This window comes from Rattus norvegicus, chromosome 3, assembly GCF_021556685.1.
Source record: "Rattus norvegicus strain SHRSP/BbbUtx chromosome 3, alternate assembly SHRSP_T2T, whole genome shotgun sequence".
Classification (NCBI taxonomy): Eukaryota; Metazoa; Chordata; class Mammalia; order Rodentia; family Muridae; genus Rattus; species Rattus norvegicus.
Window position 1 is genome coordinate 124,499,123 of NC_141536.1, and position 72,089 is coordinate 124,571,211.

A 72,089-nucleotide genomic window follows, 5' to 3' on the forward strand; every position below is an offset into this window, starting at 1 on the left:
CAAATTATGGCTTTTTTTCTTTTGTTATACTCCCCCCAACACACACACAAATATTCTCATATCTATGCCAACACACATATAACACACACACATATGTAAGTCGGTAGAAATTTTATATTACTTTATATGTAAATACAACCTGGTTAGTCCATTTAGTGTTTCTTGTATGTATACAGTTTTAGGACTAATTGTTTGGTCTTGGAAAAGCAATTGGGAGTTTCATTTCTGGAGGAGACGAAATCTCCTGTTTCTGTATTTATTAAGTGGATATAACTCTTCATCTCAAGGCAGGACCTTATGAATTTTTCCCCATCCATGTTGGTATGCCTGTTGGTGTTGTCATTGTTCAGGACTTGTTTAGGCAACCAATATTGTTGACATTCACAGGTGCAACTTCTCACATTATCCCAACAGATATCTTTGTCCCCACGCACCTTCATTGTTACATCTCATATACATTTATTGATTGTAAGTATTCCAACACTAATTTGGAGACCTCTTTCTTTTATATTTTAGCAGTTTCAAAACTTGTTTACATTTTAAATGTAAATCTATACTGGCAATATTAATTCCAAGTCATAATGGGTTTTATGAAATATTTTTTTTAAATTGTAGTACATACTTTGATCATATTTACCTCCAGAGACCATGCATTACCTCTGCCCCCACTGTTTCCCTATAATTTGCTGGTCTAGAGCCTGCTTTCCTATTATATTTGTGTTTATGATTTTGTGTGTCTCTATAAGCATTCACAAATAAAAGAATGTGCAATATTTGTCTTTCTATATCTTATTTCATTTAATATAATGGCCTCGAGGTGCTCATGATATCATTTCATTTTTCCATATGATTTAATAGACTGTGAGCACATGTACACACACACACACACACACACACACACCATTTCCATATTCATTCATCTATTAACAGATACCTAAGGATGATTCTACATTTGATAACTGTGAATATTGTCACAATAATTATGAACATGCCAACATGTGATATGCCGATGTAGGTTGGCATAGATCCAGAAGGAGTATAGGTAGGTAATTTGCTCTACCTTACCTGTTTGAAGAACCTGCATATTGATTTCCTTGCTGACTGGACTAATTTGTATTCTTACCAGCAGTTCCCTTTTCTCATACTCCCTCACCCAGCATCTGCTTTTATGTGCTTTCATAATGATAGCCATTCTGACTATGATGACATGGAATAAGTGTAGTTTTAAGTTGTGTTTCCCTAATGGCTAAGGATACTGAATATTTGATCATATCTTTATTAACCACTTGTACTTCATCTTTTGAAGACTCTCTGTTCATTTCATTAGTGCATTTACTTAATGCCTTATTGACTTACTTTTTAGTCTTTTGAGTTCTTTATATAGTCTAAATATTCATTCTTGAATTCATTTATGGCTAGCATTTTTTCCATTCTCTAGGCTCACCTTGACTTGATCATCTCATTTTCTATGCAGAAGTATTTGAATTTTGTGTAATGTCATTCGTCATGTACTTGTTCTCTTTCCCAAGGTACTAAGGTTCTTTGCAGAATGAGTTTGTCTGGCTGTGTGTTGAAATATTTTCCTGTAAGACTCACAGAGGTTCCAGTTTGACATTAAGGACTTTGAACCATTTTGCATTGATTCTTATCCAGAACACAGGAAAGAGACCAATTTATATTGGTCTATGTATAGATGTCATTTTGATATTGGTATACACACATACACATGCACATACAAACACACACACATGCATGCACTCCAACAGGGTAGACTAGTGGATCCATGCTGCTACAGCCATCTGATTTTTCCAGACATGTTCCATACACACTAATTCTTTAATCGTGGCTTAGCTAGTTATACAATTCTAGTTGTACGTACTTTTTTCTGAAACAATTTAGTAGTAATGCTTAGTTGTTTTTTAGTCAGCTCTTGGGATTGCTAAAAAGCCACTACTAGTTTTTAAGGAATTTTATACTTTACCAGTATTTTATTCCTCTTGGAGCCACAAGATTGTTGTATAGATTTTCAATTTCATCAGTTATGCCCATGAATCGGTCGGTTTTATTAATCCTGATCCACATCTTGTGCCATTTTTTAGTTTCATAGAACAATAATAAGCGTGCTCACTAATAACCTGTTGGAAGATGGATGACTTTTTTCCTAAACTGTCCTTCTGAATTTCTGACCAGATGTTGTGAAACTTCTCAAACTATCTCATGCAAATCTTTAATGTTTTAGTACCAATACGTAATTCACTATCATAAAAACATACCCTGAGTGTTTTTGAATGGCGATCTAAATAAACTGATAACAATGGATAAAGATTCCAATTTCTCTACATCCTAGATGATGATTTTCAACCTCTGTTTGTTTATTTTTTCTTATGGCTGTCTAAGTGTAAGTGAAATCATAATGTGGTTTTGACTTGTACTTATCCATGACTACTGATTCTGAGCCTTGGTTCATGATTTGTGGGAGTGGTATATCTTCCTTGGACAAATGTCAATCCAAGGTCCACCTGCACCAAAATTGTATTGTCTTATTGTTGCATTATAAGAATTTGCAACTCCTTACTCTGAATGGTCTTTTGTTGTTCTAGAATAAACACATTTCATCATTGCTGAATAGTATAAAAAAATCTCTAAGTTTCTTATGATATAGATACTAGAATCTTGCTAAATAAAAGATTTAAGAAACAATTGCCTGAGTCTACTAAGCCTTTGTTTTGTTTTACTCAAATATTCTCAATTATATTCTTTTACTTCTTCTGTTATTGACATTATTTACATAGTTGTATTAAGATCCTTCATTAGGATCACTTCATTGCTGGCTGACTTCTTCAGGAACATATGCATAGAGCACCTTGGTTAGTCTGGGAGTAAATTAAGGTCCCTTTGCTCCAACCTACTCAAATAAGGTAAATCTACCCTACTATGTGTTTCTGGAAATTTTGATATTAAAAGCTTAGTCTCTCCTTTTTGGAGGGGAGTCAGTTTGGGATTTCTATCATCAGATGTTTGCTTATGCACAATAAGCCAGCTGGCCATTTAGACACTGAGTGGCATAGCAAGACTAGAAATAACTTTTAGTTTTTGGAAGAGTCTCCTTTAAGTCCCAAAAGCCCTTCATATGTTGATATTGGGTTATTCATGAAGCTGATTGATGGTTATCTGGAAAAATGCTTAGCTGTATCTGTAGTGATGAGTGTTTAGTGAATGATTTATGTAGCCACTAGCTTTTGCCAAGGAGTAGAAAGTGGTTTTACTTACATGTCTTACATACATTTTTATCTTTTTCCTGATTCATTGTCCATGTTAAAATTTTAAATCTTTACACGCTTAAAAATACATATGTAACATAAGTGTGTATATGTATCCACATGTGTGTGTATGTGTGTGCATGTGTGTTATACCACATGATGTAATGGTGTTTTTCACAAGAGTTATGTAAAACCCCAGCACCTGGCATGGAAAACCTCTATTCCTTGAGTTGTTGATTGGGAAAGTATAAGAAATGCTCAAGATAATATAGTCTGTTACCACTGCCTTTGGTTTCCTTCCAGAAGTTGAAGGTTCTTCAGCCCCATAGCTGAAGACACTATATAGACTTTGGACATAAAATTTGAAGTAATCAAGCTCAAACTTACCTGGAAGTTTCTTCCTTTGAGGATTAGATCTTATAATACTGGAAATGTGCTATGCGCACAGCCAAAGCAGAGTAGTAATTTGTAATAGTCCTACCCAGCTGTAAAGCCTACAGGCAACAGTGGGGACCAGCATAGCAAAACAAACCCAATGGTTTAACAGTGGCATTTTTATCTTGGAGTAATCAATAGTTGTCTAATATGATTTAAAACCCACTAGCTAGAAAAGAATTCATGCCTGGTACTATAATTTTAATCAGTTGCTGATAGCTGGATAGGTCACTGACTGTAATGGAGAGCCTACTATTTCAATTTTCCTATTAATATTATTTCTAATTGTGTTTTAAACATTAACTCTTATAACCACAGATAAGGGCAATTCTCACCACTTATTAAAGAAACCTGTTTTGGAAACACATGGAATTATTACAACAATCTACAGCTGCTTAAAATGCAGAGCATCATCACCTGTGGGATACTTAATCCAAAATAATACATCCGTCAAGCAATCCTTACAACTAAGGTTCAGAGAAGATTACAGAAGAAGGGGTGGAAAACTTGTAAGAGCCTGCTGCTAGACGGTATGGAGGAAAATGACAGGAAGGCTGCACCAATGAAATCTCAAGACTATAGGTGCCTAAATAAGACCTACATGATGGCATCACCAGTTGACATGACTGAAATTCCAAAAGGTCTCACCCACAGATGAAGAACTACAGGTGGTCAGAGAGGAAGAATCAGTTTTCTTCTGGGAAGAGTTTACACATCGGTTGTGCCAGCTTCGGACACATGGTATAAATTACCAATGCTAATTTCAATAAGTAGGTTGCATAAATGTGTATGCACATACACATAGCAATACTACATATAGTCCATAATATGCATGTCTAACAATAATGAAAGGTAGTCAAGAATTTGAAAGGGAATGAGGCCACAGGAAGAGTTAGGGAAAGGGAGTGACTGAAAGACATAGAGTTCTCAGAAAAAGACCATGAGGGCTATTGAAAAAATATTTACACATACGGGGGATTTTGTAGTAAATTTTCTCTTGGCAATGTTCCTATGAAATAACATAACAAGTAGAATATTTTTAAAGAATCATCTTCAGTACCATTATCAATGAATTAAAAGTCCTAATATGGTAGAGAGATATAAACATTGGCTGTTTCTGTGCCCCAAGACGGTCCATCTCTTTATTTCTGCCACCTTTGGACACACTACTGAGTAGGTTGACCTCCGGGTGCTGAAGAGCTCTTTGTTTTTCCTTCTGATATGTTGGAATGTGAAAGAACAGTGGGCCTTTGCTCTGCTGCATTCCACTGGGACCCTTCCAACTCCAGCTCATTAGAAACACCCCCGAGTCTGAGGACTATGATGTCATATGTCAAAGCAATGAAGTAATTGTGGCAGGCCACGGCAAAGAAATATTTTATATTTTTCAGCTTTTGGAATTTTTCTCATACTGTCTCTAATGGAACTCCTGCCTCTTAAGTAAGAATTACTGTATGTAGATTTATGGGGTCAGGAGAAGTGGAGGCTGTTGGATGGGGTCAGCCTGGAAGAAGCTCATGGGACATTTGTATGGATGGTCACTTTGTTAACTTCCGATCCAGGTATGTGGTATATTAGTCATATTCTGGAGGAGAGAATGAGGCTACAAGGAACTCTTCAGGAGAATCTCTTGACATCATAATAGTCAAAGACAATAAAAATTGTCTTTCTTAAACCAAGTGGTCCTTTGTATAAATAGTTTTGGAAAGAAAATTACCCATCTGGAATCAATACTTCTGTAAGTTTATGACAAGTAGAGTTCTTTTATCAAGTAACATTTTTTATTGTATTTATATTGTAGGACAGCCACGTTGCCAATGATTTTTTTCTATTATACTGATACACTTTTCACAGATACATTAAAATTAATTTGTGAAATTATGTACAGGCTCCTAATTTTCGATCTAAGGTTTTATATGTCTTGAATCATACTCTAGGTGATGAGTTTGGCTAGTGAACATGTTTTCACAGACCTGTTTAGAACAGAGGAGATGGTCTCTCCTCTCCTCATTGCCAAAGGGATACGGAGGAGGTAGAGAAGAGCAAAGCTGTCATGTCTAGACAGGAGAATTTTACCAAAAACACTTCCTATTATTTCCCTTTCATTTATTCTCAGACAGATCTGTTTTTGTAAAAATAGCATACGAAATAAATAAACAAAGCAATTTGTGGTCTTTATTATATTCTCAGAAGGGTATGTGGCATGCAGTATTCAGAATTATCCCCAATATATACTATTATTTACTAACTAGTGCGCAAAATTCAGAAATTAAGTATGAAGAGTCAAGGAAAAATGGGATGAAAGTGTCTGTGTAGGCCATGGTTATTACCTTCTTGTTCACCTAGTTTATAACTTTCAGAATAAACTGACTATTTTTTCTGCATATGTGGAGTTAAATAACCATTATCCCCTTCATGGAAATAATGTATTTGTAAGATTTTGATGTAGTATTATGTATCAAACAGCTGCAGATCCTCAGTGAGTTATAAGAATGACTGAATATGCAATTTTTTATTTGTCTGAGAAACAAAAATGAGCTGCCGGATAAAACTGATTCAGATGTTGATACGGCTGTAGAAGACATTCAAGATCATATTCTAGAAAACAAAATTGGCTCAGATTCATTTGGTGTGCTTAGTACCCTGCCCTTCTCTTTCCTCTTTTCCTCCTTTTCTGTTTTAATATAGTGTCTTATCTTGTTCACGCTGGTTTGAAACCCACCCTGAAGTCAAGGCTAGCCACAAAACTATGGTAATCTTTGACTTCAGTCTTTTGAGTGCTGAAATTACAGGTGTGAACTACCCTACGTGACCATCAGTCTCCCTGGTTTTCTCTTTTGATAGGCCCACGCTGATCTTGTGATTCTCCTTGGTCGGCCCTTCAGAGTGTAGGATTTATAGATCTGCATCACCACACCAGCTAATATTTATTTCTTCAATGTATCCCAGCCAATGCTATCAATCGCTTACCTCATTAACCTCTAAATATCTACAAAAAAGAGCTCGTTACTTTTCACCTTAGTAATCTATGCCACAACCCAAATCTTCCAATGCTGCTGGGATTGTTCACGATTATTCATGTGTACAATTGCCTGTATAGCTTTCACTCGCGGGTCTCTACTGATACTTGGAAACTGATTGCAGCTCAGGTCTTACCTTTCTTCTCATTTGCTCCCCATGTTAGTGTCTTGTGTCAACTAGACTCATTTTTTTTAATTGCTCTATTTTGTTTGTTTTATTCCTTAATGCTTACTTGCTATATCCATTCAAATCATGTTTCTAGGTTTTTATTTCAAGCTTTGGAGGACTTTGGCTTCCTTTGAAATCCAGATCCATTTGATAACTTGGACACCAAATCTAAACAGGGAGCCAGACAAAATAACAACTAAACAAATATACTATGAAATAGAGTTTTCATCATGTTTTTTAATATATTTGATAAGATATAGATGGATATATTTTTAATGTTTTGGTTTTCATTTGATAGTTATGAATTCTTTTTAAATAATTCTTTTTCTGTTGTGGTACCAAAATGTACTTAGAGAAAAGGGTTTATTTTAGCTTACACATCCAGGCCATAATCCATCCCAGAGGGAAGCCAAGGCAAAAACTCAAGGCAGGAATCTAAAGCAAAAATCATGGGAATGTGCAAAAACAGAGCAGTTGATGGGATACAACAAGTTTTAGTATTGTTCTAGCAGTGGTAATGGGTACACAGGAGGACCAAAAAAAAAACCAGAATGGGAGATAAATCTTCAAAGAGAACTTGGGGTGGCATTCTTATAGTATTGATTGATTTAGTCTATTTTCTCCTTCATGGAGGAAAATTTAAGCTTACGGCTAAAGGTGATCAATGTATCCATTGGGTTTTATGGTTAAACAGTGCACAAAGAAATAAGTGGCTTATAACAACTTATTATTTGTCTCCTAATAGTAAGGGCTAGTGATGTGGGATGCTCTTGATTGGAGTGTTTTCTGGTCTTATCAATTGTGTTCAATTGCTAGTATACCTGTGGAAGTGCATCGTCATCTAGTAGAGGAAAGACTCAAAATCTCAACTCTGCTACAGACTTCATATAGTCAATCATCTCTCATCTATTATGATAATGCTGTTATTCTCTAAGGGACTGAAGCCTTTTTAGAAGTAGTATTGCGAGCAAGTCCCCTTGATGATGTAGAACGTTCACATACACTTCTACTACTTTTCCTCTTTAGCCAGAGCAAGAGTAAATAATCAAATACAGCAAACAAACTTTATTAAATGGAAGGGTTGCAAAGTCACTATTTACAAATGTGTAGATATAATGAAAGGTGAAAAACTTGTTTTCAATCATAACACATAGTTTGAGGGTTTAGAGTGATTCATTTATTACAAACTATGAAATAGTAAGCAGACTATTGACATAGTTGAAGTCATGTGAACTTTAAGACCAAAGAAGTTATAGGAATTAAGTGATATTTGAAGCATATTGACCAGCAAGAAAGCTAATATAAAAAGCTAGGGGATATACTATGAGATTCAATTAGTGTGTGCTGAGTATAAATTATACTTGAAGTGTTGTGAAAATGAGCTCCAAGACTTTACAAGTGGTGAACTTGTAAAAGGATAAATCACCCAGTGAAGAGTGAGGACTTTGCTTCTGAGCACCCAGTGGGATGATGATGCTATTAATTGGGATGAAGGAATAAAGAAGAAGACTTGGTTGAGATCAACTGTAGATAGAAGGGTTGACATGCTAATGATCTCTCATGCACATGTATTTACAAGGAAATTTGAAATTTGCATGCATGTGATACAGATGGAATATGTCCCTTATATCACAACATTTTACATGGTAAGAACTAAGTTGAGATTTGTCTAGACAATGGGCAGAAAATGTACAGTCTACCTTTTATGTTCAGGATCAGCACATTTCATTTCTTGGTTAGTCCAGTGTCATACATGAGATCATAATGGAAGTCAACTAGGGGTAGAGGTTAATAATAATTTTTTTTCCTCACGAAACACCTTTGTAACAGTTCTCAATCAAAGTTGTTTTCCACTGTTAGCTCATGAATAACAACAGTCATCTTCTGAGGTAAGCTCTGTCCCCTCCCTCATCACAGATAAACAGAGCTTTGGGGATTATCATTTCTTTAAGGGCTTTCCATGCTACGGAACCTGATTTGGTCTTAGTGGCTACTACTATCCAGAAGCCATGGATCCCAGGATCTAGTAACCTCTCTTTACAGCCAAGACTATCTGGGTCTTAGAATAACTATGATATACTCTCTTGCAGCTTATTGGTTTGCAAAGTGTAGGTTAAATAAACTTCCCAGAAGCAATAATTAATAGTCAAGCTGGGCTAATAATTCGGTTCTTGATTCAGATTCTCTCTATTGTTTCAAATGGTGGTTCTACCTAAGCTAGACTATGGAGATGATGCTCTAAGCTAAGAACAATGTTATACTTTTTCTTTTATAGTTTTGAGGCTGATCCAATATCTTAGGACAAATACTACAGAGCTCTTGGTTCTTTAAATGTACAGTTTTCAGATATTAAAGGATATTAGACTACAAAATATTAAGTAAGTTACTAGTTTTATTCTTTATTATATAGACTCACAGATGTATTTAAATAGCATAGCTTTGTAAATGTCTTTTTTAACTATATAATATGCTTTCCACTGAAAATGGCCTCTAGATTTTTCTTTTATGATTTTATGAAACAAGTTTTCTCTGTGGCTGCTCTGGATTTTGCTATGTAGACCAGGTGGGCGTGAACATAGGGACCAGCCTGACTCTGCCTCTCAAGTGCTGTGATTGAAGGTGTGTACCATCATAGCTTGCTTTTTAATTATCATTAAAACATTTTGGTTCAAAAGAATGACTTACATTAAATACTAACAATCCAGAGATTTTTGACAGCTCCAAATCCATATCTAATCAGTTCCTTCTATCTTCAAAGTCAAATTTCATTAATACATATCATATGCATTAATCTCTTCTGGATTCAGCAAAGGGACAGCCATGCCTATTCTCTTGTGCTATTACAAACACAAAGAGAGGGTTTACGTGGCTTATAGATCCAATCATGCAGTGAAAATGGTAATGTTATCATAGAGATGTCGGTGGTAAAGGTGGTAAGAAGGTGTGGTCAAGGTTTTAAAATGAAGGTGGTGTGGTTTTGATAGAGACGGTGCAGCAGAGTTAGTAGTAGTAATGGTAATGAATTAGCTTAATAATGGAATGGTGGTAGAAGTCAAGGTGGGCATTATGATGGATGAGGTAGCAGAGGATTCATTATTATTAGTAGTAGAACTGGAATATCGCTGAAGTTGCTTGAGTCTGATGTAGTTAATGGTGGTAGCAGAGATGAAGACTGATGATGATGGTGTTAGAAGCAGTGAAGTTGCTTTGGGAAAATGGTAGTGATGACAAGAGCAGAGTTGAAGGAATTCAAGATGGTTATACTGAGCTGTACTGATGTAGATGGAGAGAACCTGGTGTCAGCAGAGATGGAGACTGTGCTAGGGTAGAGCAGGAGATGACGGCAGCAGGGGTTAGAATAAAGATAGGAGGAGAGGTGGTGGAGCTTGTGCTAGTGTTAGTAAAGGTAAAACGAAGGCAGTGGAGTAAATGTGGAAGCATTTTGGTGGTAAAGCAAAGGTAGGGAGACCATAACAGAGCGAATGACATGAGGTCGTGATGGTTTGATGGTAGATAGACATGTTAGGAGTTGACAGAGATGACACAACAGTTTATAGAGAGCAGATCTGGAACACATAGTAAATTTTTTATATTAAGACACCATGAAAATGAATAATAGGAAAAAAAAAGAAAAAGGAATGGTAGAAGACCATGTATCATGATACATGCCTGCAGTTCAAGAATCCTTAAAGATGGTGAGTCTGAGGTTACTCCAAGCTATATAGTACAGAGTTATTAAGAAAAAAACAGAAGGAAAAAGGAAGAGAAGGAGAGTGGGAGAAAGGTTGATGATATTCATTATGAAACAGCTTTTTCCCCCATCTTTATTAAATTGGGTATTTCTTATTTACATTTCAAATGTTATTCCCTTTCCCAAGGGGAGGGGGAAGGGTTATGGGTATTCCCCTACCCAGCCTCCCCCCATTACTGCCCTTCCCCCAAGAATCCCATTCACTGGGGTTCCAGCCTTCGCAGGACCAAGGGCTTCCCCTTCCACTGGTGCCCTTACTAGGCTATTCATTGTTACTTATGCAGTTGGAGCCCAGGGTCAGTCCATGGATAGTCTTTGGGTAGTGGCTTAGTCCCTGGAAGCTCTGGTTGGTTGGCATTGTTGTTCATATGGGGTCTCAGCCTCCTTCAGCTCTTTCAATCCTTTCTCTGATTCCTTCAATGGGGGTCCCATTCTCAGTTCAGTGGTTTAATGATGGCATTCGTTTATGTATTTGCCGTATTGTGGATGTGTCTTTCAGGAGAGATCTACATCCGGTTCCTGTCAGCCTGCATTTCTTTGCTTCATCCATCTTATCTAGTTTGGTGGCTGTATATGTATGGGCCACATGTGAGGCAGGCTCTGAACGGGCGTTCCTTTAGCCTCTATTCTAAAATTTGCCTCCCTATTCCCTCCCAAGGGTATTCTTGTTCCCCTTTTAAAGAAGGAGTGAAGCATTCGCATTTTGGTCATCCTTCTTGAGTTTCATGTGTTCTGTGCATCTAGGGTAATTCGAGCATTTGGGCTAATATCCACTTATCAATGAGTGCATACCATGTGTATTTTTTTGTGATTGGGTTACCTCAGTCAGGAAGATATTTTCCAATTCCATTCATTTGCCTATGAATTTCATAAAGTCATTGTTTTTGATAGCTGAGTAATATTCCATTGTGTAGATGTACCATATTTTCTGTACCCATTCCCCTGTTGAAGTGTTTCTGGGTTCTTTCCAGCTTCTGGCTATTATAAATAAGGCTGCTATGAACATAGTGGAGCATGTGTCTTTGTTATATGTTGGGGCATCTTTTGGGTATATGCCCAAAAGTGGTATAGCTGGGTCTTCCGATAGTGCAATGTCCAATTTTCTGAGGAACCTCCAGACTGATTTCCAGAATGGTTGTACCAGTCTGCAATCCCACCAACAATGGAGGAATGTTCCTCTTTCTCCACATTCTTACCAGCATCTGCTGTCGCCAGAGTTTTTGATCTTAGCCATTCTCACTGGTGTGAGGTGGAATCTCAGGGTTGTTTTGATTTACATTTCCCTGATAAGTAAGGATGTTGAACATTTCTTTAGGTGCTTCTCAGCCATTAGACATTCCTCAGCTGTGAATTCTTTGTCTAGCTCTGAACCCCATTTTTAATAGGGTTATTTGTCTCCCTGCAGTCTAACTTCGTGAGTTCTTTGTATATTTTGGATATAAGCCCTCTATCAGTTGTAGGGTTGGTAAATATCTTTTCCCAATCTGTTGGTTGCTGTTTTGTCCTAACAACAGTCTCCTTTGCCTTACAGAAGCTTTGCAGTTTTATGAGATCCCATTTGTCGATTCTTGATCTTAGAGTACAAGTCACTGGTGTTTTGTTCAGGAAATTTTCTCCAGTGCCCATGTGTTTGAGATTCTTCCCCACTTTTTCTTCTATTAGTTTGAGTGTGTCTGGTTTGATGTGGAGGTTCTTGATCCACTTGGACTTAAGCTTTGTACAGGATGATAAGAATGGATCGATCTGCATTCTTCTACATGCTGACCTCCAGTTGAACCAGCACCATTTGCTGAAAATTCTATCTTTTATCCATCGGATGGTTTTGGCTCCTTTGTCAAAAATCAAGTGCCCATAGGTGTGTGGGTTCATTTCTGGGTCTTCAGTTCTATTCCATTGGTCTATCTGCCTGTCTCTGTGCCAATACGATACAGTTTTTATCACTATTGCTCTGTAATACTGCTTGAGTTCAGGGATAGTGATTCCCCCTGAAGTCCTTTTATTGTTGAGGATAGTTTTAGCTATACTGGGTTTTTTGTTATTCCACATGGATTTACAAATTATTCTGTCTAACTCTACGAAGAATTGGATTGGAATATATGAAACAGTTTTAATGTATTCCAGAATATTTCAAATATTAGTGAGTGATAAAATAGTATCGTTTCTCATTTACCTATAGATTCTGATAATTATCTCAGTCATGTCTACATTTCTATTTCCTTTAATTTCTTGGCTTATTACCATGACTTTTGCTTTGTTTCTTCCTTTAATATACTGTTGATTGGATAATTGTGTGTGTGTGTGTGTGTGTGTGTGTGTGTGTGTGTGTGTGTGTGTACATCTGCTTGTAATCCATGAGAAAATCAAATCCCACTTGTGAACACTTATCTCACTCTCTGCTCTCTGGATCCTGGATGCTTGATTCCCACGGTAAGATGATTGACTAATTGTGTAGACATGGTCTTTCCCTGGACCTTCCATCAGCATTCTGATGTGTCAGTTTCATTCTGAAGATATGGACCATCGGACATATCTGAGACAATTCTTCCCATGTATAAGCATGTGGAAAACACAGATTCTGGGTCTGAGGCCTGGCTCTCGACCTTCGTATTCAGTTGCTTTATTATGTACTTGACAGTTTTGATTCCTTGGCTTCCCAAGGCTCTGATTTGTTGGGCAGTAACACATTCTGCCCAATTAAGACCCATCTTTTATTTCTTCCACCACTTTCCAAACATCACTTTATGCACCAGGCCACTTTGCCAAGGGCTATGCCACTGGTATGGGATGTGACTTCTCCTTTATGGCAGTCCACAAGGCCATGGCCCCACAGCCCATCAGTGCAAGCTAACTGTAATCCTAGGGCCCTGTCAGGCTTCCCAGGCTTTCTTATAAGTCTCATGTTCGTGCTTGCCTTTCACATTGGCACATCTGAGAATTTCCACTCTTGTTGATCCATCTTGCATAGCCACAAAGATGACTGAGACCTCTGGGGTCTCTAAAGTGTGTGGGTGACTCTGGAAAACATTTCTGGTACCAAACAGTGGAAAATGTCCCCTGCCAGGATAGGATCTTTTGGGAAGTGCCTACTTTGATCCAATTAAAAGTGTTTTATTGCTCAGGGTCAGCTACTTGCTAAACTTTGCCTCCATCACCTCAGCTTTCTTAAGTTGATATTTACTATGCTCACTAATCTTTTGCTCTATCACTACCCTGGCCAGTAGAATCACAAGTTCAAAAGATGGACACAAATTACGTTGTATTTATTATACTCCTAAGATGTTTTCAATAAAGCAGACAGCATCTACATTGCCAAGAGGGTGTCATGACTTTTCCGAGGTTTTGGCTAGTTAGCAGCCAGCCAAGGCAAACATGCTGTCCTCAAGCCGCCTTGTGGGCGTCCTCTACCTCAGAGCCTCCTACACAATTATGTTTGGCTTGTAGAGGAGACAGACCAAAAAGCTTTAGACCGAGCAGAGTAGTTGTATACATACGTGGTACCTAAGAAGATTTTTCTCCCATGCTTTGAACATTCCCATTGATCCCTTGAGAATAATCACAGCATTTCAAAGTCATCAAGTGGTTGTCATTGCCAGGGCTGCACTGGATGTTTTGTCCACACTGCTTTGTTTTGCATTCAAATTATCGATGAGTTAGGTGTTGCCCATCCTCCTGTTTTATAGGTTAGTTACTAAGGCACAGAGAAGATGACAGACTTTCTCTGTGCCACACAGCTAATAAGCAATGGACTTTGGATATGAGCATACTTGACGATCAAACCAGACCTTGCCCGGCATAATGACAAGACAGGAGTCAACAGATTATAGGTGAAGCATTGGTTATGGGAATGCATGGTGATCATTTAAACATTTTAGTTAAAGACCCTGCTTTTGATAACTGCCCCTGCCCAATTCTGTCTTCACGCTTGTGAACAACTTTCTAGGCAGAGTCTGTAACATTGTCACAGCTCTGTTCCCACAGGCAGTCCAGATGACTTTCCTCTCTGCTTCCTTACTATACCCCTTTGGCCATGCTCAGCCTCCCTGTACGTATTTATAGTCTGCTTCCATGAGGTACTCTGCCTGGCTCTCTCACACGCTAGTATGCTGTGTCTACTTGGGAGACCCTCAGACAAGTCAGGGTTTTCAATTCCTTCAAAGATGACAATTGGCCACATCCATAGTAAAATTATTGTCAAAACTCTCAGCTCAGTATGCTGCAATAAATTCACTCATTTTCCACATTAGTGGGTATCTGTACATAAGCCAGGTAATGGCAGAAAGTCACACGTTGTAACTATATCGAAATGGAAGGGATGATTGGTGAGGAGCACAAGGCATTTCTGAGATCAAGCCTTTGGATGGATGGAATTGGTATAGAAAATTTCCTCTACTATCTGAGGAATGTATCTAATTTTGATTAACATTTCTGGCACCACCTGTGACAAACTAAGCAACTGTATTGAGACCAAGATCCTTTAGATCTTGCAATAGGATCCCAGGGAAGCATCTCAGAGAACACTGATGCCTTTTAGAGACACCAGCAGGCTTCTCTGCAGTGCCCAAACCACCCATGGTATTGATAACACAGAGAGAGCAGCATTGTCTCTGGAATGGATCACCTTACAGAGGAGCACTGCCGTACCCAAGACACTCTCAGAAGAGCTGCACCCTCTGAGCCTCAGAGAGGCGCTTTGAAGTCAAGTGACCTCAATAAGATTGTGAGAACAGGAAAAAGTGGAGCTATTCCTTAGATAAGAAAACATCAAACGTCTGTGAAAATCAAGATAAAGAAGAGTCAACTGAGACCTGGGTTTCATATTCATTGAAAAATAGTGTCTTGGGTCGGGGATACAAAGGGGTGCTATTTGAGACAGATGCTAGTTATCCTGTTTATTTCTAAAGTAGGTTAACAGGAAGAGAAGAGGGAAGGAAAGGAAAGGGAAAGAGGAAAAGATGGGAAAAGAAGGAAAAAGGAGGAAAGAATGATAGAAGGAAGCTATGGACCATGGGAATAAAGGGTCAAAGGAAAAGTGAAGGGGGTCGGAGAAAGGAGGTGGGGAGGGAAGAAAGAGAAAGAATGAGAAAAAGGAAGAATCAAATGAGAAAAGGAAGGTTGTAGAGAGTGAGCAGGGAACCAGAGGCCTTATACTGTAGTGGGTTCGAAGCTGCTGAACCGAACAAGTGGTTGCAGCTGCAATAGTAAGGGGGCAAAGACAATAATTTGCTATAACTAGCTGTATCCAGATAGTTTAAATGCTCATGTTAGTGGCTGCCTTTCCATTTCTTCCCAGAAGGGTAGGGAGACTCCTTGCTATGAGCAAGGTCTTGGGACCTTTCTGGTCATCTCTCATATTAGAGCAATATGTTAGGTGTCACAGAATCATTAGAATCATTTAGTTTTGCTTTCCACACCCTGTGATGCTAGGACTTCGAATGAAAAGTATAGATTTAAGTTGAAGATTATTTAAATCTTAAGTTGAAGATTTAAATAATCCCTTAGCATTTTCTAGTCTCTGTCACAGAGCTAAGGAAAACAATCTTGAATCCTGTGTGTTTTTCTCCCCTTGTGTTCAAATAACAGGTCTGAGCGACTCCTTTGTTTGTGGCTGCTTGTTTGTTGAGTATTATAAGAGAATACTAGGTTTCCAGCTCTTTGGATGTCTAATCCCAGGTACTCCCTTTCTGAGGACCTTGAGGATGCTTGGTAAATATTTGTTGGTTGCCATGAATTAAAACATATGATGCTTATTCTCCTAGGGTTCTAGACACATTTTATGATGTTTTATAGCCAATAAATCCAAATGTACTTTAAAACTTGCTATTATTCAAGTGAAAAAAAACATTATTTCAGCTCTAAATAAAATGTCTAAAAGAAAATCCACTTGAGATTTTGAAAGTGGAAGCAAAGATATGATGAAGGGATTACTATGAAATGTGGAGATGAGACTCAAATGCCAGTGGCTCTGTTGTAAGAAATTCAAGTAAGAGACTAGAGTGTCTTTATTTCAAAGAAAATAAAGCATGCCAGTCTCACACGTGTAAAACCTCAGGGTTTTACAAAACTTCATCCTTTATCCAGAGTTTTGCTTCTAAAAGTGTCAGAATAAAATTTATATTTATTACAAATCAAATGTATTTTCAAGGACTATTCTGACAGGCAGTATTGAGGGGGAGAAATGACGAGACATGGCAAACTAAAGCGAATAGGACCTAATGAAGGTCTTACGGATTATTGTTTCCTTCTCTACACAGATTAGTGTCAATGGCACTTGTTCTTTACACATGGGAGACTGAGCAAATGTGTCTTAAGAGTGAGATTGGAGTCACCCCACAGAGGCTCATAAGACCTACACTTGTGAAGGATAGGCAAAACCAAGTGCTTGTCCCTGTTTCTTTGTCCCTAGAAGCTTCATTCTCATGGGTAATCCATAGTTACTAATTTCTAGTGGCTTGTAAATAATTTTCCAGTTTAAGGAGAGAGTCAACTTTTAAAATTCATGTCAATCCTGAAATTCTCAAGAATTTTGAATGGGTAGGTCAAAATATTGTCAACTAGTAAAGTGAGCTTAAATAAATAGTGTATATGGTCCCTCCGTAAGCTATTATGGGGCAATCTATCTCAAGTTCAGTTTCTCAAGTTTATTAGCTGTCTGGAGAGGTGTTGCTTTGATATAGCTTATTTAATTTTCCTTAAGTAAAAATAAACATTTACTCTTTCAATTATGTGATTACTCAACCTGTCTTCCCCTGGCAGTTCCATGTTTAACTATTATGGTTCGGTTTTGCCACTGATCATAAAAGTGTCCCAGAGAACCTGATTTTTTTCAGTCAGGCTGACTTGGATGTGTAAGAGAGGCTGCATTTCACATCTGAAAACAACAGCACAGTAGATGCCCAGACCACAGGTCTCAATATGAGACAAAGGGATTAAAGACACGGGAGCCATTCTTAGGCCACATTGTTGGCAAGGCAGAAAAGAGGTGACAATATAATAAAAAAAAGAATGTGTGTGTGTGTGTGTGTGTGTGTATGAACTAAAATCAAAATGTGCAAGAAAATAAAGAATCAAAGAGAGTCAATGAGGTATAGACTGTCTTGAGTTCTGGGCCATAGAAAGTTGTGTTCATGTGGAAGAACTACTCTGACCCAAAAGTAATTTTTAGATGTCACAGAACGGTAGATTAATAATTGAATGATTTCGAATTGAATGGCATTTTTGTGTGACTTATAATCAGTTTTGTTTTTTAAAATTAAAATGTAATTTTATCATTTTTTTCCTCTTCCTTTCTCCTTACCCCCCCACCTTTCCCTAACTCCTTTGTTGCCTCTCATATCCATGGCTAGTTTTTCTTGAATTGTAATTGTTATATGTAAATATAAACAGCTTTTCTAGTGTTACTTGCATGGGTATTAGCATCAAATAATCAAGTGGGAGGGTCTTAGTCATAAAAAAATAAAATCTGTCATATGCTGACAGGTATGATTAAAAATGAAAGCCCTAAATCAGATGAGGGACTGAGGTAAATAGTATAGTTGAGAAACATTGTTTTAATCCCTTTGAACTGAGACCTGATGTTGTGAAAGAGAAAGCCCGTGAAAATATGGAGCACAAGGGAAGAGGAAGACCCAAAGAGCCAAGGCAGCTTGCCAGGAAAAGCAGATGGATGGACTGGAGAGAGCAAGAAGCCGGCAGAGATTGTGGTTAGTTAGGTCATTAGTGAGGTGTCCAGTTTATGTAGAGCTTGTGGAATTTTATGTCAAGTATCCTAGGAAGCCACTGGAGTAACTGAGTCACCAGAGCTGCCACCATTCATGCAGCAAGGCTATAGGAGAAGAACTCCCAAGCTCAAAGCTCTCCTGGCTAAGCTTCAAGTGCTCATATCATTTCCAGCCGAGTTACAGGGGCGCAGTGATTATTACATAAGCTTGGAGGTTAGAAGAACTTTGGACTTGAAATCTATACTTTTGGGGCACCACTGTAAAAAATATTAACTAGAGCCCAGAGACTAGATGCAATCAATTAAGCAATCAGGCAATTAGACAGAGGAGGGGACAATCAATGCTTCATAATAGCCATGTATTAATAGATATAGCTCCATTTCATGGGATAAGTACAGGGTTACTGTCTTCCTCAGTGTATAAATTGTGGCTCCCTTGTCCCCTTATTACTTTCTTGTAAGGGATAAGGAGGAGTATAAAGGTGATTTTGCCAAGATGTCGATTGGCATTATTGTTACAGAATTGGAAGGTAGGGTCACTGGGATTTGAAAAGCATGCATCTATAGTGGTAGTGTCTATTCTACTAATGTTCTTCTATATAACCAATGAAGAAAAACCCGTTTGGACTGATGAACTGTACTTATTTCTGCTGTGTTTTTCTCACATGTAGAACCTTGGCCTGAAGACACTGATTCAGTCTTCAGAAAGTTGTTCTGGGCTAGCCTAGTAATGTTCATTTTCCTTCATTCGACCCCGGTCAGCGGAGATGATTATATTTTTCATCCTTCCACTGGTTGGGACTTTGTGCTTTTTTTGCAAAAAAAAAGATCTTTTTTTTCTATTTAAGGAATGAGTCTAATGAGCACAACTAGCAAATATCATCCTTTGTGATGTAATCCAGTCAGAAAAGAACACACATGGTACGCACTCACTGATAAGTGAATATTAGCCCTAAAGTTCAGAATACCCAAGTTTCCATTCACAGACCATATGAAGCTCAAGAAGAGAAGATCAAAATGTGAATGCTTTAGTTCTTCCTAAATGGGGAACAAAATTCTCACAGGAGGAAATTCAGAGACAAAGAGTAGAGCAGAGACTGAAGGAAAGGCCATCCAGAGACTGCCCCTAACCTGGGGGGTCCATCCTATATACAGCCACTAAACTCAGTCACTATTTCTGATGCCAAGAAGTACTTGCTGACAGGATCCTAATATAGATGTCTGCCAGAGCCTTACTAATACAGATGAGGATGCTTGCAGCTAACTATTGGACTGAGCACAGGGACCCCAATGGAGGAGTTAGAGAAAGGACTGAAGGAGGTAAAGGGATTTACAACCTCATTGGAAGAGCAACAATATCAACCAACCAGACACCCTCCCAGAGCTTCCAAGGACTAAATCACCAACCAAAGAGTACACGTGGAGTGTACCCATGGCTCCAACCACATATGTAAGAGGATGGCATTATTTGGCATCAGTAGAAAGAGAAGCCCTTGGTCCTCTGAAGGCTTGTTTCTCCAGTATAGGGGAATGCCAGAGAGGTGAGGTGGGAGTGGGTGGGTGGGAGAGGGAGCATCTTCACAGAAGTAGGGGGAGGATGGATGGCAGAGGGGTGGAAGGGGATAACAAAAAAAGGTCAAAAATAGAAGGAGTTTAGAAACACATGGGCTAGAAATCTAAGTCCTTCAATTGACTCTCCATATAGAAAGATGTTTTGCATGATTAAATGTTTGCCATGCTTCCTCCATTTTACCTATCATTTCACTATGCTGTATTCTTTGAGGAGAGTTGTGGGCACAGGAGAGAGTCATAGGTGGGAACAGAAGTCTTTTTAAACTGCTGCTAGTGGGCAATACACGTAGCTCAGTGGTAGAGTTTTTGCAGAGCATACATAAGGCCATTTTTACATCTTCATTCTTGAATAATAAAAAATGAAAAGGGAAAAAAGAAAAGGAGCCCTGCTAACAAATGTGTGGATTCCCAAATATGATGAGACAACTAATACAATGTGTGTTTTGTGAATGCCTTTGACTCTTCCTACCTGACTAGACTAGTTCCCCCAGGGCAGGGACTGGGCTCTGTTCACAGAGAAGTTCCCAGTGACTAATATGACCCCTGGAACATGGGAAACACTCAGCAAGGCTTGTTGAATGAGAATCAGAAATCATGCCTGTGGCATTCTGAAGGGAATGGGGTGATATCATGTTTTCCCAATAAACTATCCCTTCCTCCCTTTTACATTCCGTGAGATTTCACCTCTTCACCAATGAGCTTATTGCTTTTACCTCTTCTGAGATGACATCATTTGTGGCATTGGTCTGAATTGGGAATGTCCCATCACTGAACTCTCCATCACTTCTTATTTTTTTTTAAATATTCTGCTGCAGACTGGTCCATTGTGGAATTATGGTCTTTACTTGAGTACATAAACCACTGTGAGCCCACCTCTTTGTAACTCCAGCACCAAGAATTACCTGTGGATTCTCATATATCTGGCTTTGCTAGCATTAGATGTCCATCTTCTTTGAGATCACTCAGTCTTTCCCCTTTGGAATGGCCTCTATTTAGGGAACTAATGTCTTCCTTGGCACATCCATCACATTTTGAACCTGTATCACCTACTGTACTAATGCTTGCTTATACTCTTTGTATATATTATGTGGACATTTTCAAAGGTTAACCTTTACAAGAGGTACTTGGATCATTTAATATTGTAGGTGGGTCCTATCTGCCTCACCCCACCCCCAATATCTGATTCGGAGGGTACGGGGGTAAATCCACAAAGTTTATATTTGTGACTTGTTCTCAGGTGATGTTGATACTAATCCTGGGGCCATACTTCAGAAACCACTGGACAAGTAGTGTTTAATACTGACAATACGATAGAGTAACCTGGAGGAAACTTTAATAGAGATGCTGGTTCCCTTCTAGGGCACTTTAATTAGAATTACTAACAGGAAGACAAAATATTATTAGACATCAAAGAGGTCATCCTTTTCCTCCCCTGGAATTAGCGCAGTTCTAAAATATAATCATGCATACTATACTGGCTGTGTTAGAGGTGATCAAGTCCCCAAGATAATCTATTTTTATGTTAGTTGCTTGAATTACTTTCTAAGAATGATTCCTGAAATGTGGCTCTGAAGTAGCATAGTTAGCAACCCCTGGCCACACATCAGATAGACACACAGAGTCATAGGTCTGGGCTTTGCAGTCCACCCTTATGTGTTTCACGAGATCTTCAGGTGATTTTGATGCACAGTTGGATTTAAGAACCAACACTCCATTAGGTGATACTATGTCTGAAATGTCCCACTCAGATTCTCATGCTTGAACACTGGTCCCTGTAAATGGTGTTTCTCTTTGACAAAGATGTGTGACCTCTGGGATGTGAGGCTTAGCTAGAAGAGGTATGTCACTTGGGGTGGGTCTTTTGAACTTGTATCTCTTCTCTGGTTTCAGTTGTATTCTGTTTAGTTACCCTCTAAGATGTTAGGCATTTATACCATGTGCTGCCTAGAACTCTGATATGCTTTCACCATGGTAAACTGAGCCTAAGATCCAAAATAAAACCTTCATTCCTTGACCTGCTTTTGACAGTATCTTATCAGAGTGATGGGAAAAAGCAAGTATGTCCAATGATAATTACGTAAGTCAGTCTCAGAGCTATGATGTAGATTTAACTGGGGAGCTTTGAAAATTATATAAGCCCACACCTCAGATATTTTGATTTAAATGTCCTGGGTGGGTCCTGGTAGTTTCCAAAGCACTATAGTTAGTTTCATAGCACATTTAGTGTTGCAAAATGACAGAGACAAATGTTTTGGGACCAATTAACCCAAACACTTATAATGGCCTAGGCTCCATTTCTACATGGATGAATAGATCTTCTGCCTGAGCAGCAACGTTACAAATGGACATGCCAATTGCAGTTACCATCACCGAGTCATGTAAGTTCTTAGAAAGAAATGTGACATACACAGTAGTCAGCACGGCTAGTAACTGCTACTATGGGAACATGTCAGGGAGTTTGATGAGTTATAGCCCTTGTTCTCAACCTGTGAGTCTAAATCTCTTTGGAGGACGATATTTACATTGCAATTCATAACATGAGTATAATTACAGTTATGAAATAGCAACAAAATACTCTTATGGTCAGGGGTCACTCCATTGTGAGGGGTTGTATTAAGGGTTACAGCATTGGGAAGGTTTAACATCACTTAGTTATAGAATAGAAACAGAGAGTTGTCTGATGTCTGATAGTAAAGAAGATCTGACTTAATAAAAAGGGGCTCCATAATTCTCTTTTTGGATCAATGCTCCATGAATCTCAGAGATGATATTACTCGATTTGATTATAGCAGATTTGATTGTGCCAATCCACAACTAGACCTCAATAGACCTCTTATACTTGGAATCCTATTTACCTTATGGGAAAAGCTTCATCCTGGAGAATGGAAGACCCCACATAGTATAGCATCCAAGATCAACAACTCTTTTCTAATCCAACAGCTAAAATAGGCTTGAAATGAGAAGAACCAATTGGACTTAGCTCATATTGCTGACCAACAGAACAACAAGCCAAATAGGAAGCCATTGTTTCAATTCCCTAGACTTTAGGTAGCTTGTAAGGTATTCAAGTTTAATTTTTACTGATTAATCTAGGTGCCCTTGACCTGCATGGGAGAGAATTAACTTAATACTTCTGGTGGCTAACAATTGGGTTCAGGAAGAAGACAGTGTACCTGAAACTAGACAGCATTTAGTGATGTTGATACCTTACAAAATTCAAAACCAAAAAAAAAAAAAGAAAGAAAAAATCAAAACCAAAGGCTTTACAATATATGTTATCAAGTAAGACATTTTATTTACTTTTTTCAGGAACTAATAGAAACTGCATTTTTTATAATTAATCATTTTATTTATTTACAGTTCAAATTTGCCCCTTCTAAGTTTCCCTCCATAACCCCCATCCCACCCCTCTCAGCTGCCTCTAGAAGTGTGCTCCCCTGCCTACCTACCCACTCCTGCCTCACCGCCCTAGCATCACCCTACACTGGGGCATCAAGCCTCCATAGGTTATAAAACTCAATACTGTCTGCAAGAAAAAGGAAACCATATGATTCATGGGAAACAGGGCCCAAGTTTCTTTTAGCAAACATTTTTGCTGGGTAGTACAAAAACATTAGTAGACTGCTTATTTTATGAGAATGGTTCCTGAGATGTGGTCCCTGAAGTAGCATCTTTGACATTTCCTAGCCCCACGTCAGACAGACTCACAGAATCATGGGCATTGCTTTAGTTCCACTGCAGAGCTAATTAGAAGGAGCTGTAATACATTTAGTGACATCATGATGTGTATTGGAAATGAATATCTACACAGATTCACCAGTGTCAGCCCTTCAATCTTCACTCTGCCTGAAGAACTTGTCCTCCCTGTGTACAATGACAACTTTTTCTCTATTGATTTGCATTTTTTCTAATGGCAGGGATCTAAGTCTCCCCTTTTCTTTTTTCCCCAAGGGATCATTAAAAGTTCTAAATTAAGAAATACTAAAATATTAGCAATTCAAAATTAGCAACAGGATTAAAAATTATACATAAGTAAAGTACAAACAAGTGACTCAAGAATTTCAAAATTAAATATTACCCTTATTTCACACATAGAATACGAAGTGTTATTTCTCAGCAACATGTGCCACACATTGTTACCTTTAAATGTCACGGCTAAAAATGCTTTCCAAGGTAGTATCTTTATTTTGCAGATAAGGACACTCAGGCTGTAGATTATGACTTAGTGAGTTTATGAATTTTGACCACCAGCAATAGGAATCACACTTCCCCTACTGCCTTAAGTAGTATAAGCTATTAGTTCATCTGATGCATGCTATTAGCTCACATAGTTGAAGAGGATATGATCAGTTCTGGTTTGATCAGGAGTTCTGTTCATTTGTTCTGAGATTCTGTATGTCCAGCTTTTCTTATTGTTTTGACTTTGCATTTCAGTAGCTTGTCTTTGGTGCCCTGGAACTGGCTCAAACTTCTGAATTTATACACTTCCTTTAGGAGACGAAAATAGGGTGTAAAGGAATTGTACTTCATTAGGAATGAACCCAGGTCATTTTTCTGCTTCTGAATACATCACTGTGACTGTAAGAAAGTTACACCCAAACAGCTTACAGTGTCATGTCATCCCCACAAGGACACAACAGCAATGCTTTTGAACTGACTCTTCTAAATCATCAAGAATCACTCCTTATAAACAGACAGAACACCCCCACCGAAAGCCTTTAGCATGCCCACAGTTACAGAAAGAACAGAGACCATTAGGTGCCTGAAGGTGTTGGAAACAGCAGTTGAGCTATACTTTTTTTCCTTAGCCCCAAACTATATTCATCCCATTCCTTCAATGGAGGAAGTCAGACTTGTGCTAGGCTTTGCAGGGCTAGACAAAAAGAGGTGATCTTAAAATGCTTCAAGTTATGTGAGCTTTGGAGATCTGCAGATGAAAAGCATGATTGTATGTGAGCTCTGAGAATCAACAGAAAGGGTTGTCCTTTCTTCCATTGCTGGAGTTGTTAGAAGACTAGCAGTCATTTTATGCTACTATCCTGACAATTCAGGGAATTTTTATAAGTAGTGATCTTTGTAAAGGAGGGGTTAGCATGACTTCTTAGACATTGACAGTCCATCTCTAATAGTGCATGTTTGCAGAAGGAGGACAAAGCTACAATTCAGCTGCTAGGTCTTGGTGATGTAGTAGTAGAACTTTAAGATTGAATTACCTTCTTTGTACCCACTGAAGGGGCAAGCCTTGCTGTGTAGAATACATTGTGCAAGCTAAACAGCGTTTGGTGGTTTTCACATGGTGCATGGGAAGAAGGGAACTTGATCTGTGAACCCAGAAGATCATGAATTGGATCCACAGAGAGACAATTTAACCCGCAAATTGCTTTGGTCTCTGATATGTAATTTTCAAATTAAATAAATTAATATGTGCTGACATTTCCTTAACATAATCTTAAAGAATCACAGCTTGATTAGACTAATGACAAGTCCCAACTCAAGTACTTCATTATGCAACTAAGTACAGTCCGATATCATAAAATCAGTTAATGATTCAAATGCATTGAAATTTGTAAGTGGAGGCCTTATAGCAGACAAAGAGAACCAAACAAAGCCTGCTTATTTTCACTTACCAATGCAACATTTTACAGGAATGTCACAAATCAAATATTCCAGAAGCAGAAGACATAGACAGATTATTCAGATTGAAATTTATGAAGTTAAAAGCATCAGGTAGTAAATCCGGGCACTGTAGACAATAGAAAATGGGTACTGTCTTCAAAGCCTAGGGGGAAAATGGGGATGGGAGAACTGATTATTAAAAGGACAGTTTGAAAAAATTTAAAAACATTGAATTTTTGGTTATGCTTCTGGCACTTTCATTTTTACTCAGAATGGAGACATTTAAAAACTTTCACTAAAAGTCACTACAAAGGGATGTTCTAATTCACACATAATTGTGCAAAGGATATAGAGGTAACCATCATAGAACAAAATGTTTAATTATAATTCTATAAATTTTATGCTGAAAAATAATAAAAAATGACTTTGAGAATTATTAAATCCATTTGGCTATCTGTGGTTGTTTATTGTAAAGTTGAAGGTGAAATTAAATCCATATTGGTGATGATTCAGAGACTCATCTGAATCACTGCTGAGAAATCTTCTTTGTCAGATATATTAAATTGGGCAAATAAACACGTCATTTAACTCCCATGAATACAATTGAGGCTAGTTGGTGATAGCATGAGATCTCACCATTTAACTTCTGTAGGTTTCATAATATCAGGCATAATAACCATTTCTATCAATAGTGACAGACTTCTGACATTGCCTGATTAATATTTATATATTATAAAGTCCAAAATGGTAAGATACATTCAATGATTTTGTTCTGTTCCAATTATGAAAAGGACATTTGATTAATTATACTGCTTTTGATTATAGGGCAGTATTCTGGTCTGTTCACCATAGAATCTGTTTGATGAAACACTTGCCCATATCTGAAAACAATGCAAAGCCTTTTAATTCACAGATACAAGCTACTTCACTCAGCATTTCTGAGACATCTGCTGTATTTTCCTATGTGAAATTCCCATCTAGAATTTCCCCCCACAGTTAGATCTGCAGATTTGGGTGACTTCAACTGTCTTGTCTATGCTTGGAGAAGAATAGCATCAACCCCAACAGATGGGACTCGTGGATTCTTCTCCAGCCCGCTGGTCTTATCTAGTGTTGATGGAATGTGACGGTCATCACAGATGCACATGGGAGCCTGTTGTCCCCACGGTACTGACTCAAAGCCCTCCTGTATCTGAGAGAGTAAGTCCTGGAAAGTTGTGGCACCGAGTAAGGGATGTGCGAAATGAGTTGGTGTTTTGAGTCAGTTGATCAGAGGCCAACTCACAAAACCTTCCAGTACAATTTTTACCCGTGTTGGTGGTAGCCCCGAGAGGCTGCTGAGTGGTCATCTGTGACTCATATGTTTTTTCTCCTGTGGCTCAGTAAGAAAACTTGCTTTTTAAATTATTCTAAGGTCCCAGATGAAAAGAAATAATGATGTTGTCTTCAATGTCAGCAGAGTTTAACTAAACTTGAGTTGCTTTATAAATCACCTTCTGCTCTGTAAAATTCCTACGAATAGACGTAAGGCAACATTGTTTCATGCTTTGGTTCACACAGATTATTAGCTATTAAGGGTAGGGTGGGAAAGTACAATTTCACATTCATAGATAAGTGGATATCAGTCCTTAGAGAACAATAAAAGCACCTTTTCTATAAAGGTCACTTTGAATCTTAGAGGAGGAAAAAAAATGGACCGAGAAGAATCAACATTTAATCACAATAAGCTTATAAAGAATCCATTAATAACTTAAGTAATTATTTTCATGGGAACATAACTATTCTACTATGGATGTCAAAGGACAACTTGTTAGAGTTTTTTCATTCTACCATTTGGTTTGGAGACTAATCTTAGGTCATCAGGCATGACAACAAAAGCATTTACTCACGGACCATCTTGCTGGTCCATTATTTTATCTCAGTAAAGAGTGTAAGCACATTTGAATAGCATCACATCATATGAGAAACAGGACTAGGGACTCATTTGTAAAGTTGTTTGTTTGTTTGTTTTGGTAAGCATGTTTTAATGTTCTGAATCATTCTCCTTACCTTCATTCCCAAATTAGGACTAAAGACAAAGCCAGAAGCGATAATGCATGCCTGTAACTATGACCTAGGAGCCTGAGGCAAGAGGATTTGAGGTCTACCTACACTTTATAGTGAGAGAATGCCTTAAGAAGTGGGTATGGGGGCGTTGTTGATGCGAAAGCTCAGTAGCTCAGTGAGTACGATTATTTGCTATGTAAGCAAAAGGATCTGAGTATTAATCGCCTGATCCCCATGAAATCTGGCATATACACACTTGCTTAAAACCCCAGTATTGGGGGATGGAGACAGGTAGATTCTAGGAACTTTCTAGCCAACCAGCCTAACTGGACCAGTAAGTTTCAGGTTCAGTGAGAGACCCTGTCTCAAAAAGATACCATGCATAGTAATAAGGAAAGAAACCAGATAACTTTCACAGACCTACCCATGCACTGATATATGTACTTATGCACACACATAAGCATACACCAGACACACACTACACACTCAAACACCCACTCCTACATAAACACACGACACGCAACACATGACTATGACCACAGTCTTTTCTACCTGCTCCTCAGTTCCTGAATAATGTTTCAGAGACTTATTATCTATTTAAAAATTATGCAACAAGCTAAGCTTGTTCCCCAATTAGCTGGTGACTTCTATTAACCCATTTATACTATTCCATGTCTGCCCATGGCTAGTTACCTCTCCTCAGTTTCATAAGTCAGACATCCTCCCAGTCTTCTGAGCGTGACACTTTCCCAGAGATAGTCTCTCCCCGACTCCTCTCTCTGCCAGTTGCCCTACCTTTTTATTCTGCCTTAGCTTATTGCCATCAGATTTTTATTAACAGGTGATGATTTCACAAGTACAAAAGAGGTTATTCCTACCAATGACACAAAGAAGAAAAAATATTTCTATTGATTAGAAAACATACAAAACTTTAAACTGTTTGACTTGCAGGGTCAAAATACATTTAGTTATAACTGTCTTTAGGATTAGCCAAAGAGCATGCGTAGGGAATTGTAAGTCTATCTGAAGTCTGACTTTTGCTACATAGAGCTTCTTATCAAGTCCAGGGATTAGGCGCTGGTCTATGTCCAAGAGTAGGAAAGAGAAAGAAAGTTCTAGAGAAACTACTGAATCTGTGAAAAGAGACAGATGTCTTTATTTTAGTCTAAGAGGCTATCTTGGACCTGTCCCTGAGAGGATAGATGATCCCATGTGAGGGTCTCTGACAGTTCCTTGAGCATGAAAAACACTGTGCAACTCACTATAGAATTGGGATTGGAATAAAACTCATGGACTATAGACAGTTGAATCAATAAAGGATAAGAGCTTTATTGTTCAGCCTAACACTTAGCATGCTTCAAAAATCTTTCACTTTTTTTACCTAAATTTGAACCTTCTCTACAGACATGCACACCCCCCAAAAATCCCTCTTACTCCCTTACACACGCACGCACGCACGCACACACACACACACACACGTGCGTGCGTGCGCGCACATACACACACGAACACACTATTTGACACTGACCTCTGCCCCTGAACTCTTCCATGTTAACCCCCCAGTGTCCTTATAAGACGACATAACACAGACATAGTCTGTTCACTTCCTTCTTGGTTCTACCTCCCCCATGAAATGAGGCACTTATTTTAATATAATGAGGAAAGCTTAGAGTATTTGTAGATGCTTTAGTACGTTGCCTTGTTACTTTCTTAAATAAAAGTATGGTTCCAACAAGACATACATAAAATAAGGCAAGTTTTAAAGATTATAGTGACCTTCTAGTCAGAGCTCACCTAGAAACAGAAAAAAATAGAAATGAGCAAGTTCAGTGACGGTTTATTTACAAAGGACCTATTTAGAGAACGGTGGGTGAGGTTGTAGATAATCACCAGGTATTGTGAAGTTGCCAGGAATTAATGATCTATTAATCTAGGTTAACTGCCCTTACACTTGAAAGAGAAAGAAGAAAGACCAGGGTCCAGAAAGAGTAGATTATGAAGAGGAAGGGAACAGTCTTCATTCTTGAGGAAGAGCTCACCCTGAAGTGTGTTCACAGAGGAGGTCAGACGTTAAATACTTCCCCCAGCTGTATTTTTTCCCCTGGAGTTTCTATTTGGTGAAACTAACTAGTGGACAAGGTTCTAATCTTAATACAGAATGGAAGAGGGTAGAATTCTCCATCTGATAGGAAGCACTTGTACACATGTCAGCTATAATTGAACATACAGTTGGTGCATACAAAGCCAGTATGCACAGCCAGAGATAAAAGAACGACGGCAAGTTCCGTGGCAGCACGGGAGAAGCTGGAGTTACCTCTGCACCAGTGCTCTCCTCAAGCAAAGCGTCAGGCATATATTCAGGGAGCCTGCATAGTAGCACGCAGGAAAACCCTGTGGGGGCAAAGATATACCTGAGCCCAATCAGATTAACATGTACATGGCGGATGGCAGACACTTTCAGGGCACGCTTAGCTCAAGACCGTGGGACACATGTTCACAGGGTTAAAATGGTGGGTGGAAACACTTCTGGGCATGTCTAGCAGTAGTAGAAAGAAAGTAGAGAGGAAAACTCTGGGCACTTCAGCTTATTTTATGATGATGAAAGACAGGAGCACTTCTGGGCATTTTGACTTCGTGTTCTCAAACGCTGTAGCTAAAGCAAGAGGAAAGGACATTGTTCAGGGGCTTTAATGTGGCTTTTATGTAGTGAGTCGCTCCTAAGGGCATCTGTCCCCGAGCTGGCTCCAGTGCTCCAGAATTTGGAAACTGAAGCAGTGACTGAAAAAATGGAATTCCGTCTTTGAAGGACAGTTAGTTCTTAACAATAAAAATTTCAGCCAATTCGTAGGTTATCCATTTCTCTTCCTTTCTTTTGGGGGTTATCCTCATTTTCTACCGTTCTTTTGACAAGTTGGTTGTATAAAATAGAGCATCACCACCCATGTAAATGCTCACTAAACACCCTTTTAAAGGTCTTGTAGTTTAGAATGAAAAGCTAGCCACTCACCCATCTGATAGTACAACACACGTTTACTGAGCATCTGTCATGGCCTCGGAAACCTTCATGCATGTTCTGCTACACATAAAGATTTTGTTGTCAGTGTTTGCTAATATTTGACTGTGGTCCTTGGAGTTCAGCCCTCGTAAATGAGATCATAAAGGCATAAAGTGTTGAGATAGAAACCCCTAGGATGGGGAAATAGAAGAGTTTTGAACAGACAGGGTAGGGTCAGGGGAGCAAGATTAGAATGGGAGAGGATAAGAAGAAGTTCACAAGGGATAGAATACTGGGAGAGACAGAAAAAACCATGTTAGAAGTATAGGAACCGGGCTGGGGATTTAGCTCAGTGGTAGAGCGCTTGCCTAGGAAGCGCAAGGCCCTGGGTTCGGTCCCCAGCTCCGAAAAAAAGAACCAAAAAAAAAAAAAAAGACGTATAGGAACCTGATACATTAGAAGCTTTCTTAAATATATACTTATATGGAGGTCATCTAAATGAAATTGCCAGATAATGGAGAACAAGACCTAACTAGACACCTGCTGTCTCTAAATGGAGCTCCATGTACTGAGAATGGGTTACATCAAATTGAGTTGTCAATGAAAAGAACCCCATGGAAATTTCCAAATGATTCAGGCTGTTGCCAAGGTTAGAGATTGCTTTCCACCAACTGATGGCTAAACCCCATTGCTGAAGACCACACCTACACAACTCACTGACCATTGAGACGTTGAGTGGGTATCTAGATTGAGCCTACATTCCTACACTTTAGTGTCTTTGATACAGGGATGTACTCTGCATGGTACCAAAGGAGAAAAGCAAACACCAAACCAACTACGAAGACTTTACCCTACAGTAAAGTTCTGCCTGCAAGTTCTGCTAGTGCAATGGTGGCATGAAGCTTGTGGGAGCAACCAACCAATGCCTAATTACATTCTGTTATACTCAAAGATGGTCTTCCTCAGCCATCATCAGAGAAGCTTCCTCCTGCAGCAGACAGGAAGAAATACAGTGAATCACAGTGAGATAGCATTCAGAGTGAGAGGTGTTAGAACACTCCACCATAAATAGGATGTCTTCATCAAACCCGTTCCCTAGGGTCCAAATTATCAGTTAGAGGTTGCTTCTAGATTAGGGATGGGCACATGTCCACCTATCTGATATGGACCAAATGGAGTCCTAGACCTGAAAAGATAGGTACACACATGATTTTTCAATTTTGTGTTATGGGATTCCTAAGTGTGGGGATGAATGAGTCTTGGTGTCTACACTCGTTTCTTTTGTCTTTTCTTGGGCTCCTTTTCTTCTCTTTGTTTTGTCCTATTTGGATGTGTTAGCTTTTGTTTTCTCGTCTTTTTATTTTCTTTTATTATGCCTTAGAAGACTATTTTATAATGAGCGACGGAAAGCAGGGTGGATCTGAATATGGGGGACTCAGTGAAGTAAAACTAGGGAAAGTATAATCAGGATACATTATGTAAGAAAAAAGTTTATTTTCAATAAAAGAAAAAATAATTTTAGAAAGGTGATCAAGAATTAGAACACAGTCCCCTCATCAATAGATTACTGTATATCTGAGGGGAAATGGATTAAATATCACAAGAATGAATCTACTATGAAGGCAAGTTCAGCTCTCCTACATTTCCTCTTTCCTGTTCGTCTTATTTCTCTGTGGTCTGACATAGCTTCAAGGATCTCCTTTGAAGCTCTCATGCTCTTGTACTTTCCAGTCTCCACAGAGATAAGCCAAATGACTTTCTGTTATTTATAAGTTGTCCAGTCTCTTGTGTTTTGTTATAGCAACATAAAATGAATTAAGACAGCATTATTGAGCGAACGGTGAGGTTTTTGAGATCCAGGGTTTGAAAGAATGTGAGGCGCAGGAAAATGAAGATACAATTTTAAAAGTGGAACAATTCTCATAAAATTTTAATTGCTAACAGCAAATGTGAGTGTCACAGGGTAAGCAGAAGATATTTGGAAGGTTAACCCCTTCCATTCAGGGGTTGCAGGGAGGGTATGCCACGGAAGGATTCCAAATGCAGAGGGACGGTCTGAGATGAATCTCTACATTGAAAAGGACTGGTTTGCTGATGAAACATCAAAGTCCACAAAAAGGTAAACACACTCTATGTGACAGGATATAATGGTGAGTTTACAGATGGGTTTATAGATGGCTAGAATGTAGGTTGTAAGGATTGAATGGGGAGGGGAAGAGAGATCAGACAGGAGAGATGGGTAAAAGCTAATTTCCTGAAGACTTTGTGTCACTTTTTATGCTGATGGGAATAAGGAGGTCCTAAGTACACAAGGGAAGTGACATACAGTTGTACATGCTTTTCAAGTTGTCAACTGTAGGTTAATTAATGGCAATCCAGCAAGGCTGGAGAAAGCAATGAGACTGGGGGATTGGAGTGAGTGATATAGGACTAAATTGGCATGCTAAACCAAGAGAAATAGCATTCAGGAAAGACTGTTAGCAATGTTATGAAGATTTTGTCTTAATTCAAGTCTTTGTTTATATTTTTAGAATTTTGTACACAAGTTCCATATTTACATCACTGTCATCCCTCCCTTTTTCCACAATTCTCTCTCAAATTTATGACCTCTTGATTAATTATTGTTACATGCTCACACCTTCTCCCATACATCTTTGTTTTCATATGTTCTTGTGTTTAAGCTGACTGCTTGGGATTAGGTAACCTATTAGAGAGTTCATTTCAAGACAAAACTAATCCTTCTTCTCAATAGCTAATAATTCTCCACCTAGGGGAAGAACTGTGAGATTTCTCCTATTCCCACTGGCATGTCAACTGTTGGTGTCATGGTCCAGAGGTCTTGCTTAGGTAACAAATATTTGAGAGGAGGATAGTAGGACACAGGGAATATGAAGGGGGAACTGGAAAAAGGGGGGGAGTTTTACTGACAAAGGGGGTTAGAATTTTGAACAAACAAAACGGGAAGCATCATTTTATAATTACTATATATTATATACATATTCTATATATATTGTTATATATGCACATGTACATTTACATGTACACACACATACATACACATATATTAATGTAGTATATATTGAATGGAGCTGCAACACTTGGCTTGATAAGACTTCCTTAAAGGGCATAGTTTGTCTAACAAAAAATAACAAATGCAAAACTAGTTCAAGGGGTGGGAAACTTTCCTTGGACTTATTGGTGATGGGAATCAAAGAGACTCTTAAAACAATGTTGCCCATGGCTACCTCCTGGACACTGAAGGTAAGATCCCATTGCTGAAGATACCATTAACTTCAGATAATGGATTTGGAAGCGTTGCACTCTAACTGGCCTGAGGACCAGCTTTCATAGTACCTGATGGTGCTATATAGACTGTCAAGGGGGAAAAGCAATCAAGAATCCTACCCAGCTGTAAAACCTACGAGCCATAAAAGCAACCAGTACAGAGAGATAATGGGCCCTTCTATCTTAAGGTAAACAACAGTGGACTAATTGAGCTTAAAGACCACTCCATATGAAGAAAGTCATGCCTGGCATTGTCAATCTAGCCAATTACCATGGCTGATGATGTCATAGGTTCTTGAGTACAACATACTATGGTCACTTTCTAAACCAGTATAATTTTTAACTGTATTGTAGATACTCATCCTTATACTCACAAGTAACTGGACCCCTAGCCTCCTCATCAGAGACAGCAGATAAAGGCCATTACAGAAAATCACAAGTGGTCAAAATTCAGACAGTAGTTGATGACAGAATGCACAACCGATACATCTACAATGCAATCCGTACATCTAAGCATTAGAGAACATCATGGAAGAAGGATCAGAAAGAGTATGAGAGCCAGGGGACCAGACATCTGCCAGAACATAGTGTTTCCTAACGTATGGCAGGGGAGTTACAGCCATGAAATTTCAATTCCATGAGGCTTTAATCAGTTGAGAATCTCTGTTCATTGAACGCCAGAAGTGGTGAATGATCCTGTTCTATTTTCATAAAACATAACTGGCAGTTTCAGGGGCCAGTCACTGAAGTGGATAAGAAGGGGGAGGCACAGGTTGGCAGAGGACATGGATGAGTATCAGAGGCCATTTGACATGTAGAGGGCTATGTCCAAACTATTAGCTAGTACGGTCTCGATGCAAGATGGGGACGATGTAGTGGACTTCAGTTTTCATGACTCTGCTGAAATGGCTGCTATCATAGTGGTATTATAACCCTGAGATATGTAGCAATTGGCAGTGACAAGATCCAGGTCTATTGTAAAGTTTCATCTTTTAATTTTTCTTTAACAAATGTCAAAAGTCTCCTGACACATTTACAGGTTTACAAGGGAGTAAGGGAGAGGGCAAAGCATGTGGAAGGCAAAAGGACATATTTTAGTCTGTTGACCAGGAAGGAAGTGGAAGTGAAAAATTAGAACAGATGAGCAAACTAAGTTTAGAATGTAAAGCTGGGTGTGTTGGCTCGCACTTATGATCCCAGCACCATGAAAACTGGAACAGGAGAAGAACTGTGAGTTAGAGGCCAGTCTGGGCTGTAGGGAGACTTTACTGCAGAAAAAAAAAAGTGCTGGCTGAAAATAGTCTTTTCTTGAGGGTATGTATAATTTTGAGATGATAGATTATTATTTACTTTTAACTAGTTTAATATGAGCCTTTGTGAAGCAAATTTTGAATATAAATCAGACAAATGCTCACTTATTAGAGGACAGAAACCACATGAATACATAAATAAGTAAATAGAAAACCCAAGTGTATGTATTTATTAATTTGGAACATGCATTATGGAATGTAAGTAGTGGTAAAAACCATATCCAAGTATTAGGTAAAGTTCACAGAACTTGGCAAGCATTCAAATGTTAATGAAAGGCTGTAGAAATGAAAAACACCATAATAGAGGATGGGCAATTCTCACGTCTGAGCTTGGGTGTCCTTTTGTATGAGCTACCCTCTGCTGCTGATTCTAATCTCCTAGTTGGTACCTTCCCTGTGAAATAAAACAATCTTAGAGACTTGGTCATTAAGCCCATTAAGTTTGCTAGGCCAAAGCTGAGTTTTGCCCATCTACTTGTACCATGCATTTTAATTCTAAGTGCTATGCATTTATGAACTCTACCTGACATGTGTTAATCTTATTGTGAGTTAATGACTAATCAACTGGCATCAGAGGCTTACCTCTACATCCCAGAATGTGTTGCAAATAAACCACCTACTAGGCATTGTTACTAAGACAGCCACCTGCATTGGCTTTGCAGATATCCTTCTTCATACGAACCCAACAAATCATGCAGACTTTAAGGGCCATCATAACCTGTTACATAAAGTGTCTATTTTTTTGGCAAGCCTACATTGATGTTATTAACATGTGATGTTGTAATGGGCATCACAGATTCACTCTCAGCTGAATGCCAAAAGCTTGTAGCCATGCCGACTGGAAAACATTCTTTGTCACCACTGCTACAGGAGTCCCAGGTGGGGGAAAGGTCAAGGCTTTGGATACTAAATAAGAATTAGGATGGGAAATTCCTGAATTCTATCAGATGTTCTCACTGGTGACTCTGTGGGTAGGCCTTTAAACACACAATAACTTCAAGAACTATCTGTTATTAAAAAGGGGGGAAAGATTGATTTCATCCTTAGTACTTTCCATAGTTGTGTGATGATGTGTTAAATTCGTTACTTCAGTATGATATAGACATAGTGACTGAAATACACATCGTATAACAATTCAATGCTCAAATGTTGCAAGAAATCTGTGTGTCTTTGCTCAATGGAATCTCTGTTCTGTCTGATCCGCTAGGATAAGATTTTGAAATCCATCCAACTTTCCATCTTATTTCCTTATTACGCTTATCTTAATGAAAATGAATGATCAGCTCAGCTTCTCTGCCATAGATGAGATAACCGCTCTGCGATAACGAGTTTACAGCCAAGAAAGTAAAGCTGTGACAAATCAACAACCAAAACAACAATAACAGCAGCAACAACACAAGCAATACAAAGAGAAAACGCCACCCAAGCTCATCTAATGACATGATAGAGTACAAAATACTAATTTCTTTCTCCTGGGTCTGAACTGAAATTCTGAAAGTTTAAGTCAGAGATATATTTGCCTTAGGAGCTTCCCTTAGAAATCACTCAGGAGACTCCTCTTCCTATGAGGGGACTTGTTATGGTGACATTGCTCTGTTCTTGAAAAGACCATGACTGGTGCTGTATGAGAAACAGTTAATGGCAGTGATGTCTCTGAGGTCTGCAGGTGGTTGATACTGATTTATTGCTTCGGTATATGTTCCCAAATGTACACGTGTTCCTGCTCGTGAATTTTTGCTTCAGTTGACTCTTCTCATTCTGTTATATTTTCTTCAAAAAAATTCTCCCGCCCCCTTCCCTCATTTCTTCTCCTCTTCTTTACCCCTTTTCTCTGGCTTTCTCTGTTTATCACCATTACCTTTTGGGAGAAAGTTAATTTCCGTATTTATATTGCTTAAGAACAACACCGATACTAGAACATTAAAAGCCAATAAGAGAAAAATGTCCACTGTTTGATTTCCATCATGTAATACAATGTTATCCAGATGACAGCAGGAGTGAAGGGTTGTGGACCTGGCTGCTCCAGACCATGTGATCTTATGGATTTCTACAAAATGAATGTGGAGTAATCTATTGACCTCCAGATGGATCCCTACTTGGTGTACACAGAGGAGGTAAGTGTCACCTGGGTGGTGACCTCCCAAGCTAAAGTTTTTTATTGAAATTTTTTATTTTAGATTCGAGATACAGTCATATCATTTCTTCCTTCATTTGCCTCCCTCCACCTCCTCTCATATTCAGTTCCTCTTTCAAATTCATGGCCTCATTTTTCCATAAATACTATAACATGCACATATGCATATTTCTAAATATAATCTGCTCAGTCTGTCTACTGTTACTTACATGTTGTTTTCAGCACTGACCATTTGACATTAGATAATTAATTGGTGAGCTCTGCCCTGGGCAGCCCATTTCTTCCACTGTCAACAATCCTTAGCTGCCTGTAGGGTTGCAGTAAATGTTTGAGGGTAAACATCAAGTTGCATTCCTGGAGCTTAGGATTGTTTACCAAATAGTTTTGCTTTGTTGATCCTTATCAAAATGATCTTCCAAGATAGGATTTATCACCTTCTACATTATACAAACAAGAGAGAATAGGTCCCTGAGAGTAAGCGACTATTTATACTTTAGCCACTCATAATCTGTGTGTGTGCGTGTGTGTGTGTGTGTGCGTGTGTGTGTGTGTGTGTGAGAGAGAGAGAGAGAGAGACAGAGAGACAGAGACAGAGACAGAGACAGAGACAGAGACAGAGACAGAGACAGAGAGAGAGTTAGTTTAAGGGAATAAAATCTTGCCCTTAGATGGGACATAGTTTTAGCAGAATTAAAGTCAGAGTATAATCAACATGCAATTACAAAACAAACGATGTCAAAATAACCTTCGTATTTGAAACATCTCTTCACTTAACTAAAGCAAATCATCCACGTGAGAGTGGGCCAGTTCTAGGGAAGTATCATTACTTTATTTACTTTTGGAGATAGACTATTATATGCTAGATTTTAGAGTAGAGAGGAGAGGACATAGAACTTTCCAGAGTTGGTTGTTCAACATCAACAGATGTTTTATATGTAAAATCCTTTGGGGGATATTTGGCATATGTTCTCACACATACCAACATATTTGAAAGTTTCGGCTTGCTTAAATAATTTCCTTTTTATACATATGTATATAACATTGAGCATACCCAACAGTGGTGAGCATCTGGCTTGAGCCTGTCTCCATATATAAGATACTTATGATACCACTTGGAATCCAAGTTCAAGTTAAGGAGTCAGAAAGCTGATATGCTTTGAGCATGTCCAATTATTAACTACAATAGTATAAAGGTATCAAATTTTTCACCTGTCCTTTTTCTATTTAATAAATCAGGTAATTTAACTTAAACAGAAATCTTTCCCCCTCATTAGACTGTAGATGTTTTCATTTTAGCCAAAAAAGGAATATTTATAACTATTTCTATATGTTCTAAATTACTGTTCATTAGCAAAAAACTGTTTAATATTCATAAATAATACATGGAATTTTGCCCTGAAGTTGCATGTCTTGGTAATATCTACATGCAAAACATCATTTTTCCTGTTTCATATAGAAATGACAAGCTTATTTTGTTTGAAAAATGGGGAAATAAACTCCTGTTTTGACCTTCTTTTTGTTGTTCCAGCTGTGTGTCATTGACGCTGGCATGACTGGCCATGGGAAGGTGTAATGAGGCAAGACCGGGACTGTAGCAATTATTAACCTACAAATATGTTATAGCAACACAATGCCACACAGAGGGACACTTCCAAACAGTGCAGGAAATAGTACTTGTGTGTGACCCACTCCTCTTTTTAAAGAGTTTTGATGAATATAGGAGGCATTAATAGCTCTTCAGTAAAAAGTGACCTAATGTCATTAATTGGGTGTTTCTCCCAGGCTGACAACCTGACCCCCACTTTGGTGGTAATTTATTTAGCTGGGAAAGCTTGGATCTTGGGGAGCATCTGGTTTTCAGTGATATCCTGCTGGTCTTATCCAATTTTCCAGCTGGGAGCATGAGGCACAGGGAGGTCGAATGACTTGCCTAAAGGTCACCTAGTAGCTCAACTGGGATTATAATTCAAAATCTTTCTGATTTTCCCATCCTTTGCTCACTGGACCACAAAACTCCCTTGATCTCATCTTCTCAAGCTTGCCTGAGCAGGAAGCAAATATAGACCCAGAAAAAAAATCTCAAATTGAATGCTGGCGTCTAGCATTTTTTTTTTTTAAAAAAGAGCTAAATTTCTTTGTTACAATTGTAAAGGACAGTGTCTTGTCACTCTAACACCTGAACTTCAAAATGTTGCTCTGTTTTCTTACAAGTGACCATTTGCTACATCCATTTCTCCTTGCTCAGATTCTGCCTTCAATCAAAATATTCTGGCCTCTAGTGATTTGAGGCTCGAGAAGGAAGAACAAAGGTATTTCGGATACATAATGGATGCTGTTTGCTTTGTCATCAGGTTCATGGTACTTGACCCCACCAAGTGCTGTGGTCACCTGGCTATCTTCTAAGATGTAGGCTTACTCTTTCTTTAGGTTAGAGCTCTACTTCCTACTGCTTTGTCACTTTGTGTCATTCATCCTCAATGACAGTAATCTTAGCCTCCTGATGTAGCTGCTTACTTTATCTGACACTCCCAGTTCCTCTTCATTTTATTTAATTATGATTTAAATTTTTCTCTTATTTTTCTTTCTCACTTATTCTCCATGTCCCCTCAGCTCAGGGGTCCGATCCTTGTTGTTCTAGTGTATTCTGCACAGTGTTTTCTATATACCAGTTCAATAAACATTTGTTGAGTAAATCGCTACTCCTGATGAAAGACAGGCTCTCTCTCCCATTTTGATTATCATTCAAGGAGTTTCAAAGGGGATGCCCATGGGGTAGCAAGGTCGGATGGAGATGACCTTTACTCAGCCAGCCAGATCAGGTGAATTAACCTCAAGGTCAATGGGATGACGGATGACAGCTGTCCCGTCAGGTCAACCTCTCTTCCAAAGCTTCCCTCTTGGAAGTGGCCTCAGGCTTTTGTGACCAGTTCGTGGAAAGGAGTCCTGCAGTATTTATAGTCATATGCCATGTTTTATCTAAATTTGGACTGTCTACTTTCATCACCCACTCTGTAAATTTGATGCATAACGTCATATGTTCATTTTAAACAGCAATATGGTAAGGCTTACTGGTGTATAGAATATTGAAGAAAGTATTGTATATTGCAAACTAATTGTCAAGCTTTTCCATAAATTAAAAGATATGTGCTGGACAATGCCTAGCCTAGTAAATTTAAGTGGTTTTTGCTGTTGAAGATCATTAGCACTTTAAAATATTAAGCTTGACTTTTTTTCAAGACTTACACGATATATCCTCACTTATGATTTCTGAAGGTTTATGCTTCATAAATTTCCTTTACTGGTAACTTTACACTTAAGCCACTCCATGAATAACTAGGAAGTCTAGTTATCATCTTATACAAGAGTAGACAGGACGACAGTGAACCGTTTTCAAGAGCAGTTGCTGAGATGTTCTAGCATTCCCACTATCCAATGGACACTCCGTGGGTGTCTACCTGCAGGCCTTTTCCAGGACCACTGTACACATTCTATTTTTCCTCTCAGTTATGAACACTATGTGAAGGGATTGAGAAAGTGGGTGACAGTGAATTTACAGAGTTAAAAGTTTCCTTTAGGTTGAGCAAAGGGCCTCTTATTGCTCGTACAAAATAACTGCCTCAGTCTTTCACAAATTCAAGTCAACCTGGGTATCCTGGCTGACATGTCTCTACCTGAAATCCCCCCCCCCCAATAGACTTTTTTTCTATTACACCTGCTTCTGAGCTCCTGTGGCAATCCAGAACTATTTGGTGGAGTGAAATTAAACCCCAAATTAATATTTTAATAAAATAAATCACAATACTATTAGAGCTGAAATTAGCATGGTCATTGGCTTTCTCTTCATGTGCAGAATCCAGGACTGATGCCCTGGGAGCTCTCTCCTGAAGACTGACTGCGTGCCTCTTTTGACAAGGCTAATGAAGAACATTGGGTTCTTGAATGATCCAGTCATGGTCTTGGCAGGCAACCATCACTTTCAGTTTTATCATGGAGAAAGAATTAGGTTGTGCTCACACTTTTCTGGAAAAGCCAGAAAGTCTCATTGATAGGGCTAGTATCAAGAAAACAGGATGTCCTCTGAAGGGCTTTCTTTGTTTGAGCTAAGAAAAAAGGGATTTGTGGTCTTCTCTTTCAACAAGTGATACGAGAGAGCAAGTCTGACATTCGGTCTCCCGAAGATTCATGGCGTTTAAACGATAGGAAGTCTAGCTAGTAATTGTTTGGAAGCAGAGGGAGATATCAATATTCAGAATGTACATCCCAGGCAAAATTTAAATGGAATGTACTGGTGAGTGTGGTTTTCCCTAGTGAAGGAAATCTGATTTCTTATATCACAGTCTCCAGTATTATCATCCAGACATTGATACCACATTGGTAGACACCATGGGGACTTATTTTATAGGTAAACAATGTGACTCCTTTGGACATCAAGATGATAGAATGGAACTGTGAGATTTTTTTAATCATTTCAGAATGGTACTTTTGGAGAAAGAATTGATAATTTCTCATATAACTGCCAACTATTTTTCGCCCTCCAGTTAGATTAATGGCTCTACAGGTCAGTCCCCTCTAACTGATCATATTGGTATTAGGCAGAACCTCAGAATGAAGGAAATGGCTTTGGCAAGAGTTGCTGAATGACAAGCAAGTCATGACATACAGTGTGTATAGATGTTCAATGTCCCATTAATGCTTTGGAACACAGTGTTTGTATGAATGCACAGGAATTGCTTTTATAGGTAACAACATGACTCCTTTGGATACCTTTTGTGCTAGTATTTCCTGTAAGTAAATGAATTCTTAGTCAGATACAGTAGTATAAGCCTGTAATCCCAGTTCCTTTTGAGGAAAGAGAATCGTAAGTTATAGGAGAAGCTGGGCGACTTAGTGAAGCCACATATCAGGTAAAATGTGGGAAGAACGACTGTGGATGCCTCCCAGTGTTTAGAACACTTGCTTAGAACCTGTGAGGCACAGGCCACAACAACAACAACAAAAACAACAACAAAAACAACAACAGCAACAACAACAACAACAAGAACAAATCGAAGCTACTAAAATAAAAGCAAAGATAAGAAAAGACAGTTTTTACTCTATCAAGGACTATGTTGGAGTCACATACATTTTGGAAAAATATTTAAGGATATAACTAATATAAAAAAACCTGAAGTTTCTGCTGGCTTGACTGTCCTTCACTTATTTACAAATTCATTTAGCAATATTTATTAATTGCTTACTCTTGGTTATTGTGCAATATAGGATATTTTATTAGATATCAAGTGATAAGAATAGGAATTCTTGGAGGATTTTATTCTATCCTTCTGTCCGTCCTTCCTTCCTTCCTTCCTTCCTTCCTTCCTTCCTTCCTTCCTTCCTTCTTTCCTTCCTTCCTTCCTTCTTTTCTTTATATTTTGAAGAACAAGCAACAGTTATGATATAGCCATTGCTTTAGTTCTAATATGTTCCTCAAACTTGTATGTGCAAACTTTATTTCTAATATAACAACATTAAGAGACAGGGCCATTATGAAGTAAGATGTGGAGAATCTAGCTTCAGGAATGAGATCTTCAGAAAGGGGATCTTCTAGTTCTCCTTCTAGCTCCTTTGTTCTTCTACTATTCTGTGAGAATACAGTTCAAACCAGGCTGGGAGAAGAGTCCAGGTCTTCATTAGACACCAGACTCACTTTCCTGAACTGTAAGTCTCTCTCTCTCTCTCTCTCTCTCTCTCTCTCTCTCTCTCTCTTCCTCTGATCACTTTTCCTTTTTTTCTTGAATATTTTTTATTTACATTTCAAATGTTATTCCATGGTTTCCCGTCCATAAACCCCCTATCCCATCTCCCTCCCCTTCTTTTATAAGGATGTTCCCCCTCCCCAAACAACTCCCTTCCTTCCTCTCCACCCTGACATTACCCTGCAATTGGGAGATCCAGCCTTGGTAGGACCAAGGCTGTGAGGACTTTCTAATTCATAAATTACTCAGTCTCAGGCAATTTGATGCAGCAGAATAGGAGAATCGATCGATTGTAATTAGACTTTTAATGTGTATTGAACTACTCTTCTAGTTCCAAACTTGTCATTTCATGAAACAGACTGGTCTCAGACAGTAATCACCTTTTCTATGGAGGGGAAAAGAGCAAGTATTTGCTGTTAAGATATATATGAAAACTGATATTCCTCTTTGCTTTAAATTCCCATGTGAAAAGTATCTTGGGAAAAATGAACCCCCTATTTTATTTATCTATTTTTACAGAAAATGCAAATATTAATTATGGACAGTGATCTTTAGCCTTTTGGACAGATTTAAATGCTGAGACAGCAAGAGCAGACTGAAATCAGGATTGAGAAATAGAGCGAGAAAGCAGGGGGAAATCAGAAAGGGGTCGCAAAGCGAGATGGGGAAACTCAAAGTTACTGGGGAATAGAATTTCCCTAGCACTAGTCACAATACGTATGTTTGTTCAAAAGCAAGAGGCGGGGAAGACATGCATGCCTGATGCTGAAGAAAAGCCTGTTTGTGTCTCACACACTGGAGAAATTGTTCAAGAACAGTCCATCGATGTGAAAATATGACCCATGTCATCTTGCCAGGGTAGTTAAGACACTCAGTAGCTGAGTAAAGCCTGATTGGATAAATTCACAATCCTGGGGGTGTACATACTTCCTAGTATCCAGTTTTTCTAAGATACAAAAAAAAATGTCAGTGGAAATAAGGTTACAGAGTGCCACATGTGTGGGCGAGACAAGGTCTCCATAGGGTGGGAACCAGGCAGAACTCAGACATGGCTCATTCTTTTAGTTTCTGCTCCATTTTCTTAGTGGTCAAAATGAGAAACAAAGGATAAATGCCCAGCACTAGCAAAAAAGAGGGAACTGTGATATTTAGAGATGGGGAGGAGGGAAAGGTTACCGACTAGCATCGAAATGAATTTCCCATTCTCCTTTACTATTGTCGTCTTTCACAAACTCCCAGTGTGTCTAGAGATAAAACCCCAACATTTACTGTAGGGGTGCGTTTTTCCAAGGAGATCCAAGGATGTGAACTCTGTCTATGGAAAGTGAATGTCCAAAGGTATGCAGGAAACATTGACTATAGGTAAGACACCTTTCTCTTTCCGATTTCAAGAAACTCACACAGAGCCTGAAAATACTCTACACAAATCCCAAGAGACTAACAGAAAAATGAATAGAACAACTCAGCATTTGGCTGCTTTAGTTTAATGGGCTGGGATAAGCAATTAGTTCAATGTCAATGTTAGCATTCTAAAATTTGCTTTGACGATGGTGGTATACTGGCTTATCCCAGTGACCCAAGCTCTCTCAAACTCATGACAGTGATAAAACAATTGTGTAATTCACAAAAAACCTAACAAAATCTTAATAATTTTGTGGGGCAAGTACATTAGTCTCTCTGAGTCTCTGCTTACTCATCTAAAAGCTGGTGATCAAATTTTGTTCTTTACAATGTATGGTGTTTTTGATACCCAAGGATTCAGTAAACGGTACTTGTAATTTGGTTGATGGTTTTGAAAATTTGTATCTATAAAAGAAAAAGAAAGACAAAGTTGTTTATTATGGTCTTTTTGCAATATCACCTGAATTCATGAGGAAGGACACAGGTTTTAGCTTACTTCCTGAAAAGTACATTCAGGTCCAAAACAACAAGGTGACTTTATCGAGATCTCACTTTCTGTTTTCCTAAATCAGGGAAGCAGTTAGGCAGTATGAAGCTTATATTGAACCCAAATGGTCCACTAAGGATGGGGATATTGCAGAATCCCACCAAATAAAGACAGATTCCTTCTGACAGACCCTTATAAAGAAACTCATTTTTATCTTTTCCAAGGCTCTGTAATCATGATTCAAGGTACTTAGGTCAAACAGCTTAGGAACATTGAGTAATAACAGTTGTTTCCTCTACAAAAACTAAGATACAGTATTCAAATCAAACTAGTAGATACAGAACCAGAGACTGAAGAAAAGCAGTGGAAACCTGAAATCATTACAATGAAGGCACTGAGAAGAAACTTTTGAGATCCCGGTATCAGCCTACTAACAAGATGTTATAAAATAATCCTACCTTTAACAGGTTAACTTCTTGGATTAGTCAGAACTGCTGGGTTGTCGTAAGGAAACATGTGCTTAAAAATGAATTAAAGGAAAAGTTGACCTCGGGTTACTCTGGTCTGTCAATGAGGTCAGGGGAAGGAAGGTTCAAAACCTACTAGGACAAAGGTCAGTCTGACAGTGGATGCAGAAGTTCACAAGTCTGCATTATAAATAATACGTGTAGGAAATGAGTGTTTACGCCTCTCTACTGTTAGCAAACTGGAAGGATAAGATGTCTTCCTTTTGACGAGAAAAAGATCTAAATGCGAGATGCTATTTTAAACAACGAACAGCTGTTTCATCTTGAACTGAAAAGAACAAAGAAAGCACCACAAGGTTACATGGGATATATTGTGCTTTCCTCTGTGTGTGTGTGTGTGTGTGTGTGTGTGTGTGTGTGTGTGTGTGTGTGTGTGTTCATCTCTTCTCCTTTAACTCGGGGTAATTGAAATGTCACTTTATCTTAGGATGTTTTCTTTTCCAACCAGGATGTGAAAAGTTAAAATATTGAAAAATTTCCTTTTCATTATTTTGAACAAAAACAACATTTCATGAATGTTTTCCTTGTTAATCCAACAGAGATTAATGACTGGAATGTTCAATTGTGGGCTTTAGGGAAAAACCATGATGAACCATGGGTAATAGATTTTAGAGAAGACTGCAGCTAAGAGCTTAGCTTGATCTGGAGGACGGTTGTAAACACACAGAACAGCCCAGCCTCCTACTGAAGATTTCAGTTGTGGAATTATTGCCTGAAGTGGTAGAACTGCACCCACGTAGTTAATGAAGGAAATCGACTTCTGATTTTAAGATGAAACTATTGGAAATTTAACTCAAAAGAATTTGTATTTATCTGTGAAACTGTCTTAGTTTTATTTTATATTAGAGGTCTCTGGGCTGTAGGCAAGAACAAAATGTTGCACATTTTCTAGTAGCTGGCTGAGATAAAGTAAGTTAGCAAGCAAACAGACATATTTAGAGTTTAGTTGTTTACTCATCTGTTTATAAAAGGTTGGCACATAGCTTGTAATTTCAAAACTATCTTATTCCTCGAGAATTTCATACATAGCTATAATATTATAATATATTCTGACTGTAACTAATTTGCCTTCATTATTTAGCTATCTTTAGGTATGCACTTACATAACGTATGTCTGACATGGTTCTAGATCTTATAGTTTGACTCAAATTTTTTGAAATTTTTATGAAAATTAAATTCTTTTAATTTGTTTTACAATTAAAGGTAAATTTCTTTAAATTAAGAAAAGGACATTCTTAACCAGAAACTATTTCTCTTGATATAGAAGTCAAGGATAGTAACTTTGTGTAAAGGTTTGAAGACAAAAATTGAGGCAAAAGAAATGTACCAGATTTTTTTCTTTAAATCCCACTGTGGTTACTCAACATATTCGTAAATTGTCCTGTCAACCTCTAGGACACAGGTTCAACTCCAATTGGTTTAATGGCCACAAATGTTTCTTTAGACAGATGATTCTGGAGTTGTAGGTGCAGACAGGAATGTTAGGGATTCTTAGGGCAGGCTTGGGAGCCCCTCACCCAGAAGGTGGCTTGGGTCATAATCACACCCTGCTGATAGGATTTGGCAGTTAAAATAGATGGAGGTCAGTCTGTCATTTTGTCTATTTAAATAAGTCACTTGTGATTAAGGATGAATGGCGAATTTTCTTTCTCTTGTACTTTAGGGTCCTTAGCTCACATCCAGGACTCTGAAGTTTCTCTTCTGACATTTCCCCTCTCCTTTTGCTTGGTCTATTGTCGGGAAAATATTTGCTTTTCCTCCACCTTTTCTCACTTGGACTCATGGTCTAGTAGGCAATTTAGCACCTTCTCCACTACAACAACAACAATAACAACAACAACAGCAACAACAGCAACAACAGCAACAACAGCAGCAACAACAAGGAGCAAATACTGGCATTCAGAAGGAGGCTTTTTATTTCGCTAGTTACTATGTGACATTCAGAAAGTGTAAAGTCTCTCTATTTCTTCATTGTTTACTGAAGCCTTCAGCATCTGCTTTCTGGAACAAGCCCATACTAATTTCTGCACTGGCTCAGGCCCTTTGATATGTAGTCTTATTTTGAAGCCTAACTTGTAAATTATTTGATGAATAATTTTATCCAAACATGCATGAGTATTGCTGCTGAATACATTTTTCATAAAAATGTATCAACTATCTTGCAGAGTGGGATTAGTGATGGGGGATTAGAATTTGCATGTGTCAACTGCTTCGCTGGAATTATTTGCCAAATACCATTCTAAAATTCTTTCCTGCTGTTTGTATTTTCCAGCAAAGGCTTGCAAAGGGGCAACAACATGGTGGGTGCAAGTGAAACAGAAAAAAATGAGCCCATCTTGGAGAAACTTTCTTGCCCTCTGTCTGGTGATTTCTGTAGGCTTTTGCCTGGATTCATCCCGATGGTAATAATTTCAGGTACTCGTTGAGTTTCTTGCTTTTTGCACCTCAGGGCACTCAAACGTCATAGCTTGTAAGTGTCAAAGGATAGACATACCCCGTGGACATTCCTTCAACAAGGAACAAGAATACTCTGCATAATAATATTCTCTCTCTCTCTTAATTTTTCTTCTTTTTTTACTTTTTTTCTCAAGACAGTTTGTTTCTGTTTAGACCTTGCAGTTCTGGGGTTTGTTCTGTATACAAGGCTGGCCTAGAACTCAGAGAGATCTGCCTGCCTCCCAAGTGCTGGGATTAATGGAAAGCATACTACACCACTGTTTGACTCCAGATTAGCCTTTCTTAGTGGGTTTGAATTTGGACTTAAGGGGTGATTCAAATTCACAGTTTCAGTTTTTTTTCTTGGTATGGTTTTCCCCAAATAAACAATTTATATTCAAGCTTTTGACTTGGACTCTGCAGTCTAAATGAAATTGCCACAAAGCAAAGCTCTAAGAGATCTTTCTCCTAACACACCATAATGTATACCATCATCATTGTTCGGGTATAGCCAGTTTTTTTCTCTCTTATATATAGAGTTGGTCTGATATACTGGAAAACATATTCACAGACTCAGGGATTGAGAGCTGGCTAATTAGTAGTTGAGAGCACTCCCTGCTCTTTCAGAGGAGCAGGGTTGGCTTCTCAGTACCCACATGGGGAGGACCAACCATCTATGACTCCAGTTCAGGGAATCTGATGACTTCTGCTTTCCAAGGGTTCCTACACATGCATGGTACAGAGACATACATATATATATATATATATATATATATATATATATATATATAAGCAAAACACTCATAAAACATGTTTGCCTAGTTTCCGATTTATGCCTACCTGTCTTCTGGACCTCAATGTTAAATCAATAGAGTGAGTATGCTACTAAAAATTGAGTGCCCTTAGGCTGATGGGGACATTTGTGTGGAGTATTGGAGTGTGAAACTTTACAGCATACATGTTAAATAATGAATCTAAGTGTTGATATTCTTCTAATGGGGGATGATGATGCAACTGACAGTGAGACTAATGAGTAGAAAAATTCTATAGAGGTGAAAATTAGTATATTTTAGCCTTGTCAAATAGAGATAAAAACCGCTAGAAAGTTATTAGCCAAGTTTATGTGATTTCTGACTTAATAAATTTAGCCCTGAGACTATTGTAATTAACAAACTTTGACTAGGTACTTAAAATGGGAATCTATTACTACATTTTATTATCATCATTGGTATTATCATTGGAGATAGGATCTTCCCATGAGGGCCAAACACTGGTGTTGGCACAATCCTTTTGCCTTTGCTTCAGCCTCTCTCTCTCTCTCTCTCTCTCTCTCTCTCTCTCTCTCTCTCTCTCTCTCCCCCTCCCTGTCTGAGTGTGTGTGTGTGTGTGTGTGTGTGTGTGTGTGTGTGTATCACATGCACATGAGTATGTGGGTATGCATGCAACTGAGTTAACACTAAGACCAGAGCAGACCATTGGTGTCTTTCTCTCCTGCAGTCTTCTTTATGCCTTATGCTTGAGACAGAGCTCTCACTAAACCTGAAGCTAACCACATTAGCTAAGTTGTCTGGTCAATGAACTCTGGGAATCTGGCCACCTCTCTCCCTCACATGTAGCCCTGTTTGTTATGAAATGATTGCTGAGCATTTGATCTCAGCCCCCATGCTTGCAGAATAAGCTACCTTACTGAATAAGCAATCTCCTCAGCCTTAACATTTACATTTTGATATATGTGAGAGCCAGGAGATTCTCTTAAGAGAAAGATTTAAGTTTTCATTTCTATAACACTATATTTAGGCATCTTATACTAAAGCATTTCTTGTCATAAATCTGGGATATCAAAATATAAACTATTTATGTATATGAGTGTCAACATCAAAGTTAGGATTTCAGCTCTCCTCAGTTTCCTTTTTATTTTTCAACATTGCCGTGTCCAATTTTAATACAGATCTGCCCTGATCACACACACACACACACACAAATAGTTTCGCAAGACAAAAGAGAAGTCATGATCTTATTGTGTTTTTTTTTATATGAAGACTTTTATGGAGATGGTTTTCACATTTTAACTCATACAAATCCCAAGTGTGACAAACAAGATTTTATTACAGAAAACCTTCAAACACTGACCGTTTCTCTAAAACACCATCTGTCCTAGTGGTGAATACTGTATAAAAGAACACAGAAAGCCAAATGCGTTAGTTCTTTTAGGGCTGTGATTCTAGCATTTAAAATGCTGACGCAGGAGGATTACCATGAGTTTCAGGCAGCCTGAGCTTAAAAGTGAGAGTTCAGTTTAGCATGTGATACCCACAATGTGAGGCCCTGTCTTGAGAGAGAAGGAAACAAGTCGCAGAGTTATAAAGTTGTTTTGTCTTGTAGAAACACTAGCACTTTTTTCTAAGGTTCCCAGGATTAATTGATGACATGTGGGAGCAGTCATATTTTTATTGAACATCAGACTATGAAATGGTCCTTCTGGTTAAATGTGCTTTGTCGGCCTATTGTTATTTTAATTATTATAACCTTAAAAGGATAAAACATAAGTTTTTACGTTTATCAGTTGTTTTAAAGTACATAAAGCACTCTCATATATTTTGTGTAAAACGGTCTTCACATTTCAGAAGATAAGGTAAACCATCAAGAGTAATGAAGAAAACATTTAACTCAAGAGTTTTATAAACAAATGACAGTGGCACCTAAGTTCCCTTTTCTGCAGTTGTTCCCAAAACATACTCTTCCCCTCCCCCTCCTTCCTGCAAAGGAGCAAATGCTACTCTGGGCAAACAACTGAGATCCTACCGCCAAAGGGATTTAAAATTAAGCAACATAAAGTGATTCTGAGGTAGGGACCTTCCTTACAATGTTCTGATTGGAAATACAGTCACTCTTAATAACAATTCAATCACGACTCCACATAACTGTTAAAACAAAATCTTAGTGTCTCTTAATTTATCAAGTGCAAAAAACACACATCAGAAAATGTTCTTCATTTCAGCTCAAACTATTTGCAAAAAACAAAACAAGAGAGAGGGGGAGGGAGAGAGGGAGAGAGAGAGAGAGAGAGGAGAAGGGGAAGAAAACAACTTGATAATTCCTTATGATGGAATAGATTAAATTGCCGCTTGGGATGTTCTGTTCAGGGACAGAAGCAATAAGATCTCTACAGGCTACAATTGGAGCATTCCATTGATCTCTTATTGTATATTTGCATTTTAAAATAAGGAAAATCTGTTTAGACAAGGCATGCGAATCTTAAATAGGTGGTTTTCATGTGCAAAAGTTGATTTTTTAACCCACATTTCTGTTGGATATTGGCATTTTTTATTGGATATTTTTTATTTACATATCAAATGCCCAGTTTCCCATCCAAAAGCCCCCATCCCATCCCCATCCCCCTCTATGAGGGTGTTTTCCCTCCCTAATCACCCCCACTTCCTACCTCCCTGCCCTGACATTCCCCTACAGTGGAGGGTCCAGCTTTGGCAGGACCAAGGGCTTCTCCTCCCACTGATGCCCAACAAGGCCACCTCTGCTGCATATGCAGCTGGAGCCATGGGTCTGTCCATGTGTACTCTTTGGGTAGTGGTTTAGTCCCTGGGAGCTCTGGTTGGTTGGTATTGTTGTTCTTAAGGGGTCGCAAGCCCCTTTAGCTCTTTCAATCCTCTCTCTAGCTCCTCCAATGGGGATTTTAATGGGCTGATTTTGCAGCTAATGCCAGCCACATGGTTCAAGTCCCTTTGAAATTGTGCATTTCACATGAAAATTACCTAAAGCATCTTGTACCCCAGAGCTCACTGGCAAAATACGTTGAATTTTACTATCACTCTGATGTATTAAGAGACAAAGAGAGGAAGCAGTGATTGGTCCTGGGAGAGAAGTTCTAACATTTGGTGATTGAATGGCTTACTCATCTGACAGAAAAAAATCATTAATAAAATCTGAAAAGGTGTGTTAGGTCTTACCATAATTGGCAACAGAAAGAAGAGGACTAAAAATAGGAATAGAGAATTAAACAACGTAAAAATAGGTTTGACCAGCCATATGGAAGTCATTACAGTTTAGAGGTTAAAGAAGCCAAGGAGGATAAAAATCAAATCAAATATTATTACACATTAAGTACACTACCTATAAACAGAGTTGGTAAATGCTATGTGGATTTCAGCTCCCATCCAGGACAATGATTTGTAAGAAAAAATAAAAACGAGGGATCATTTCCTAACATAGCAAAGAACGTTTCCTTGGAAAGGTAATTTTGGCTCCCATCCAAAGGCTCCTTTCATTTAAACCATTTCCACTATGCCATTGACAGGATGTGTGCTTCTTTCCTAATGGAAAAACACCATAGCTGATATATCATATTCTTCCCTACTTATGATCGTCTTTAAACTCCTTATGAAGAAGACATCCAACAAAGTGCATGCTTTCCTCAGTTTTTACTGTGAATTTAGGAAGATCAAGGAGTGCTATTACTGTCACCAACGTGTGTGCTCAATATTATTAGACCTCTCGTGTCTTTGTAGTACCTTATACTTCTTGTGGGCCTCACTGCCTGCAGGTATTGGGGGGCAGGTACTCAATTCGCCCTCTGTGATTTTTAATTTCCTAGTTTTAAATGTGGTGGTCTGAAGATGGGAACGGTAACAAAGCGTGTCACTGACTAAGGAACATAGATGTTTCAGAGAGATTGCCATGCTGGTCAGAAACTAAGCTCTGTGATGTGTCAGGTTTATGACCTTGGACAAGGGGTTTATTTATCCTCCAGAGCTCTGTGGGTCTCATTTGCAAGGTGGAAATAATGTTTTCTTGCCATTTATGTTGGATATCCAAAGAATCTTATATAGAAACTTACATAGAACCCCTAGAGATGCAGCTTCTTGGTGTATAGCAATTGCTTAATAGATGAGAGGAATTACTAGTATTGCTATCAATAACTTCATTCAGTGTGAGTTTTAAAACTACAAACTCTTAGGATATTACTAGACAGATATGAGAAAGTTATCCTGAAAGCAGGAAGCTTCGCCTATGAGAAAAATCGTGGTTTTTTATTAATCATGTCTTTCATTTACATCTTAAACGCTATCCTGTTTCCTGGTTACCCTTCCACATCCCCCCCCATCCCACATCCACACTCTCCCCCTTCCCCTTTGCCTTTATGAGGGTGCTACCCCACCCACCCACCCTCTCCTGTCCCACTGCTCCAGCATCCTTCTATGCTGGGGCATCAGACCTACCCAAGGCCAAGGGCCTCCCCGTCCATTGATGTCAGGCAAGGCCATCCTCTGCTACGTATGTATCTGGAGCCATAAATCCCTCCCTATATACTCTTCCGTTGGTGATGCTGCATCTCTAGGGGTTCTATGTATGTATAGTCCTCGAGAGCATTGAATTGTTCTTTCTATGGGATTGCAATTCCCCTCCGCTCCTCCAGTCCTTCTGCCAGGGTCGATGAGCTCAGTCTGATGGTTAGCTCCAAGCTTCCACACCTGCCTTGGTGAGTTGCTGGCCCAACCTCCCAGAATATAGGGATAGAATATAGGTTATATATTCTGGGTAGAATATAGGTTAGGTGCTAAGTGTTTGCTGTCTGCGAATGTGGAAGCACCTGCTGCCTCCCACATTCTACACCACTTCACAGAGGAATCATTCGGCCTGCATTACATTATCTTATAATTTCATCTTTTCAATGTGAATGATTTCCTCTCCTCTTTATACTAATCTCACATCTCCTGATAATGAGACATCACCCCCCACCCCCCCACCCCCGCCTCATGTTTTAGGGCATGTCTGTACTGGTTTTATAGTAAGTATGATGCTGGCTTCTGGACCTAGAGAATTTTCTTGTTCAGGTAAGGAGAGCATCCTTCCATTGGGAGGCTGCCGAGCATGTTTATGAGAATAATGTGATTCTGTCGATGTTCACTATTCACTCTATTTCCATTCTTTTTCTCCCATTAATTTTCTTAATTTTACTTTCTGTCCTTTAAGAAATAGCAGACAATAGTCATGCTTGTTTTGTATCTTTAGCCAAGACGTCTTTGCCTTTCTGATGAGTTGAAACCAGGTATGCATGTTTATAATGCAATTGTAATCGCTGCGGATCCAAACAGTGGGTTGTGATTACAAGAGTCTTAGGCCCATTCGGAACTGTTTTTGAAGAATGTGTTTAGTAACAAGAGCAAATAGACACCCATTTCTGTGTGCAATTTAGTGTTTCAGTCTGTGCCACCCTGGGAAAATATTTTGGATTGCTTTCATATTTACATTAATGCTTTTTCTCCTATAGTTTTGCTCCCTATAGTTGTTTCCAGCCTTTGATTTTTTTTCATGAAGAAAGTTACATTCTGGGGCTGGAGAGAGCTCAGTGGTTAAGAACACTTTTTGCTATTCCAGAAGACCTGGTTTCAGTTCTCAGCCTCTGTGTGGTGGCTCAAAACCATTTGTAACTCCAGTTTCTCCTTCTGATGGCCAAGGACACAGGCTTATATGTCATATACATATATACATGAGGAAAAGAAAGAACAACCATCCTCAAACATAATAAGTAATGTTTTTAAATTAAAAAAATAAAATTATACTTTTTACTTACTCAGGAAGTCTGAAACTAGAACCTCTCTTCCTAATGGAATATGCCCATTGTAACATCACCGAATCCTATTTGAGAAAAAAAATTTTCTGTCCTGGTTGTTTATATCTCACTGAAACTACAACTGTGGGAAGTGAAAAATTATATTTCCCTACAATACTGAATCTTCAAAGGAAGCCAGCACCCCTCATTCTTGCTTACTGTACAGGGACATGGGACTGCAGGATCTGGAATAATTATTATAGCATGGATATATGGAACCATACAAAACCACGACTTTTGTTTTGTTTTTCCATGAGCAGATTTATGAATATTGCCATGATGTTTGGGATATGCTAGAGAAGAAATGGATGGAGTCTTTTGAAGCTCCCCATGTTTTAAAGGAACATGATGTGGGGTGCTTCATTTTTGCCTGAGGATATGAAGACAAATGAAAGGGTTGAATGAAAAAAAAGAAGTTGAAATATATTTTATAGCCATGTATAAATTCAAACATGAAAGCAGTTACTCACTCATATTAAAGGCTGAAACGTCCTCTGGCCTGGCATTAGAAGAAGAAATTGTATGTCTTAATTATCTTGTGGGTCTTATTAAAACTGGAAGCCGGTTCCTCTCTGCCATGTGTGCTGAGAACCATTTCTCCCAGCCTAATAAATAATAATGGCATAATCATTGAGAGATGGGCACTTAGAAGTTTCATGAGAAAAGATCCCAGGGGAAGGGCTATCTATACTTAGGGACAGGGATTGACTCTCTCAGGCCAACAAGATTGCCTATGTGAACAGACCGTATTTTACGTCTTTCAGAGGATTGGGAAAGTCCAAACATTTGTGCTCCAGTTGCATACCAGAAATGATGGAAATAGCTCAGGAATATTTGTATATTTTTCTGAACTGTCGAATTATATTTGAAGGTAAATGAAATGTTAAGCTGCTTCCATAAGCAGACTGACTGCTGAGATGGAGAAGACGGGGAGGGGAGGAAGACTTCTGAGCAGTCTTCATTTCAGTTTCGAGAAATCAAGGATCAGTAAGCATATTTCCTTATTTTGTAGATAGAAGAGAATGATAGAGCTCTCCTCAGGGTTTCATTATTCATTGTACAATGCGGGTAACAGAGGCATTGTATACCACATATCACTTGCCCTTCAGCAATGTAAGGATTCTATTGGTGGGTTCTGTAGAAACATGTTTGTCCAGCCCTCTTACTTTTATAACAAATAAATAGTTGTTCCGTGTTTCTGAATGGATGCAACGATGAGATAAAATAGCATCATAAGTGGCTGCTTATACATTTGATATGTTAGAAGCCAGCACACAATTAGCATGTTGACACTAAGTAACCACGGAGTACCCACTAGCAGAGTAGCCACAGATAGAGTTCAGTCAACCCATGAATGGTAACAGGAAACATTACATCTTTATTGTCACTTCAGGTACAATATACGTTTCAGTAATGAATGTGGACATCAAACTGCAGAGCACATACATATTTTCATAATGCATAAATGGCAGTTATTGCAATAAATCACAATATTACAGCAGCTAATAGACTCATCTAAATGTAATAGGTCCATCATAATAATTCATTGATAAAGTCCTTTTTATAGTATCATGAATATCATTTTAAAATTATACTTATGGAAATAAATTTCGTTACATTTTTAAGTCTTTTGTCTCAAGCTTTCAGTTCTGAGGTACTCCATAGGTTCCATTAGAACACCAAAACTCTCATAATATAAAAACATTTACAAACTCCAATTAATAATAAGTTTAGCTATTATTGATGATTAACTTTTATTTATATCCAGCTATGTGCCTCTGAAATTAGTTAGCAGAATTATCTTCTTAATTGAAAATATGATTTTTATGATCTTTGTTTTAATTGCAGTTGCTCTGGAAACAGATTAAACTGGCATTTGTTATAGCAAACTTATTATTACTACTTCTAAGATAAATATAATATAGGTTTCTCCAGTGAGATGATCATTATTTTTAAATAACAAATCAAGTATCATAAAAGTAGATTTCAGTGTGTGCTTTAAAAGCTATGGAATTATTGCATGCTTATTTTGTAACTTTATTATTGATAATGACCTGATGAAGTAAAGAGGTTAAACAATACCATGCTTAATGTGAAAAAATGCACACATTTTATACTATAGATTTAAGTAGACTATTTAATTTATGTCTGATGTTGAATTATCCATACATTACCCATAGATGATAAAGTATATTAATGTAGGATAGCTACAGGCTGTTATTTTGATTCAAGATTTATTTTTTCTTAATTAAAAAATAACAAAGAAAGCTAGGGAATTGTTGGGATAAATTATGATTTAGTCTTAGCCAACAATAGGTAGAACGTTATGAGTTTATTTTAAACCAAAGCCATTGGCTTAAAAATTAAGAACAAACTTTCAAGCACCAGGTCTGCTCTGATTTATAAAGGTCTCATCTTGGCTCGCCTAGGGTTATCTAGATACATGGAGAACAAATGCCGTGGCCTACGGAATATATCCGATGGCCAAAGCAAACTAAAATGCCCAAGTCAGGCAACACTTAGAGCATGCTGCTCAGTTTGAACTCCTGGCTGTGAGTAAAAGATGGGTCTCACACAAATTTCCCTGAGGCATTGGGGAACGCTTCAGCTCTCTAAGGCATTTGTCTTCTGCGGTTGTTGATGATCTTCTAAACAGGTAGTAGCTGTGACAGTGGTGGCCAAAGAATGACACATCATTACATCATGTATCCACGATTAGTTAAGACTTCTCAACTACAGTGTAAGTTACAAACAATTATTTTTCTGTCTCCTCAATGTAATTACACAGTAATCTTTAGGGAGTAATCCTAACTGCCAGAATAGTTCTACACTGAGTTATGCAGCTCTCAGTGACTACATGTGAGTTCCGATACCCCTTAAAACTATACGATGGTGGTCTCTTGGTGAACACTGAGTACCTGAGTGTGAATGGTTTTTCTTTTCCATAGGTAGATTTCCAACCCAGATGCAATGCTGGGCCACCAAGCAAACTGTCCAGTATCCTAACCTTAACCGATGGCTTTTCATTTCCTATCCGCACATTATGAAATATCTGTGAGGGAAAAGGAAAAAAATGCTTTTTAAAGATGTGTTTATTTTTTATGTTGTAAATGAGTGCTTGACTATGTGTGAGTATTTGTACCACCTGTGTTCCTGGTGCCCACGAAGGCCAGAAGTCGGCAACAGATGCCTTGGAGTTAGATGTTTAGATGTGAAGTTCATCTGGGTGCAGGGCACCAAATTCAGATTCTTTGTGTAAGCCACTGTCCTCTTAACTGTTGAGAGTCTTTCTAAGCTTGAAGCAAAACTTTCAGTGTGGAAACTTTCTAGAGGAGTCAAGAATCTGTAATTTGCCACCTTTAGGATCCATATATGTAATAAAAGTCCAAAGGAAAACATACACAGTTTTATATTAATATGTGTAGTTAAAGAAAACAGTTATTTTGTTTACCATGACAACATTCAAAATGAATATTACAAGTTTATTTTTCAACAAAGCACAATCAAGCATGAATATATCATGTTAAGGACATAAACTGATGTTATTAAACCCAGAACGGAGCAGCTTTTGTTTATATTTTTACCAAGTACTCTATAAGTGACTTTTCTGTTGCTAAGATAAAACACTATGATCATGGGACCTTATAAAAGAAAGATTCTATTGGGGCTTATGATTTGTCCGTAGCCACAGGAGCAGACAGCAGGTACCAGGCAGTGGGTATGGTTACCAGAACAGCAAACTGGGAGCACACAGCTTGACCCTGTACAAGCACAAAGCAGGGAGAATGACTTGAATGTAGTGTGTCTTTAGGTTCACAAAATGAGCCTTAAGTGCTCAAATCCTGAGACTATGGGAGACATTCCTCTTTCAGAGAAACACAGCTGTTTTCTGAGACAGTCTGTGGAGAGTCAGAGTACGTCCAAGTGGTACCAGTACTGAAACCCTACCTCTGCAGTTTTACTATAGTCAAATGTTTTATTAGCTTACCATATGCATTCAATTTTTATTAAATCATTTCAGCTATAATCCATTTAATGTATTTTATATTCTTGCCTTAAAAGTACAGAATATTGGTTTGCTTTTGTCTTTCTTTCTTCCTTTCTTTCTTTCTTTTTTTTCATTTTTTTTTTTTTGGTACTCACCTGACATTTCAAAGGTTCATCATTAGGGTTTGAGTTAGTTTCTTTACTGTGACCTGTACTGATAATAAATCAACTGAAGGTATCACATGCAGACAATAAGAGTCAGGGCTATGTCTTAGCTCAGGTGTATGGGGAGACATATAGTGTGATGGAAAGAGAACTCAGGATCGAGAGACCTATGCATGATCTTGGGGCCTTATGGGAAACACCAGCCACACACGGATACACAGTACCTGAAATATGGCCAATTCACTTTGAAGTGCTACTGAAGTAATCTTGAAGGGTTGGTATAAATTCAGAATGTAAACTAGATCACTAGTATTTTTTCTTTTTAGTGTTAATTGTTTGGACAATGTTTTCTGCACATGGACATTAATAAAACTTAGTATAAGAAGGTAATTCATATAGTTATGATTACTTTCTTTTTACCTGGATGACTGAAAAATCATGCATGTCCTCTTACCCCTCCTCTTATTGGACAACGTGAGTTTGGAAGTTTAGGGGTTGGTTTTACTGCAAGTCCTTCATTCTCCTGCCAGCACTGTTTGGCTCTGGATGAGACATTTGGTCATGAAAGTCCTCAGTTTCTTCATCTGTGAAGTGGGGATAATAACACTTCTCACTTGCTGACGTCATGGGGAGTTCCTATAAGAATTAATGACCCAGAGCTTGTAAAAGGCCAAGTTCTTTGGATCTTCTATGGTGAAACTAATTTTTTTCCTTTTAATTTCCCTAGGGACCGGACTGTGTGAATAAACAAATAGAGGGCATGGGAAAACACCCACACACACATACTTTTGCCCAATTTTCCCTTTGGCGAGTTTATAGTAGCTACAAACAACAGAGGGAAAAAGACCTCAGCTTAAAACTGCCAAACACAGTGCCGTCAGGCTCAGCTGAACTTTGCAGAGTTGAAGAATCTAAAACACCAAAAGTGTCTCTGTGAACTGACAATGGACCATGCCTGTTAAAGGGACAGCACTTCCTTTAGTCTATGGAATTTTGTTTTCAAAGTTGCAATGTTCATCGCCAATGTTTTCCATAAATAAATAACTAGTGGTCACTCTAGAGCCTATAATCAATTCTGCTTCTATTTTCTTCATTTCACGTGCGCTTTGTAATTACATAATCGATAGCCTTTATTACAGTTCACTATACAAATCATATACATACAGACGTCCTGAAGAAATAGTTTTGCTTTAAACTTTCAGATGAGATCAAGCTTCACTTCATCAACAAACATATAAACAAATCAAAACCATTTGGTTTTTGGTAAATGAACTGAGATAATCTATGAATGAAGCTGAGTAGAGGAACCAGGATGGGTAAATCAGAACCATCCCAACTCCTGCTCCTCAAACTTGATACATTTATTTCCTTTGCTTTCTTTCTTCACTCCCCTTTTCTTCTTCAACATGGAAGGTTATGTTCCAAGTGGACCTAGGGTCTTCCTGTAACACAGGAAACACAGAGTGTTTTCCTCATCTGAAGGCACAGCCTCCTGCCCACTGGAGGCCGTGCACTCATGTTGATTGCTCTCGGTTTTCCTGTTGTGCTGGAAGTCTTGCTTGACGGCTAACTGTGCTACGGTAACTCTTGTAAGCCAAAGCCTGACTCTGTATCTGTGATTGTCATTTCCTTTATTAGGAGACTCACAGACACTTGCAACCTTGTGATATGCTTATTATCAAGTTTATGTCAGCTATTATATTTATACATCTATTACAAGCATATGGCTGGGATTCTTTTCTGAGAATGACAGCATGGGTCAGAGGACATTACATGTGAATGTGTGTGTGTAAGCCAAGAGGCATTTTTAATATTAATAATAACTTGAAGTCATAGAGCTAGGCTGTGATAATTATATGTTCTGGCCAAATTGCTAAGGAGCAGTAATTGGGTTTACAGTTTTCTAGCAGACCTTTATGTCCCCTTTTGCAAATAAAAACCCCAAAACCTGGAGAAATTAAGTGAGCTACACAGGTTCCCGAGAGCCCAACATGAGGTACAATGCTGAATCTACATTGGGAAGAAAGACTTAGTCATCTAAGCACATTAGGGAGCAGTGATTTTAAACAGGAAAGGGTAGCTATTGGCCGAATCCATCCTATGTCTAAACCTTGGTCTCAAAAGTGCCCAAGAACAGTTAAAATGGAGCTAGTGTCTTACTGAATGGGAGAGACATGGAATTTAAGCTGTCCCAATGGGCATCTCGTACTGGGGAAGACTGGAAGCCCAGAGCTCCACCAGCATGCTTCTAAAAACATAAACTGTTCTGCCTGACAAGCTGAACCTGGTGGTGGTGGCTGAGCCTTAAGGAGGAGGCCTAGTTCATTGCCATTGTCAATGCCATTGTGAAAAATTCCAGATTGCCACATCAAATGAGCCACAGAAGTATCAAAGACATAAGCACATTTGAGCTCCCTGGCATTCCAACATGGTGGGTTCTGCAGATGTTTGGACAGAGGACAGAGAACATGAGTCAGGATCTGTGTGTGAGTGAAGCGGTCAAGGTGTAAAGTTGAATAGTATAAAGGGAACAAGAACAGAAGTACCCAATCTACGCTTGATGTTGGTGAGGCCAGAACTAATTTATGCACATAAATGTGGAAGTCACTTTTGACAACGTGTTCATCAGCAAGCGAACAGTAGCAGCTTCTCTATGCATTTTAAATAAACACCTGGAATTAGTGGTGGCTTGGAATACAGTTTGAAAAGCTGTCTTTGAGGATCAATCACTACAGATGGTCTGGAAAATACATAGGGTAACATGGGAAGCTAAGTATAGACACAGGCCAATGATGGGGATTGTTCTTGATAAGTGAACAGACTTATTAAATAGCCCTTCTGTCTTCTCCTTGGATAAAGGGGAGGAGTCTCCTCAGGTACCAACCTACTCTGGTATCTCCAGTCTCTGCAGGACTAGGTGACTCTTCTCCCACTGAGGCCAGAAGGCATTCATTCAAACAAGTGAATTTAAGATAATTCTGTTTTCATTCTTGATTGCTTGGTTAATTTTGTGTTGTTGTTAATCAAATAAATACTTAAAGATGGGCAAGTAAAATGAGGGATGTGAAGTGTTAGAAAGAGCAAGAGGCCTTTAAGAACACATACTCTGTCTGGACAGGGCTGGTGACTTAGCAGTTAAGAGTTCCTCCAGAGGACCCGAGTTTAGTTCCAGTGCCTATACTCACTCGCAAGCAAACTTCAGACTAATAAACTTAAGAATGAAACACAGAGACAAAATGTGGAGCAGAGACTGAAAGGTCCTCCAGAGACTGTCCCACCTTGGGGTCCATCCCATATACAGTCACCAAAACCAGACAATATTGTGGATGCCAAGAGGTTTATGTTGACAGGAGCCTGATAAAGCTGTCACCTGAGATGTTCTGCTGGAGACTGACAAATACAGAGGTGACAAATACTAGCAGCCCATCACTGGACTGAGAATGGGGTCCCCAATGAAGGAGTTAGAGAAAGGACTGGAGGAGATGAAGGGATTTGCAACCCCAGAGGAAGAACAACAATATCAACCAACCAGACCCGCCCCCACCTCAGAGCTCCGAAAGACTAAATTACCAACAAAAGAGTACACATGGAGGGACCTATGGCTCCAGCCGCACATGTAGCAGAGGATGGCCTTACCTAGCATCAATGTTAGGGGAGTCCCTTTGTCCTGTGAAGGCTCTTTTCTCCAGTGTAGGGGAATGGCAGTGCGGGGAGGCAGGAGGGAAGGGATGGATGGGTGGTTGAGCACCCTCATAGAAGCAGGATAAGGGAGGATGGAATAGGGGGTTGCCAGAGGGGAAACTGGGAAAGGGGATAACATTTGAAATGTAAATAAAGAAAATACCAATAAAAGAAAAAAGAAAATAAAAATAAACTTTAAAAAAACTACTTAAAATTAACAAATTAGACAGCTATAACCATTTGCAAAATCCACTGGCCATCTGTTGGATGCCTTTCCAACCCTGATTTTGTATGCACAAGCATGTTCTTCTGAAGGTTTAAATAATTAAATTTCTCCAATTAAATTAGCTCCTCCTAACATGCTAATAGGATAGTGCATTCTCACTCTTCTAGACTGAAATCTTGAATTTATGAACACCCTTTCTCTACACTTAAAAGATGTTCATTATTTAAATGTTATCAGTATAAATGTAATTTTTATTACTTTTGAGAGAGCACAAATTTATTTCCAGTATGACTATTATCATAAATTTCTTTTATTAAGCAGACATTTATATGAAATTTGTTTTTAATATGCAGAGAGCAATGGTGGGTAAATTTTAGAGAATTTTTATTTTATTTACTTCTAAATTGTCTTGAAAGTTGAGATTTTGTGGGCCTTTGTGGCAGAGGATGGCCTTATCTGGCATCAATAGGAGGGCCCTTGGCACAGTGAAGGCTTGATGCCTCAATATAGGGTAAGGCTAGAGAAGTGAGACAGGAATGGGTGGGTGGGTGGAGGAGCACCCTCTTAGAGGCAAAAGGGAGGAGGGATGGGTTGGAGAGTTTGTAGAGGAGAGACCAGGAAGGGGGACTACATTTAAAATGTAAATAAATAAAAAAACAAGGTAAGGGGCTACAAAGATGGCTCAGTGGTTAAGAACACTGACTGGTTTCTCAAAAGGCATGGTTTTCATTTCTGTTATCTATATGGAAGTTCACAACTGTCTCTAATTTCAGTTCCCATATTTGATACCCTCTTCCAGCCTCCATGGGTACCAGACATTCACATACATTTAGGCATGGTTGGCATATACGTAGTAAAAAAAAAAGCCTTCACATATAAATAAATAAATAAATAAATAAATAAATAAATAAATGTTACAAAATAATATATAAACAACCTGAATTGTTTTTCTAGAAAATTTCATCTAAATAATGTAATTTTAAAAAGCATATACAATAGCCAAATTTAAATATCTCTTAATTTTTCTCTTCTGATTTCTCATTTTGACCTGCTGAAAATCAGTTCTGATCAATGCAAATATAAACCATGTTCATATTAGTGTAAAAATGTTATTTGACTTATTCTCATCCAATATGAATTTATTAAATGCTTTCTCATGGTCATCTCAGTGTTGAGTCATTAAAAGATAATTTAGTCAGTCCCAACCCGATCAGAACTGAACAACCTACAGAAATACACTCTGTGACACAGAAGAGAGATCTGGGAACAGATCTGTTCTGAGCTTTGGCTATAAGCTGAGGACTCTCCCTAGTTCTGCTTGTTAATTTTAGCTATTGATTCCTTCATTAACCATTGACAGTTACCACTAGTCAAGCCTGTTCTTGGAACTTGCTTATAAAATAGTTTTGTGATGAATTGTTTTAATGGGAATGACATGTAAACAAACTAATTAAGCTTAAATGTCTTGGGGGGGATCTATAATATGTCATTTTAAAATTTTGGGAAAAGTCACAGAGATCTAGCTTCATTCAGTAGGATTTTTCTCAATAAAGTCCTAGTATCTAAGCCAAGTTTTGAAGAATAAACAGCTAACCAGTCAGGCAGTGGGGAGAGAGGGATAACCTGTGCAAAAGAACAGAAATTAAGTGAGTTGTCCATGGTCGGGATGTGGAGGCAAGCCAGTGTGGACGCAGTATAAAACTGAGAAGGGAAAGTGGTAAAAGCTGAGTTCTATGGTAAGTATGGCTAGGTCCAAAAGGAGCGTATTCCGAGCATAGGTGAAAGTGCTTGGTTGCAAGCATAAAAGACCTCGAATCCCAGGGAAGAGCCTCAAATAGGACGAGTGGAAATGTCTGAAAAATGATGCTGATGGAATGAGCAGACTAGGAGCGCTGGGGCTGAGACGGATTTGCCAGCGGCTACAGCTCTGACTGATGGTTCTATGCCACCATGCTCTTCTGAAGGTGGTCCGCACATCAACACGGTCCAGGAGCTTGTTAGAAGGACCGGATTCCCAGCTCCTGAAGATTTATCAAGCCAGACACTTGGGAACAGGACCCGATAGCCCATGAGTTTTGAAGACTTAAGAAATTCTTAAGAATTATGGAATTCTGCTCTAGACTAACATTTGAGAAGCATAAACCTGGAACTTATGAAGGTTTGTTTGCTTGCATGTTTTTATTTGTTTGCTTTTCGGTTTGGTTTGGTTTGGTTTCTTGCTTGACTGACAGGTAGCATGTGATAGCATCCATCTGTCTGCCCTCTATAGTCCTGGAATCTAGGCACTTGTGAGACCACTTCCATTTCCTACATCGGTTTCGTGATATAAGTTCAGATTCTCTTGGGTGTTCAGCAAGAGCTCTGACCACTGAAGTCTCTTCCCATCCCCTGTGATAATTTTCCATAGCAAACTTGTTTCCCTGTTCTGTATTTTCTGTTATTTTGAGTTTTAACTTCAAAATGTTTTGTAAAAATATATCTGCAATTTATTTGAAAGATAAAGGATTAACGTGTCTGTAGTTGATATATTCTCCTCCCCTCAAAGCTAGTTCACAAACTACACGTCATGACTTTCTGGATGCTAATACCTCGATCATCTACTATTATAAACACTGCCTGCCCTTTACCGTAGTACATAGCCAATTGATATATTTTCCTCTATTCATTTGCATGTGTGTATATTATGGCAAGCATATTGTGTGTGTGTATGAGTATGTGTGTGTGTGTGTGTGTGTGTGTGTGTGTGTGTGTGTGTGTGTGTGTGTACACATCTAGGTGCATCTAGAGGTCTGAGGGAAAACAAAATAGACATCAGAGGTGGCCAGAGGATGGAGGGAGGGACCTGAATGGGAGATGGGTGAGAAGGGGAACAGGGATGGAGATGAGGTGTGGGGAGGTCGGGTGGGAAAGGGTTGGGAAAGACAATCGAAATCAGTTGGGGACATCTCTGGGACTAGCCTGAGACCAACTACAAAGGATCCGGGAAGTCTTTGGAGGTAACCCTACTTGAGACTCCAGAGTAGCTGGGGATATAAAGATTGAAGTGTCCACATCCTGTAGTCAAGCAGGCCTCCCAGTGAAGCAAGGAGAGAGCATCAACACACTCAGAAAACCTTCGAGTGCAAATGTGTCCTGTCTACAAGATGCGCAGGGATAAAGATGGAGCAGAGACAGAGGGAATTGAACCCATCCCATGGGAGACAGCTAACGCCTGACACTATTCGTGATATTCTGCTATGCTTTCACACAGGAACTGAGTAGAACTGTCTCCTGAGATGCTCCATCCAGTCGCAGATGGAAACAGACGCAGAGACACACAGCCAATCATCAGATGGACTTATAGCTCCGGAGTTTGGTAGAAGCTCCAGAGTGAGTTGTAGAGGTCACAGACCACACACGAATTACAGAGTCAATGAACTCTGTCCTGTCGGGGTTCACAGAGACTAAACCACTAACCAAAGTGCATACAGGTGCTGGACTTAACCCCCTCAGCATTTGTAGCAGAAGCACAGATCGGTCTTTCTTGGGTCCCCTAACAATTGGAGTAGGGGATGTCTCTGACTCCGTTGCCTGCCTGTGGACCCTTTTCCTCTAGCTGAACTGCTTGGTCAGGCCTGTGTGGGAGAGAACGCAGTTATTTGCTGCTACTTGATGTTCCAAGGAGAGGTGGTACCCAACGGGGGTTTCCCCTTCTCTAAGGAGAAGGGAAGGATTTGTAAGAGTAGGATTTAAAGAAGAGGGGGCAGGCTGTGATCCATATGTAAAGCGAATAAATAAATTAATTAATAGAAAAGTGAATTAAGATCAGTTCAATAGAAAAAAAAGAAAAGAAAGGTCAATAGTAAAACTAAAAAACTGGGCTACAAGAGAAGTGTAAAACATCATGAAAAGATCTAAGGTTTAAATTTTAGGCAGACACTATTAGGAAAACACTATTGCAAAAGCATAGAAAATTCTTTCAATAAATTTATATACAAAAGGTGCTCTACAAAGGATGCTGGAGAAAATATTTCAGACTAAAGAGGATAAACATCTCCAAGGCAGACAAACATGATAAATATACAACACCAGCACAGTTCCAATAGGTCTAAGAAAATTGACAAAACAACAGGAATAATGATATAACTTTCAATAATAACCAAAGAATGGTTTCAATTTCCTTATGATAAAGAGGAGCAGATTTTATTAAAAATAGGATATTTCTTTTTGCTAACCTCAGGAAACACACCTCACTATTTTTAATGCACAACGCACTAGAAGAAATGGGTAAAAAGAGGTGTTCTAAGCAAATAGAATTAGGAAAAAGAAGACATAGCTGTTTACTATCTGACAAAGCAGAGTACAAACTATAACTTCTCAGAAGAAATCAAGCATTCTTAAATGCTTAAATTAAGCTTAAATAAAGGTCATGCCATACTCACTAAAGAAACAATCCACTTAAAAGATATTTCAGTTCTAAACTGATAGGCAAAACAAGTAGATCAAGTTTCATTTAAAAAAAAAACGAAACACACATACAAAAAAGCCCATCTTATTATTCTATATGAAACCGCATAATAACAGAGAGAGAGTGATTCACTTCAGTTCTCGTCACTACTACAAAAGTCATCTGGACAGAAACTAACCAGGGAAATATCTGAATTAAATGACACCATAAATCTAATAGACCTAACAGAATAGCTTCATAACATGTCACCCAAACACTAAAAAATATACGTGATTTTCATCAAATTATGGGATTTTCTCTAAAATGGACCATGTATTAGAATAAAAAGCAAACCCCTTTCAAAAAATATAGAAAAATTGAAATAATGGCCTATATTCTCTGTGGTCACAGTGGAGTAGAACAGCTATAGCGGACAGAAAACATGCAAATCTCTAGTGACTATACAACATACTTTTCAAAGATAGTTGAGTCACTAAAGAAATAAAGGTGATATTTTCAAATCCTAGACTAGAATAAAACAGAAATATAACACACCAATACCTTAGGAAGGAAATGTACTAAGTCCCAATAGAAATTTTTATGGCACTTTGCTCCCACATCAAAAGAATTGAAAAAAAATTCACATTAAGAATTCAACAATACATCTAAATATTTTGGCAAAATAAGAACAAATGGAAACCCAATGAAGTAGAGAGAAAGAAATAACCAAGACCAGGGTAGAAATTAACAGAATATTAGATAAATTCCAAATATAGTCTAAAATAGAGACAGTATACAATATGTAAACTTAATTTCAGAGTATATTCAATATCCACTTCAAGTCAATGATTCTCAAAACAGTGGCCTAAACCTCATCCATGCTGCCATAAGAAATCTGGACTCTTGCTGTCTATATTAGATCTTTAGGTAATTTTATTATTCACTAAAGTTTGGGACTACTGCTTGAAATGCTGTAAAATTGGGTTAATTTTGAGTTAAACTTATTTTGTAATTGGGTAATAAAGTTTGGCCTTCAGTGACCTCCATATATGCCATATTCTTTCCTAACTTTATGTATAAACAAACTGTTAACCAAGCATACACCCTTCTTCCCAAGCACCTGAATCCTAGCGAATCACAGCTGCTAACCCTGCCAAAATGGGACACGGGGTGCAAACTGTACCAAGAGATAATCTCTGCACATCACCTCTGTTTTCTGAGTATAAACGTAGTTTACCATACTGGAGGTGGATATTGTGAGGCATCTACATTTTGAAATGCTTTATCATTTGAGACCCGTTTTTGCTCAAGTAAACTGTGTTAAATTTAACTAGCCTAGGGTTTCTTTTTCTCGATAGTGCTTCCAGATTTCAATTTATTTTAGTTCCTATAAACTCCTCCATGCAGTGGGCCCGGCAGGACCAGCATTCAGATGATTTAGAACCTATACATACACAGAAACATCATGTGTATCTTAGTTGTTGGGGACATAATAAAAGACATGATGATTTGGACTCAATTATCTACTGTACGCATAAAGTCGTTCTCTTCATGTTAATAACATCCCTAAGTTATGCTAATGATTTCCTACTATGAAATAACAAGCAATCAGATTCCAAAAAATTTAATAAGTGGCTTTCATTTACTTCTTGTGATTATGTTTTATAAAATAAATAATGTTCTGTTTGAAAACTTTGTAAAATTAAAATTGTTTTAGAGGCAGATTTGAAACTCTGTCCACACTGATACTGTACCTCAGTAGATTTCTATCAAATGTGTGCTTATTGCCAATATTTATTGTAAAATATGCACAAGATGTTTGATTTAAATGCATATTTATTTGCTAAATACTAGCATTTTCTTTGCATCTTTCAAAATTCTATGGGAGAATTATCAGTTGCTGTAAGTGGGCATTGGTTTGTCTTTGCGTGTACATGTAAGTATATGCTTATGTGTGAATATGTAAGTGTGCATGTGTTTATGTGTGTATATATATTTATATTTGAGGGGCGAATATATGTAATGTGTGCATACATGTGTGTATATGTTTATGTGTATGTATGTATGCATATATATTTGTGTGGGAGATAAAGCCGCAAATCTCCCATGTACTATTTAGCCACTCTACATTGCTAGCCCTGCAGAGAACTTTTAAACCACACATATTTGAAGGGAAAAATTAACTCATCTGTTTCTGATTTCTTTCCACAAACCTAATAAAAGTACCATTTTAAAGAGCCATTTAATAACCTCTGAAATCCTTTGAGAATTTTTAAATGAGAAAGTTAAAAAGACCTTTGAACCGAATATTGATGGTAAATAAAACATAAATATTAGGTTCTGTACTTTGGATCTTTAGAAACCAGGGTATCACGAACATCTAAGCACAAGCCAGGGACTTTAGTGGGGCTGGGGATGGAAAACACTTTTTGTCCAACTTCCAGAGAACGTCTAGGTATTGCCTCATCATTGTGTATGGCATCCACAGAAGATATTTTAAAACAAAGTTCACCACAGCATCGAGTTTATCATTGGTTTTCAATGGAAGCATTATTCTTCTTTTCTGACTTTTCTGGAAAAAATTCACAATAAGATCTCTGCAAAGTCACTCACTCACACACACACACACACACACACGCACGCACGCACGCACGCACACACACACACACACACACACACACACACACACACCCCTACGGTGTTTCTATTTTGAAACTTACGACAAAGAGATGGATATAAAAGGGTTGGGCTACTAGTATATGAAAGGCATATCTAAAATTCTTGAATTTAAAATGTTTTGGAGAATGTGGATTGAAAGGCAGATTAATACCTCGTGTTTCTGAAGTACTGCAGATGACTTTTGACATTAGAATGACTGGGATGATAACTAGGGATGTGACTTAATTGGGAGAGTGCTAAACCTGTCATTGAAGGATGTGCTGTTTCTTGACATGTCACCATAGTATTACATATTCAAGTTGCACAAGTAGCCCTGACACCTATCACCATGAACATCCACCTATCAGAATGAACATCCACCATGCCTTCAATAGCTCAGCCATGTTAGATGTTCATCTCCTTCACGGAAGCATCTCAGAAATCTGGGCAGTTTCATGGTGATGTTGGGCTGAAAGCATGGAATTAACTCATGGATCCCGGACTTAAGAAAGCCATTCTACAGTTGTATTCTTGCACTTTGTTTTTCTTAAGAAGTGAAAAGGAAGAAAATGGTTCTGCTTGTCCCCAGCATGAGTAGTGTGGTGCCAGCTTCTAGAGGGAGGATGGTGTGCAGACTCAACACACACTGTGGTGGAGAAGGTCTGACCAGAACTGGTACGTAGAGCACAAGAACTGTCACCACAACCAGGGCTACCAACGTGGGCATCCAGGGCTACCAACGTGGGCATCCAGGACCAGGGTTTCTTCCTCTACCAGAATGGACCGAAACACACAAGCAGCAGGAAAAGCAGAAATAGGCTGATGAAAATAGCTGGGGCAGGTTGCAATATGGCAGGATTATTTCCTTCCTCTCACAGCAGCTTGTCTATTGAGAGGATATAAAGTTGAGAATTTATTCAGTTTTACATATAATTTTTTATTTTTATTAACTTGAGTATTTCTTACATATAATTTTTAAATTAGTGCACCAAACTATTTATACCACAAATTTATAGATATTTTACTCTGAATTCTAATTTTTCTGATTTGATAACTACTTAAACCAAACAGCCAATACATACTTGGGAAGAGTGGCCCTGTGTGCTCAGTGCCTATCAGCTTGAAAACACACACACACACACACACACACACACACACACACACACACACACTTACATATTTCCATCATTTTTACTTGTTATAAAACCACTGAGCTATTGGAAACAAGACTTAATTATTTGTGTGGATTTTTTTTAAAGAAAAATACATATGGAAAATATTCTCTTATAATGAAAATTTGGGGAATTCATACATGTTTGTTCAGCATTACTGTAACTTGAAGATGTGAAAAACATCAGCTTTGAAAACGTTTCATGAGAGTTTGTATTTTCTTGAGCAAACTGAAATATTACTGGGAGCAAAAACATTGCATAATTTCAGTGCAATCAACCAAACTGTTGAGTGAATTGGAATGTAACTTACTAAACCTCATGTATTTAAGAAATGTTTTCTTTGAAAGCCAAGTTCCCATTTTATATACAGCAGTTTATAAAGCATAATTTTTCCTGTTATCTGTTCCTCCAAGCATGTTTCACTGAAGGAAGAATTATATCTATCTAGATAAGCTTTTATCGGCTTAATTTGGTTTCAATGTAGAGCTAACTCACATTCACGGTGAACTGACGTGCCCAGCTAACAGGTTTCTTGGTTGGGTATGCAAATGGTTATTTCCTCTTTGTTGTTAATTGGACCAGCCTGTCAATTAGTAGCACTATTCCCAAGACTGGTGGTGTTCCATGAACAGTGTCACACCTAAGCAGAGCTTGACATCGTGCATTTAAACACAGAGGTTAAAGTTTAGCTGTGGTTTTGTGCGGCACCACAGTGATGTCAGTATCCTAAAGTATCGCATAGTTACATTTTCTTCAGTCCGTGAAGACTGGAAGGGAACGTCAGTGAATTGGTTTGAATGGTGTATGAGAATAGTCAGATCTCGCCAGATATCGAGAAAGGAGTTTAGGATATAATTTGCCTCTTGATGTTTGGCAGTCATTGTTTTTACTTTAAAAGTTGCATTTAAAGCCATTTGGGATTGTTGCCAGGAGAATCACGATATTTATGGAGGAATTAGCCACAAATGACTTGTAGAAAATGCTGTCGTATAGTCCTCTGTTTCAGGAAGCCACTCCGCCACAAAATGCTAAAATGCCAGTGGCACCCAGCACCTCTTGTATATAGTTATTGAAATGCCTAACTTCAAAATTACCTTTTTTAAAGTAAGTAAGTAGTTGTTTGAAATCTATTTTGCAAAGATGAAATGTACTGTAGAATTTCTGAAGTACAGATTAAACTCTTTGCACTAACACACATGATGTGCTTGATTTAATAAATTTAATAACCCTTTGCAAAAAGAAAAAGAAAG

At 38.4% G+C, this 72,089-nt stretch overlaps 1 long non-coding RNA gene across 2 annotated transcripts; it reads left to right on the plus strand.

The window, feature by feature from the left end:
• Positions 1–5,052: 5,052 nt before the first annotated feature.
• Positions 5,053–59,749, plus strand: LOC147995712 (uncharacterized). 2 transcript variants are annotated; one of them, XR_015683832.1, is made up of 5 exons: positions 5,085–5,257; positions 37,162–37,290; positions 39,556–39,619; positions 47,733–47,875; positions 59,404–59,749. It is a non-coding gene; the product is annotated as an uncharacterized LOC147995712 (long non-coding RNA). The 2 variants fall into 2 exon arrangements; XR_015683833.1 differs by lacking the exon at positions 39,556–39,619 and having other exon boundaries at positions 5,053–5,257.
• The last annotated feature ends 12,340 nt before the right edge of the window (positions 59,750–72,089 follow it).